This window comes from Triturus cristatus, chromosome 7, assembly GCF_964204655.1.
Source record: "Triturus cristatus chromosome 7, aTriCri1.1, whole genome shotgun sequence".
NCBI lineage: Eukaryota > Metazoa > Chordata > Amphibia > Caudata > Salamandridae > Triturus > Triturus cristatus.
The window spans coordinates 1,505,640,635-1,505,712,723 of NC_140590.1; positions in this window are offsets into that span (position 1 = coordinate 1,505,640,635).

The following is a 72,089-nucleotide window of genomic DNA, read 5'->3' on the forward strand; positions in this document are numbered from 1 at the left end:
GCGTAGGTCACCATGTGGAATCCAGAGGGGGCTACAATGGCTGCCAGAGGAGCCATATATACATTAAACAGGGTCGGGCTAAGCGACGAGCCCTGGGGGACTCCGCTCATCAGAGGGGAGGGTTCAGACACGATGTTCTCCTCAAATACCTGATAGGTTCTACCCTCGAGAAAGGAGCAAAGCCATTGGAGGACTGTACCTCTTATTCCTATACTCCTGAGACGGTGGGCCAGAATCCTATGGTTCACCGTATCAAATGCTACGCTTAGGTCTAGGAGTATAATGGCTGAAGAACCTCCTGAGTCTAACATTTTCCTGCTTTCCTCCACCACTGCTAACAGGGCCGTTTAAGTACTCTGACGCAGTCGGAACCCTGCTTGAGAGAAGTGAAGCAGGTTGTGGGCTTCGAGGTATCCTGAGAGGGTTTGGTTGACGTATTTTTACCTAATCCTGGCAAGAGGAAGATAGGGCGATAATTGCCCAAATCTGCCGGGTCCAAGTTAGTTTTCTTAAGTAGGGCTTTCACCATTGCCCCTTTCCAATTGGTAGGAACTGTTCCTGTGGACAGAGAAGCGTTAATCAGGTCACTCATTTTAGGCGCTATTGTCGAGGCTACCTATTTTAGAATGTTAAGCGGTGCAGGATCCTTTGGTGAACCGCTCTTTACCGAGGACAATAAGCTAAGAAGAGTTTCCTGGGGCAGAGTGGGGAAAGACTCTAGTGTGTTCAGAGGGACGTGGGTCAGGATCCATCTGGTAGTACGGAATCTCGCCCTCGTCATCCTTCTGCGGCTGGGATTCCAGAATATGCTGAACCTTGGTGGTGAAAAGTCTGCCAGTTTGTTGCAACGTAAGCTGGAGGTATCCGGTGCTATTCGTGGGGCGGGTGCTTTAAGTAGTTTTTTAATAATAATAAAAGCTTCTCTAGGAGAATTTGCGGCGGATAAAATCTTGCTCTCGTAATAGGAGGCCTGGGCTTTTTTTCTGCTTTATAGACACAGATAGCGGCCCTGTATTCCAGCTTTTGGCAGGTAGGAAATCTTTCCTCCACTGTTTTTCCTTAACATTACAGCGCTGTTTTAAGGTGCTCAGTTCGGAGGAGAACCAGGGGGAGTTATGAAACCTGCCGGTCTGTTTTATCCTAGTCTTTGGAAGGACAGAGTCAAGTGACTCCTGTATCCAGTTAGTGAAGTCCTCGTTGGCTATGACTGAGCATGGGTTAGGTATAGGTCTGGTCCTTTCCAGTTCCTGTATCCACTTATCCAGGGGGATCTGAGCCCAGGAGCAGCCTTGGGTCCATATTGGTTGAGTAGTAGGTTTAGTGACCTGTGGGGACCAGGAAAGGGCGACCAGGAAATGGTCCAACCATGGGAGAGGGCTGTCACTTTAAGGTCCTCTAGACTAGAGAACACCGGGACAAGGAGGTGTCCTTTAACATGAGTAGCATGCAAAATGTTTGGGGACAATTGGAGAGCCGTAAGGTCTCTGGCCAGCTCGGCTGTATTTACAGCTTGGGGGTCATCAAAATGGAGATTAAAATCTCCGAGGAGAGTGCAATTAGCTGCCGAGCTTGCCAGGTTAACTGCTGCCTCCAGCAGTGATTTGTTGAAGGATCCTACCATTCCCAGGGGGCAATAGATGAGAATGCCAGTGAATGATAGGAGTGGCGTAAGTTCTCTGGTGAAGTGGGCATTCTCACAGTCTACAACAGGGTTCCCAAGCAGGCAGCAGGTAAATTGTTCCTTATGAATGATAGCAATCCCACCACCTTTGCCTGTTGTTCGATCTAACCTCTGCATCACGAAACCATAAGGTAGTGCTTGCACAATGACTGGTTCAGAGCTGGCGTTAAGCCATGTTTCTGTGAGAAACAACACATCTGGATCAGAGTCTTTAAGGAGCATCCAGATCACTGCAGTGTGTTTAGGCAGGGATCTGCAGTTTAGAAGAAGAATTCTAAACTGGTCCTTGGATGTAGTTGACATTAAGGTATTAACAGAGAAGTTATACCTGCAGTGAGGGTAGACTTTGGGGAACTTATCTGGAGAGATAGAGTGGGCACAAGTAGTCCCCAGGGTGCTGTTTAACAGCTTAAGCTGAGAGCTGGAATAATAGTACTGAGTTATGGGCGGAAAAACAGGGGTTTTGGCCCCTGGGCCCGGTCGTGCGCAGACATGCGCAGACGGGCTTTCCTTAGGTGTGACTTTGGCGCGCCAGTGGCGCGTGTTCGCTGCACGGTCGCGTCATCACGCGTCTTTATAGAGGAAAAAGCTGTGCCGGTACCAGCAACTAGACTGCTGACCTGGTGATAAAAAAAATGTGGAAGTAAGTGTGTCCCTTGAGCCCCAGAGCATTGAACACAGCTCTGCCCCCACAAAATGCGACAAATAAGTTAAAAGGTAAAATACAATTAAAATGGCAGTAATAAGAGCATTTTTAAAACCAATGACCTGTAGACTCACTCTGTGTGCATGAGTGATCTGCCTCCGGTCTGTGTCAGCCCCTGCGCGGTCACGTCATCGCGCGTCTTTCTAGAGGAAAAAGCTGCACCGGTACCAGCAACTAGACTGCTGACCCGGCAATCAAAAAAATTTGGAAGTAAGTGTGCCCCTTGAGCCCCAGAGCATTGAACACAGCTCTGCCCCCACAAAATGCAACAAATGAGTTAAAAGGTAAAATACAATAAAAACGGCAGTAATAAGAGCGTTTTTAAAACCACTGACCAGCAGACTCACTCTGTGTGCATGAGTGATCTGCCTCCGGTCCGTGTCAGCCCGTGTCAGTCCATGTCAGCCCCTCATAACAAGCAGAAACATGTTGACTTGGGAGCGGGAAGCCATTAAGCTCTCCATATATGCCCCATTCCTGTTTTTGTTGGTGCCAAAGGTGCTCTTTATATTAAAATTATGACTTCATAAACGAACAACCATATGCATTTTACATTTTGCTTCTTCTGGTGTTCTTGACTGAATCTTCACATAATAACAAAGTTCTTCCTCCACAAGAGGGGTCAAGCCTACCTGGGGGCATATCAACAACAACCGGCGATAATTATCGCTGAGCGCACTTAGCGCTCGGATAATTATCGCCGGCTAGCGCCGATTTTTATCGCGGAGATAGCGTGCTATTAGCAACGCTTATCTCATCAGCGATAAAAATCCTAGCGCTAACTGGCTAACGTGAGATTATCGCTGGAAACCCAGCGATAATCTCACGTTAGCTAGTTGATAGGGACTCACAAACTTAGCCATGATATCCACCTTCCATAGGATATCATGGCTAAGTCAGTCCTGAAGCAGGCGTAAGGAAAGTAGCGATAATAGGGGTTATCGCTACTTTTCCTGACACTATGCTTCATAGCGTTAGGCTTGCTGATAGGAGAAATGTCGCATAGCGACATTTCTCCTGTCATGCCAGGTCAGGAACGCCCACTTTGCATCTCATTAGAGATGCAAAGCTGGGCATTAGGAATCCTGACGCTTAGCGTTAGCGTGACCTTGCTGATTAGGTGATATAATTATCGCCGCTTTTTGACGAAAACGGCCGCAAAAGCGGCGATAATTTTATATCGCCTGCTTGTTGATATGCCCCCTATACTGAAAAAACGTGGCAGATGAGGTCTCATTGATGAAGCATGCCACATAGAAATTTGCGTATGAGAGTCTGTTAAAAAACCCATTGTTGTGCACTCCAGATAACGAGACTGTTAAGTAATGACCGCAGAGTAGAGGAAATAAGGTATTTATTGAATGAAGCAAGCGTTACAGAAGGTAAACCGGCCAGTCTCACGTCCAGGCAATAACTGTCCTTCAACCTCCTGCTCGCTCCACGTTCCATATTCTATGGAACTTGAAGCAGCACGAGGCAACTTACAGTAGAGAAACATTACATGAAGCCTAACATAACACATCCCCTTTTCTTCAAAACAAAATATAAGCATAATAATTAAAACAGAGAAAAAAGCGGGAAAAAAAATAATAAGAAGAAAACAAGAATATAACACGGATTACACATTACATTAATGAATACGCCAGTTACAAAAGTAATCCTTTAACCAAACAGGAGGTCTTCTCTCCCGCTTACAATGTGTGGCATCAGAAGTGGACGTAACACCCTCGCCACTCTGATCAGATGTACTAGAGGATTGTACCAAGGTACTGGGAGCGTCATTGAGAACACTTGTGGAAGAATTTACATTAGTAGGTTCATCAGTGTTTTCCTTGATGTTGTCGCCAGCCACTAACCACTCCTGGCATCAGTCACAGCGTATTTCCACTCCGGTGAGGCGTATCTTTGACACAGCACTCTTGTCCTCCTGGATCTCCTCAGGCCACCTCGAGCTTGCCCTTCATCACTCTGTTCAGATTCAAACGTTTCAGAAACTGGGGCAAGATCTCTTTCAGGTGCTAACCTCAGGTTCAGCCGCCTCTGGCTCAACGGCCAAACCTCTTCTGCTCTCGTGGCACTTCTGCTCTCCCTCTGGGTACCCTGTGCACTACTTCCTTCTTTGGCTGAATTTGACTCTACTCCACCCACAGCAATGCTTTCTCCGTCCGAGTCAAATTTGGGGCTCTGATTGACACCACCCCGTTCAGCTCGGTCCAGTGCACAACCAACTGCATCAGCAACCTTCACAGCTTGACTTCACCTCTCAGATGACCCTGCCACCTCAGCTGGATTTTCGTTTACGAGAGGGGCTGCATCTTCCAAGGGTGCTGGAACTCTGCGAGTATGGGAGGCATGCACCCAGTTCAGCAACCCTCCACACTTCACTGCCGTGTTCGTGACCAGTATTACCTGGTACGGGCCACGCCACTGAACATCCAGGCAGCTCTTCCTCATGTGTTTGCAAACCAGCACCCAATCACCCGGTCACAGGTCGTGGCACAGGTCCATTAGAGTATTCGAGAATTAAGTCATCAATGATGCTAATTAGAGCAGTATCAGGTATCGCTGGTAGTCGCATTGCCCTCCCCATCAGTATCTCGTGTGGTGACAACCCCGTTCTCCTATCTGGAACACTCCTAAGGCTCATGAGAACCAAAGGTAGTGCATCAGACCATTTCACAGAGGTCGAAGTGCACACTTTTGCCATCCGTGCTTTCAAAGTTCCATTTACCTGTTGCACAATCCCAGAAGCCTCTGGCCAATAGCTGCAATGCAGTCTCTGATCCACATTCAAAGCAGCACAGAGCAATTTCATGATCTCACTGTGGAAGTGTGTCCCTCTGTCCGACTCCAAAGAGGTCGGAAAACCGAAACCTCGGGATGAGCTCCCTCAACAACAGTTTAGCTACAGTGAGTGTGTCACACCTACGTGTTGGGTAAGCCTCCACCCACCTTGAAAACAGACACACCACGACTAAAATGTACCTCAGCCCATTACAATGAAATCCAACTGCATTCTATTGAAGGGCCCTCCTGACCTCCCAATGTGATTTAAAGTTACGGCAGTCTTCTTTACTGCATTCATCTGTTGACACGTGACACACCTCTGGCATACAGCTTCAGCAATCGCACGAAACTTTGGATTGTACCACATCTGTCTAAACACTCGCACCATTGCATCCCTGCCAAGATGTACTGCACCATGTATCAATCTTGCCATTGGACTCAATAGACTTTCCGGCAACACAGCTCGACCATCACTCGAGACCCAAACATCCACATCTCCCTTCTCACATCCTGACCTTATCCAGCCATCTCGTTCTTGGTCGGTAACCTCATCCTTCAATCGTTTTAGTTCCTCCCAAGTGTCTGCCATGGCTAACATCATGCTGAGCTCAGTTCTTTCTTGGCTTTCTCCAGTGTAACCACCAGTGAATATACATCCTTGTTCTGCACAGAAACGAGCAACCTCATCTGCATAGTTATTACCCAATGAAATAAAATCAGTCCCTCGGCTATGAGCAGAACATTTGACAACCACAATTTCCTTGGGACACTGTAATGCTTCCAACAATTTTCTCAGATATTCCCCATTTCTGATGGGCGAACCTGAAGATGTCATGAAACCTCTCTGTGACCGTAGCTGCCCGAAGTCATGAACGACACCAAACCCGTACTGACTATCGGTGTAGATTGTTATCCGAATCTGATCAGCAGCCAAACAGGCACGGGTCAAAGCAATGATTTCAGATACTTGTGCGGAGTGTACTCCCTCTAAACAAGCAGCTTCAATAACTCCAGTGATCGTACATACAGCAAACGCTGCTCTTAATCGACCAACATTGTCCCTCGAACATGAACCGTCCACAAAGAAAGTTTCATCAGGATCAGGGAGTTCATCAACAATGTCTGGTCTCAGTTTGGTGCATAGTTCAGTCCCATCGAGAAAATCATGGTCCTCACAATCTTCACCATCTGCATTTGGAATGGGCATCAATGTTGCGGGATTCAATACAGAACACCTCCTCAACGTGACATTTTCTGCCGCAAGTATAACTTGCTCATAACGTGTTAACCTGTTATTTGTGAGGGGCTGTGTTTTGGTCCTTGTCATCAACAGTTCAACAGAGTGTGGCACATAAACTGTAAGTGGATGTCCCATGACAATACTCTCACACCTTTCAATACTGACACCTGTTGCAGCAACGGATTTGAGACATCCAGGCAACGCAGAAGCTACTAAATCTGAAGTACTGAAGTAGCTGAAAAGTATAGGAAACTGGTTTACGGACACCTCCATGATTCTGAGTCAAAACTGACAATGCGCAACCTTCTCTCTCGCAGCAGAACAACGAGAAAGCCTTGTTGTAATCAGGAATTTCCAAAGCGGGAGCGCAACACATAGCCTGTCTCAGCCTTAAAAACAACATTAAACAGTCGTTGTCCGATGGTACCAGATCACTCACATTCTTGTGCGTCAGCCTCTGTAAAGGCTTTGCTTCAAAGGAGAAGTTGGGAATCCATTGACAACAGTGGCCAACCATCTCCAAGAACATTCTGACTTCTCTGTGTGTGGTAGGCACAGGCATGTTCATGATTGCCTCAATGCGATCTGGTGACACCTTCCTCTTGCCCTTCTCAATTCTGTGACCCAAGTACTGCACTTCGCTCAAACAGTACTGTAATTTGTTTGGGGACACTTTGTGTCCATTCTCTGCCAAATGATTCAGTAAAGCAATGGTATCAATCCTGCAAGCATCTTCTGTTTCTGAGGCAACGAGCAAGTCATCGATGTATTGCATCAGAACGGAGTGCTGTGGCAACACAAGACTCTCAAGATTCTTCTTCAACATCTGATTAAAGATCGATGGACTCTCTGTGTACCCCTGGGGGATACAACACCACGTTAACACACAGTTTTCCAGCCGGAAAGCAAAAAGAAATTGGCTCTCCTCATGGAGTGGGATCGAGAAGAATGCTTGACACAGATCAATCACTGAAAACCAATCAGCTTCACATGGAATCTGAAGCAGAATCACAGATGGATTCGGTACCACCGGACAGCATGGAACAACTATCGTGTTGACCTTTTGCAGGTCCTGCACGATCCTGAATTTCCCACTCGGTTTCTGACACCCATGATAGGTGAATTGCATGGGCTACCCATGATCTCCTTCAGAATTTCCTGCTTGATCATAGAGTCGATTACAGGTTAGATCCCTGCAATAGTCTCGGGTGACAGATTGTACTGGGGCGTCCTAGGGAATTCTATGTTCTGTTTGACCTGAATCTTCACTGGCTCTACACCTTTGATCAACCCAATCTCTTCTCCGGTGAAGTCCCACACCTCATGTGACACAGAATCTCTCAAGTCAAGTGGAAGCTCCTCCACCGTCAGCGCTGGGTACATTTCTATGCACAAGTGCTGATTTGCAACTTTAAAGGTTGCATCATCATCCTTTGTCTGTACTTCAACTCCCTTCGGTGTGCAATAGATGGTGCAATTTAATTTTCATAAAAGATCTCTTCCTAATATGCAAACTGGACTCGAGTTACACACCACGAACTGGTGTTGATCTTCAAAAGTTCCTATTCTCATAGGAATTGGCTCAGTCAGTGTACTGGTCATTTTCTTGTTTGCAACTCCAACAATTTGGATTGATTTTCCCTAGAGGGGTAGGTTAGGGACTACTGCGGATCTCACAGTAGACCGGGTAGCACCAGTATCAACCAAAAAGGTGGTAGGTGACCATCAACATCTGCTTCTACAAATGGTCCCCTCTGGTCTACCTCCAAGACTGCTCCAAGGGTACAGTCCTCCTCCCCTCTCAGGCACCGTCATGCCAACGGATCTGTCCTGAACTCCTCATACCCTTCGAACAAGGGCATCTGTTGATAAGTCCGAGCTCCCTGCTGAACATATTGAACTCTAGGTGGCTGGGGAACTTGTACCTGCGGACTGAACGTCCCCCCTTTCATCGACCTTGGTCTAGTCACTGTAAGGACTGCTTCAGGTACAGGTACCTGAGCTATCTCTACTTCTTGCTGCACTTGGTTGATTGGATTCAAGGGACACTCGCGTTTCCAATGTCCAATCTGGTGACAAAGATGACACGCAGTGGACTTCTTCAATGTCGCCACATCCACTCCTGTCTTGGGATCTACTGACTTTGGTCTTCCCTGACCTTGGACATTCTGGTTTCCTCCTTGGTTATTTCCCTGTCTTCTTCCTAACGTCCCTCATCTAGGCTGAACTTGAGCTGTCTGCATCTGAACAAGCATCAATTTGACTTTCAACTTCCTGTGCTTCGAGTCTATCTCATCACTGCAGTATCTGGCATACCACAAGATCTCATCCACCGGCTTGTTATGCCAACAAATCAGATGTTGCTGTATCATGAGACTAACTTCTGTTCTCAACCCCAACACAAACTTCGAAACAAACTGTCCCATGTCTTTTGTATCTAAGGCATCTAATCCGCTGTACTGTTTGAAGGCCTGCAACAGGCATTCATAGTACTCGTGCACCGTCTCTTTTGGTTCATGGACTGTCCGATCTATCTTAACCCAATCAATATCCTGAGGCGAAATTTTCGACTTTAACCACGTGATCACCTGTTCAAACTTTTTCGTAACTAAAGGTGACGGACCATTCGTGATAGGATTCCTTTCTGGCTCTGAAGTCGGCCATTCAACAGCAATTTTACATGCGGGCCATAAGTCCCCTGGAACCACGATGTCAAACAACGTGTTCAAATCAATCCACAACACTTTTGAGATCTTGACAAAGCGATCAACCTGTTTGTACCATTCTACAGGCTTCTCCCTCAACCGAGGGAAATCGTTCGTAAATGCAGCCAAATCACCCCTACTCCAAGGCACATGCAAGTACCCTCCATTCTGTACCTCCTGTAAAGGGAAATTCCCTATGCCTACCGTCCCTCCACCTGGAGGTGCATCACTCCCTCTATCTTTTTGGAACTCTTCTTCTTGAACCACCTTTCCTCCCATTTATCAAGGATGATCTATGCACGCATCGCTATTATCATATCTCTGATATGGGTTCTCAGCCCCATGACCCTTTTCTCTTCCAATTCTTGGTCACCATACTGCAACCTATGGTTTCCCTGTAATGACTTCGTTTTAGACAAATTCATCTCATACTTCTTGGCCAACTCTGTCAGTTTCTCATGTGCAGTTCTTGCCTTGCGAGTCACATCCTTCGCTACAAAAAGTAACTCATCTTGTTCATACATGTATATCCTTTCAAGAGGCACATTTCCATTTATTATTTCGTCTACTTCTACTTTCAACCTCACTACATCTAACATCCTCCCTTTCAGGGCGCCTTTCAATATTTCTCGACAAGCTGCACCATTCCATTCGTCGTACTCGCAGTTCTGTTCTCAAGGTCTACTCTCTTCTGTCATGTTCCTAGAGACTAGTTGGTTTCCTGAATTACCTTGCTCCTCACTCTCTACAATTCTCTCACACTGATTTTTTGCAGGCGGTACCCACATTGTGAAATCTGATCTCGACTTGGCCAAAGACCTTGGTCTTATCGGTCTCGCATCCACCTGTCCCCTAGAGGAGTCTGCGGTGGCTGACAATGGCGTACTCCATTTTATAGGCCTCGGAGTCTGCTCTATCCCGCTCGCTGTCCCGTTTCCCTCAACAACACTCCTTGATCCAGCAGCTGACTGTGCTAGACTACCAACTTTCTCTTGGTCTGGATCGTAAACAGAAACAATGGGTCCAATGGTAACCGGTACCTTTAAAGCATCTGGTAACATCACACCTCTCCCATCTTCTGTACTCGCTATGGACTAAATCCTCATGTCCTCCGTTCCTGTCAAGATTTTCCCTACTACTCTCACCTCTGACTGAGTCTGCACTCCACTAGTCCATTCCACTGGAGCCAACTTTCATTCATAGGAATCTGGATTGAACAGAGGCGATCTTTCGGACAACAACCTTTCCACCAAGCTGTCATCCATATCACTATCCTCCTCATCTACCCTCTTTGCCTTCACACTGTCTGTTTTCTCTGGTAGCGGGTACAGTCTATAACCCTCAATTGTTTCCACTCTCCACCTCTTCTCTAGAGCATCCCTCCTCGCATCCTGGAATGCCCTGATTGACTTCTTCACAGTTTCTTGACTTCTGTCTCTTTTCCTGTCATATGCTGCTCTGATCCATGCATGCAATGCCTCAAACTGAGTTGGTCTAGGCAGAGGTCGCAAAGAAGACATCACAGATGTGAACTGATACAACGCATCCAACCTGAAAGTACCATATTGTGGGAAAGTCAGTTCTCCCTCACCATTAGTCATTTTATGCCAATTTTCAAGCCAAATTATAGTATGTAATCCCACATTCTTTGCCATATAATGCGCTGGAGTATCCTCGGGAGGGGCTTCTTCCCCCCCCTCGAGTAACCACATGTTCGTCACCTCTACATAATTCTCGGAAAACCTTAAAACATTTCATGATGAACACGTTTTTTTTTTTTATCGCGCACAATGTTTTCGTTCACTTCCTGATGTCAGTCCACCAACCAACCTATCGCAGCACGACACCTTCTGACATCACACTTCCTCCGCTCGCAGCAGTTCCCCTCCTTCACAATTCGCGTCTCACCCTTGCATTCGTCCCATTCACACTCTGAAGTAATTTTCTGTCCACAAATGACCGGACAATCACTTCTCTGCCTACGACAGTCTCTCGAAATTGTTGACCTCAAACCTGGCAACTGTCTGTCCACGAAACGACCGGACAATCGCCTCAACTGATAGGCTTCAAATGCTCAATTTTCTACATACAACAACCCACGACCATTGTCGGCTACTCACGCACTCACGCATTCGCTCCCCCTATCTCGGTCTGGGTAATCGATGACATCTAACGATTCCCTTTCAATGGTCAACAAAATCTACCTTGGGTGTCTTCTACACCACAACTTCTCAGACTACTCGCCGAGTCTAAGAAACCCCAGGCTGCGCGCGCTCACAGCCTGATCTCACAATCACTCAACTCTCATACCAACTCCGCAAGACATCACATGATCATATCAACACCGCAATCTACAAAACACATCACCCTATTCATACTCACTCCTCCACGAACAGCTGCTTTCCGCCGCACCGCTACTTTCCATCAATCTCCATCAACTGCCGTCGTCTGCCGCTCACCATCCGATGGGTCACCATCCCTCGAATTCTATGGGCCTCTAGAATCTCTTATCTTGATCTAGATCTCCCCTCACTATCAGAGATAACCATCCTACTCTGCTACCAACTGATGACGCCTGATTGAATCTACCTTACCACCACCAAGAATCCTCTCCGGTCGCCAGGATCTTTTTATCTGCTGGACTGTGTAGAGGGGAGGATATCAAATTTTAACAAATAATTAATAAGTTGAATTTAATCTCTAAAAGGACTACTGACTCAAAATCTCAAATTTTAGGAATTTATTACAACCAAGAATAACTGCACATACAAGCACCTCAGTACAAGGTGAAGAAAATAAATGGGCACTAATACAAAGGAAATCCTACGCAGAAGCCTCATCCGACTCTGAATAAGAAGAATAGTCAATTCCAATAACATCAGAAAAGCGATAATTACTCCAGTCTCTATATTAGAAGTCATTAGCCTAAAGGAAAATCAGTTAGTCTATCCCTACTCTTTCTCTAAGGTGACATTCCTACTTAGCATTTTCCCTCCTAGGCAAGAGAGTAAAAGGTGTCAGAAGTGAAGACTTCCTTAGAAGTACACTCACTTAGTTAGAGCTCGCTCTTAAATGCTCCTTGTAGCTTCCCATCTAAGCCTCAACTCCTCAACCCATGGGGTACTGTCCCTAATACAAAATCCCAAAAACATAGAACACGCCCTCCGGCACACTTCTTCAGCCAGGTATTCTTCCAGTACTTTTCCAGTGAAACTTGTATCCCATTCAACGACGGTTAGCTTGACCTTGGGTCCCAGGCACCTTTTCTGCCGAAAGTATCATCCCTACATTCCGGTGTACTCCCATGTTGGCTTCTCGTACCATCCTAACTCCTAAAACAAAGGCCTAGTCTCTCTAACGAGCTAAGTATCCTTGCACCTGCAACAGAAACATGAGGACGAGAAACTTTCCACTTTTCTGAGATTTTTTAACATCCTGAAACCCCAAAGCCTTACCAAGGGAAATCATTTTCAGCCTACAATATTTAGCTAACATAAGAAATGAACAGGCCTTCCTCTTAACGTATATGCTATCAGGCCATTACACAATTTAAACACACACACTTCTAGAATTTCTATATAAGCATTGAATTCATTACACTTTATATATGAATAAGCACACTAAAAGTGCAGACTTTAATATGGTGCACGTTTAAACCTAATACATCATTTTACATGAAAACTAATCATTATGCGTTGACTAAGATACATTTGCAGTAAACTACGACATTGCTCTTCATGAAAGGCATGGTTACATTTCTAATCATACTATTATAAACAGATTTGAGTGATTCATTTCTAAGCCACACATTACTATAAGTCGGTTAACATAAATGGGTGCAGGCTAACAGTGATTCTAATGCACCCCTACAAACTTTCAGAATAAAGTGGCGCTCTATCACTAACTTGACTTAAGTGACATGGAGAGCACAGGGTCAAGATTGATTTGCATATGGCTGGGCCCAAACTGGGGTGGTGAAGTGAGCTAAAGAATGATGATGGATTCAACCCAGGTCTGTGACTGGGGGTGAGTGTCTGAAAAGTTTCAGCACTCCGCCCATCATCTCCTTGTGTTTGCTCTGCTATGCATGTGAAACATGAGGTTAATCATGTCTTTTTCTCCATTGGCGAATTTGAATTCCAGATATTTCCCCATGAGAATGTGGGTATCAATAGGTACAATGCAATTGAATAAAAGGCCAGAAGTGGTGGTTGATGTCACATGACATAGAAGTACTTGGCACCTGTGGATGAATGCACACTGCAGAGATCTGTGAAAACTGCTGGAGCCACGACTGAGCTTAGAAGCTACTGAGGACTGTCGTGTCTCGCATAGATGTGATGAGTTGAAGGCTTCCTGCTTCCGCCCTGTTACCTAAGGCTGGGTATTGTGAGGATAGCTAAAGAAGAGGGGAGGAAGAGTAGGAGAATGGGTGGGTAAAGTCTTATGACTGCATCCAGTTTGTATAGATCTACAGGAGGTAGTGAGTGTTCTGCTACTGGATACAGTGCATTTCTCATAATAGAGGAACAGTTTGGCTCCCCTGTTGGAGGTTGTGTGTGTACTGTAGGAGGGAAAATTACGAGATGTGCTTCATGTAAATGTGCTGAGTTTGTAAATGTCTATAAGAAAAAGTGAATATTCTGATTATAGTGTATTTATCAGAAAAGGCCCGTTCACCTGTAAAAGGGAGTGCGTATAATGCAGTTGGGAAAAATGTGTGTGGCAGTACCTTTGGGAGGGGGCTATTTATGTGACTATACAACAATGTGTGCATCTAGTGCTCTGGAGGCAAGTGCATGTTCCTTCAAGTAGGAAACGCGGGTACTGCTAGATCGGAAAATGCATGTACCTTTGCACTGGCAGCCCTCAATGATTTGAACAGGTGCAGCACCGAGCCTGATATTGCACAGTACCTAGTGTGTCTCTGCATTTAAAACCTTTTCGAAGAGGTAAACACTTGTCTGCCTATTTAGAGCCTATTTAGTCACCAATGTGGTGCAGCTATTCTAAATAACAAAGACCTATTAGGTGACATCTACTTCTCACCACATAGTACACCAAAGAATCAACACAAACAGCATGGCAGGTCTCTAACTGACGGTAGCAGTTCTTTCAGGATGCTGACTTGGAACATCACCTAAGCAAGAATGCTGTCAAAACTCGCACATTCACACCTATCCACATATACATTCGCCTCAGTGACTTAAGCACCCACTCTAGAGATCTGTCTGTAATCTATATGTCACTCAGGCCTTAACTTTTCATGCTCTGTGAGAGATGAAATGTCAGTTCTGTGGGAAATGGAAGATTGCATGTATTGCCTTCTGTGAAAGAGGGAATCTTGCTTTGCTACTGCCATGCCATTCTGGTTCTGTGAGCAGTTACAGCTTGCACTGCTGCTGCCCAATATTAACATGTCCTGTGATGGAAAAGGCTTATGCTGATGCTTCCCTAGCTTTACCTGAAGTTGGGAAGCTTCCACTATTCTTAGACAAGGTGAACCTGTTCTATGAAGGAGTATTTCTAATGCTGGTGCCCTATCTTATAAAAATACAAAGGATATTTTGAATGTACTTGCCTAACATGACCAGGCCAGTCAGAAGCTTTGGTTGCCCTTGGCAAAAATTGGTTGCAGGTCCCTGATCCAAAGACCCTGGTTTCAGTCACAGCTTCCCATCTTGACCAAACTATGTGACCATAGGCAGTCAGCAACATGTTCAAGAGGGTATGAGGTCCAGAATGAGCTAAGAGCTGTTCTCCTTCCATGGTGCTTCTTTTCCAGACAGGATCCAACACAGACTAGGCTGTAGAGAATTATGGGACTCAGCTTTCACTTCATTACTACCGCTGCCTTTTTGGAGCTAGCAGAAAAGCAAAAGGTGCTTTGTTGTTGGGTATGATGTTCACAGTCTCAAGGCCTCCACACTCCCGCTTCTCACACCCAGTCAGCTGCGAGTGTGGCTTGACAGTGTGGACATGGCCTGTTTCATAGCAAAGGCTACAATTATACTGACTTAATCTGCACAAAAACAATCCTGTATTCCATGCAGGATTGTTTTTGTGCAGGAAGGGGCATGGCAGGCTTCCCTAACGCAGAGTGAGGCAAGGGAGCGCAAATCGCTGCGTTGGCTCACTCCATATTAATGAGGTCGTTCAAAGTCACGCAAAGTGGGTTTGCGTGGCTTCATGAATATGATTTAGTGGTTTGTGCTGCTACTGTCTCACAAGTGATGCAACAGCAGTGCAAGGGCCTGGTATATATGGGCCATTGTTTTTAGGTCACCCTGATACAATTAAAAAAAAAGGTCTCCCACTTTAACAAAGGACAAGCATAAAATTCGACACAAGTGACATAACCACACCCAAATTAGGGACCTCATAACTAAGAGACTCTACACCCAGTGAGCATTGCTACCCGTGAATGCTTCTCACTGCAAGATATGGAACCCACTGATGAAGCATACTACACTAGGTAGGTGAACATTCATCATCCTATATGAGTACATGAATGTACGTTAACTCCATAAGAGATTTGGCTATTCCTTTCAGACATGTTGTACCTCTTGTATGTTTATGGAAATCGTACAGCTCTTTAACACCTCTCACTCATTTTATAATGTGATAGCCACCTGTGTTGTACCTGTCCTGTGTTTGGGAGACAAAAGTGTTATGTTCTTTCTGCCACTGCTACCTGCCTTTATCTTATTTGTGTTAGAGAAGGTTGTGATGAGGCTTTCCAGGTTGTACCTTTATTGTGTTGTGAAGCTCGGTATAAAACAATTTAACTGACAGGAAAACTGGCTTTTGCTGACAAGAGGCCAATTTTAGACAACCGCACTTTTTATGCTGGGGTTTTGAGTCCACCATGAAACTTTTAAAAGCAAAACTTCACTATAACAGAACATCATAATATAACGCAACGTAACGTAACATAACATAACATAACATAACATGCAGTTAGTTGAAAAAAACAAAAAAGATGATGGCATTTCATGTCATAGTGCCATAGAGCAGAGTCGCGAAATGCAAATACAAATTTTGTTTCTGGCTTTCTCCCTGTTTTTCATGTAGATTATCTTGTGTAAAACATCCAAGTGGTGAGAGGACAAAACAGCCTCTCAGATCTAATTTCCTGCATCTCACTGCTAATGGGCAAACATGAATACTTCTTAGAAAACCCGCAAAAAGACTTATCTACCAGAGCAATGGGGGCAGCAACAGCTAGATGTGTCTAGAAACACTTAAAAAGGAAAAAATATGTCCTATCACTGCTAATCCTCCAAACATCCCTGGCTCAGAGCGTGGTGCGATATAGGTAGCATGCTTACAATAAAACTGTGACGTGTCATACTTAAACAAGAGCAGCACATGCTGCGGGTGCTGCCCCGCGAGCCTGCCAGGGTACCTTTGAAAGATGCAGCCTCTTTTCTTCTGTACTGCGTAATTTATGTTCTACCACACAAAGAAATTAGGCATCCTGTTGTAACCTACTGTACTTAGCTTGCTTTCTCTTGAACTGCAAGGTGTCATCAGATAGAATCCTGAGTATCAGAGATTCCTGATGCAGCAGTTGGAGAAGAGGTTTTGACCTGGTGGCTGTGTACAGCATTTGCTTGCGGTGGATGCATTAAATGACATGAACCAGATGTTTTGGAGCACTTCCTGACACACACCTACCTATGGGGCATTGTATGCAGTGCTTGAAATGTTTAGGGGCAATGTATGAACTATCCAGTAGCGGCCCATGCAGGTAAGAGCAGTGGGGCGCGGGAGTCAACAGACGACGGGATAGGGAAAATAACATTAAAACAAAAACTACTTACCTTGCGCACGCCGCACCGAGTCAGCGATGCGGTGAGTGCAAGGTAAGTGGTTTTATTGATTTATTTATTTTATTTTCCCTATTCTTTCGTCTGTCGACTTCCCCCACCACCCGGCCCCACCAACCTCAGCTGCACCTGCCACCACCTGAACTATCCACTTTTCACTGTCATGACAAAACACGACATATGGCTACCCTGACCCTGATCAAAAATAATTCCTAAAAACACATGGAAGGGCACCCAAATTTGGGACTCTCTAAAAGACCATGCATATCGTAGACAGGCACTGAAAAAATGCTGATAACTTAGCAGTACATAATGTACGTAACTCTTTTGAGTCATTGTATGCGACTATAGGGAGCAATATATTCTCTGTTTGTCTCTACGAAGAATGGCAGACAGTTCTACCAGTCGGGTTAATGCCAGGTAGAGGGTTGCATTAAAGGCTTTCAGGCTGGTTCCCAGCTGGTATATTGATGATTCACTTCAGGTGGTCACATTTCTTCATATTAGATGTGCACAGTGTGCAAGGCTGCTCGAGGGACATCTCTCTTGGATCACGAGATAGTGTGAGTCAACAATCCACTCTCTTAATAACAGAGTCGCAAGCTGCAAATTGGAAACGTGAACATTGACTTTCAAGCCTTAAATGCTCTCTGGACTGCTGAAGTCGATTTTCAAACTGAGGCTTTATAGAAAATGGAGCCTGACTAGTGAGAAACAAAAGAAGATGGAAAGGGGTCATGTGCGTGTCTTTCTATTCGGTGACATGAGCCTTGCAAGACAGTTTTGCCTTTTCTCCCCTAGGACTTTAAAGGGAAAATTGTAGTCTTGTCAATGTAGTCATAGCCCATCCCAGCATTGAGATGCAAACAGTAGTGTGATGATATAAAAGTGGTTAATTAGTTTGATAATGTGATAATTTAGGGATTCACAAAACAACATATCAGCATTAAAAATTGAGATTTTGTTATCATGATATGCGGTTCACTGATAGAATATCTATGTTCAAAATATTGAAAACAGTATAACCTACAAAAATGTTGACTCCCATACCTAAACAGGTTAAGTACAAAAATATCAAATCAAAATTATCGATGTAAATAATATATATGTAAAAAATATTGATTTAAATATATATATAGAATAAAATATTACATATTAATATGCATTTTAACAAAATATATTACATTTTTACAAAAAATTACAAATAAAGTTAATTTAGAAAAATAAACACAAACTTAATCATTTATACATAAATATAGATATATTTACTTTCAAATAATGAATAAACTATTATCTTTATAATTATATAACAATATAATATACATATATAAATATTTAAAATATTAAAAAAGAATTCTAGAATAAATTAAAACATTAAACTATGACAAAATATTTAAAACTAAATTGCCCATTACAATCAGTGCAACAATAGGAAAAGTCTTGGATAGTAAAATAAGTAAATAATTACATTTACTATTCCAAATCCAGTGAGAGCAACAGTAGGGAAAGTGTTGGACAGTGAAGTGTTAAAAATTACCATTCCAACTCTTTTGAGAGCAACAGAAGGGAAAGTGTTGGATTGCGGAGGGGAAAAAGGTACTACTCCCACTGCTGTGAGTGCAACAGCAGGTAAAGTGTTGGCTAATGGAGGGGTAAAAATTACTTTTCCCACTCCAGTGAGAGCAACAGTAGGGAAAGTGTTGGATAGTGGAGGGGTAAAAATGACTATCTCCACTCCAGTGAGTGCAACAGTAGGCAAAGTGCTGTATAGCGGAGAGGTAAAAATTAGTATTCCAACTCCAGTAAGTGCAACAGTAGGGAAAGTGTTGGATAGCGGAGGGGTAAAATGTACTATTCCCACTCCAGTGAGAGCAACAGTAGGGAAAGTGTTGGATAGCAGAGGGCCAACAATTACTATTCCCACTCCAAAAAGTGCAACAGTAGGGAAAATGTTGGATAGCGAAGGGGTAAAAATTAGTATTCCCACTCCATTGAATGCACCAGTAGGATAAGTGTTGGATAGTGGAGGAGAAAAATGTATTCCCACTCCAGTGAGTGCAACAGTAGGGAAAGTGTTGGATAGGGGAGGGGAAAATTACTTTTCCCACTCCAGAGAGTGCAACAGTAGGGAAAGTGTTGGATAGCGGAGAGGTAAACATTACTATTCCAACTCCAGTGAGTGCAACAGTAGGGAAAGTGTTGGACCGTGAAGAGGTAAAAATTACCATTCCCACTCCAGTGAGAGCAACAGAAGGGAAAGTGTTGGATTGCGGAGGGGACAAAATTACTATTCCCACTGCTGTGAGTGCAACAGAAGGTAAAGTGTTGGCTAGCGGAGGGGTACAAATGACTTTTCCCACTCCAGTGAGAGCAACACTAGGGAAAGTGTTGGATAGCGGAGGGGTAAAAATTACTATTTCCACTCCAGTGAGTGCAAGAGTAGGCAAAGTGCTATGTAGCGCAGAGGTAAAAATTAGTATTCTAACTCTAGTAGGTGTAACAGTAGGGAAAGTGTTGGATAGCGGAGGGGTAAAATTTACTATTCCCACTCCAGTGAGAGCAACAGTAGGGAAAGTGTTGGATAGCAGAGGGCCATAAAATACTATTCCCACTCCAAAGAGTGCAACAGTAGGGAAAATGTTGGGTAGCGGAGGGGAAAAATTAGCATTCCCACTCCATTGAATGCAACAGAAGGATATGTGTTGGATAGCGGAGGGGAAAAAAATGTATTCCCACTCCAGTGGGGGCAACAGTAGGGAAAGTGTTGGATAGAGGAGGGGAAAATTACTTTTCCCACTCCAGTGAGTGCAACAGTAGGGAAAGTGCAGGATAGCGGAGAAGTAAAAATTACTATTTCCACTCCGGTGAGTGCAAAACTAGGGAAAGTGCTGGATAGCAGGGGATGGGGGGATACAAATTACTGTTCCACCTCCAGTGAGTGCAACAGTAGGGAAAGTGTTGGATAGCGGAGGGGTAAAAATTACTATTACCACTCCAGAGAGTACAACAGTAGGAAAAGTTTTGGATAGCGTATAGGTAAAAATTACTATTCAAACTCCAGTGAGTGCAACAGTAGGGAAAGTGTTGGATAGCAGAGGGGTAAAAATTACTATTCCAAATCCATTAAATGCAACAATAGGGAAGGTGTTGGATACCTGAGAAAAGAAAATTGCTATTCACACTCAAACACTTAAAATAATATATATTAAAAAAATAAAAATAGTAAAAACAATGCATAAACAATATTCGAAAAATAAAACACAGTAAACATATAAAAAGAACATATATTACAAAATTAATTACTCATAAGAAAAGCCTACAAATATTAAATACATTTACAATAAAATAATTATTTTAAACTAGAAAATATTTACAAACAAAAAAATGAATTAAAACATTAATGTATTTCTTTTATTTCCTACCCTATAACACCTCACCAATAACAAAACACTTCAACCTTTTTGATTAACATAAATAATAATCAATTAAACATTTTTAATAAAAGAAACGAATAAACATTAATTGACTACACGCACTTTAACACTATAATATCCACAAGACAGACCTAAATTAAACTATAAAATAATAAAACTCAATTACAACTTAGTTTAAAATTAAAAACTATTACTATTAACAACCAATAATTAAATAATTAAAACGTATTTAATACCCACCCTTTACCCCTTTAAAAGTAAAAACAACACACAAAAAAATAAACAATTACCCAAAATAAATATCAAATAATTAACATTAATTAACAACTATATATTAATAATTTAAACACAAATTACTTCCTACCCTTTACTGCTATAAACACCACAACACACACCTAAAATTAATTACACAATTACCATAATTAAGTACCAATGAATTAACAACCAATTATTAATTCATCAATTAAAAATAAGTTACTTCCCACCCTACCCACCCTTTACACCTATAAAAACCACCTCACACTAAAAGTAATTACACAATAACCAACATTAATTAAAAGTTAATCAATTAAAATAATTAACAACCAATTATTAATTCATCTATTGAAAATAAATTACTTTCCACCCTTAACAGCTACAAACACCATAACATACACCTAAAATGAATTACAAAATTACCCCAAATAATAACCAATTAATTAATTAAAATGAATTAATAACCAATCATTAATTAATTCATAAAAAAAATACTTTACACTTTTAACACTACAACATCTCAATTAAACAAATATCAATAAATAAAAATTAATCAATACATTTTATATAATTAAATTACTTCACACCCTATTCCCCTATAAACCCACAACCTGCTACGGAACTAAAGGCGCAAAATAAAAAAATAAAAAAATGTAATGACTACTAAAAATGTAACACATATATTACAAATACTAATAATTCTTATACATAAAAACATACATATAAAATATATACTAAAATACATAACAATAATAAAAAACAATATTTTTAACAACTATGGGCCAGATGTAGATAATCCATGAATACCGATTTCTTAATACCGAATCGGTAAAATTCGGTATTAAGAAATCGGTATTTCTTATGTAGCTAATGAATCAGTAACAAATACTGATTCCTTAATATTCTTTATTACCTAATCAGTAATACCGATTCGGTAATAAGGAATACCTACCCATTCATTCCTATGGGCTTGGAGGCCCATAGGAATGAATGTGAAGCCATTCTGTATTAGCGAATCGGTATTACCGAATCGGTAATATCGGGAGGTATTTCAAGGGTGCCAGGGTGTCCAAAGGACACCCTGTTGCACCCCTGAAATGTGCCTGTGTGCACATGTGGCGCACATACATGCCCTAAGGGCATGGATGTGTGCCACATGGCACTTAAAAAAAAATTCAAAAGTGAATTTTTAAAGGAATTCGTTAATTACCACCAACTTGAAGTTGGTGGTAATTAACGAATTCTTAAAGCACATAAGCACTCTTTTATGTGCTTTCTACATGGGATTTACCGATTCGGTAAATACCGATTCGGTATTTACCGAATCATCACCTACATTAGGAATGGCTACATACCGGTCTGTAACCCTGAAATTTACCGAATTTCAGGGTTGCCGACCGGTATTTAGTCACCTACATTGGGCCCTATATTTTTCCAAACGATATTAAACACTTCTATATTTTTTAAATTGATATCACTTACCTTTAGTCAATATTCTTGACCAAGATATTCTTGTTGTCGATATTTCTGACCCACGATATTAATGACTGGATATTTGTGCAACTCAATATTTTGTAATCGATATTCTGTCTCTGCAGCATGAAATGCCTTAGTTTGGAGAACAAATATTCTCATCAGTTTATGTCCCTCATAGGTAAAACCAAAGTTGAAAGCCCACTGTGATTAACGTGGCAAATAATTTAAAATACAAGGCCCAGGAGGCCAATCTGAAGAATTCACTACAATATAGAGTGATAGAGAAATTTTCATTTCTGGAAGGAATTGAAATGTATTTCATCGTAGGTACACCTCGAGATCTAAAGCTTAGGATACGAGTCAAAATGAGAGAAACTCATCAATTATAACAAAAATATGTTGCTTTTAAAAGATACTAGCAAATCAAACACCTAATGGGGCTGTTACAAAACTTCCTATCCGGAAGGAAAGGAGACTTTTTCAATTCAGAAGGAATGGGGTACACTCTCCCTGGTCAAAATCATGTCACAAAAAGTATTCCATATCCAGGCCAACTTCTGAATAAGCTCCCTACTGGCACAGGAAAATACTTTTTTCTCTCCTTTTGTTAGACCCTCACCCACGCTAGTAGTCACATGCTTCATCATCAGGTCTCTTCCTGGCCTTGGCGCCTTGATTCCTGCATTGACAGAAAAATATTTAACATAGGAGTGATAGCCAAGAGGATGCCGTATAAAAATGATCTTCATTCATAGTCCTGCATTTTTGCTGGTTTGGCTGTATCATGAAGAAATCAAATCAATAGGAGAGGAAGGGAATTCTTATGAAGCCACTCTTGGTTCCCTAGTAACACTGATCCTCGGGGTCCTGGAAGACGGGTATCACCAGTTGCCATACGGGCATCTGTCTTTGGAATACGTGTGACTACAAGCCACCGCCCCTGCTAGGATCCATGGTGTAAGATTCCTCTACACCTCGTAATTATCTGGCTTCTCTAAGTTTTCCTGAAGGCCCACAGTCACCGTAAGTTTTGCAGTGTTTAAGTGTCACAGGTGAGGGTGCGACTTAGCGTGTGCATACCCCCGTGACTCTCTGGTCCTGACCAAAGCCACGCGAATTGCTTACTGAGGCTGAAACATGTAGAGCGGTAATTGTGCTTTCACATTAGGATGTGACTGGACATGTACAACCAGTTTTTACATCCACTTTCACTATTTTGTAACCTTGCCACATGGCACTTAAAAAAAAATTCAAAAGTGAATTTTTAAAGGAATTCGTTAATTACCACCAACTTGAAGTTGGTGGTAATTAACGAATTCTTAAAGCACATAAGCACTCTTTACCGAATCATCACCTACATTAGGAATGGCTACATAGCGGTCTGTAACCCTGAAATTTACCGAATTTCAGGGTTGCCGACCGGTATTTAGTCACCTACATTGGGCCCTATATTTTTACAAACGATATTAAACACTTCTATATTTTTTAAATTGATATCACTTACCTTTAGTCAATATTCTTGACCAAGATATTCTTGTTGTCGATATTTCTGACCCACGATATTAATGACTGGATATTTGTGCAACTCAATATTTTGTAATCGATATTCTGTCTCTGCAGCATGAAATGCCTTAGTTTGGAGAACAAATATTCTCATCAGTTTATGTCCCTCATAGGTAAAACCAAAGTTGAAAGCCCACTGTGATTAACGTGGCAAATAATTTAAAATACAAGGCCCAGGAGGCCAATCTGAAGAATTCACTACAATATAGAGTGATAGAGAAATTTTCATTTCTGGAAGGAATTGAAATGTATTTCATCGTAGGTACACCTCGAGATCTAAAGCTTAGGATACGAGTCAAAATGAGAGAAACTCATCAATTATAACAAAAATATGTTGCTTTTAAAAGATACCAGCAAATCAAACACCTAATGGGGCTGTTACAAAACTTCCTATCCGGAAGGAAAGGAGACTTTTTCAATTCATAAGGAATGGGGTACACTCTCCCTGGTCAAAATCATGTCACAAAAAGTATTCCATATCCAGGCCAACTTCTGAATAAGCACCCTACTGGCACAGGAAAATACTTTTTTCTCTCCTTTTGTTAGACCCTCACCCACGCTAGTAGTCACATGCTTCATCATCAGGTCTCTTCCTGGCCTTGGCGCCTTGATTCCTGCATTGACAGAAAAATATTTAACATAGGAGTGATAGTCAAGAGGATGCCGTATAAAAATGATCTTCATTCATAGTCCTGCATTTTTGCTGGTTTGGCTGTATCATGAAGAAATCAAATCAATAGGAGAGGAAGGGAATTCTTATGAAGCCACTCTTGGTTCCCTAGTAACACTGATCCTCGGGGTCCTGGAAGACGGGTATCACCAGTTGCCATACGGGCATCTGTCTTTGGAATACGTGTGACTACAAGCCACCGCCCCTGCTAGGATCCATGGTGTAAGATTCCTCTACATCTCGTAATTATCTGGCTTCTCTAAGTTTTCCTGAAGGCCCACAGTCACCGTAAGTTTTGCAGTGTTTAAGTGTCACAGGTGAGGGTGCGACTTAGCGTGTGCATACCCCCGTGACTCTCTGGTCCTGACCAAAGCCACGCGAATTGCTTACTGAGGCTGAAACATGTAGAGCGGTAATTGTGCTTTCACATTAGGATGTGACTGGACATGTACAACCAGTTTTTACATCCACTTTCACTATTTTGTAACCTTGCCTTACTTCTCTACCCAAAAAATTTAGTTGGGATAAGTAAAGACAATTTTAACCTTCCACCTTCACTTATTGCACTTCACAAAAAACCTGCTCCGCTGTAATCAGGTGTTGTACCACACCCAAGAGGCATGCGGCCCCTCAGGTGGGATCCCAATGATGAAGCATGTCACCAACTAGGTTGGTGAGTGAGGCATCTTTTTACACACAGGTGTGACTCCTCGTGCCAACGCTCTTAGGGGGTCATTAGGATGGCAGGCAGACCGCCACCGCCAGCTTGGCGGTGGCGATCCGCCTGCTATCCTAACCAGATTTACCTCTGCCATATTATTATGGTGGGGGTATCACAGCGGACGCCTCTTACAGCAGCACTCGCCACAATGTCAAAGATGCAGAATGCAACCACCAGGGTGGCAGACCCATCCTAATTGGTGGCGGCTGGTCCCAGCGCTGCTAGGGTCTGCCCGCCATCCTAATGGGCCCCTTAGTTGGGAATCACTCTCCTGTTGATTGTTAATTGGCTGTATCATGCTCAGAATTTCTACCACAAAACAGAAGGGTGCATGCACATATGCAGTGACAATTCAATATAAAAGTTTTCCCAACTTTGTAAAACAGAATTTTTGTCACGCGTGAGGGCAGAAATAAAGAAAATTAAAAAAGGTACCTCGAGGCCGGGTCCCGCGTCTTCTCTGGTCCTGCTCTTCTGCCGCTGACAGGAACAGGAAGCAGACAGCCAGGCTCTCCCCCTAAGCCAATCACAACGCTGCAATGCAACGTTGTGATTGATCTGAGTGCAGTGACACAGCGCTCAGCCAGCGGCTGGAGGGGTGGGCATGTTCTCCATGCAGGCTGTAATGCAGAACAGGGAATTGCGCATGACTTGTTTGGGCGGCATGAGAGGGCCGACCAAACAGTCATTGCGTACTTAGGAGTGGGCAAACCACTCCTCCCCTACCCTGCTCAAAGTGCAGACCAGCCCCACCCACACGACCACCGCAAAGCAGCAGGACACGAAATGTAAAATTACAATATGTCTAAGTTATTGTCATTTTAAGTTTCTTACTCCTTAAAAGCAGTGGGGCGACGCTCCTCCATCATAGCGGGGGAGCCGCCCCAGACAGGTGGGCATGCCCCTATAGTCACACACAATATTTAGAAATCATGTCAACATACTTAGAGAGAAAAGAGAAGAGAAGTCCTGTAAATTAGACCTACTTGAGGTATACCTGATGAGATTAGGCAAAAGGGAAAAGTCTTTTCGGAAGTAAATGAAACTGAGCAGTTGAAAATTTGAGAAGGATACACTTACTTTATTAAGGAAAGCATGCCGGTATTTCCCCTTACTTCCAGCCCACACCTCTAACCCTGTCCACAGCTGCTTGTTTGTGGAATGCTGATATCTTAATACCCGGTAATTTGACCAGCCGGGTTCCTGTTTCCATCATGTCGTACGCGATGACATCGGACGAAGCAAACTTGGGAAAATAATTTCCCGAGTGTAGTGTTGGGAGAGAGCTCTGATCTCCTCGGTATGCGTCTCTCAGGGAATAGAAAGTTCAAAATGTATGCAGAAATAGATGAGTCTAGTTGCTGTTATATCACTATTATTGCTAGTAAATTCAGTGTTTCGATTACATTGAGCAAACATGTGGTAGCGCTCTTTTGTTTTTTTGGATCATCCAGACAGACTGTAATTCTTAAATTGTAAATGTCCATTCTACTAGAGGTGAGCCCAAAGAGACACAAGAATAAAAAAACATTTATTGTTGTAACGAAAAGAGATTTAATATAAATTTCCATCACTGATGCTCATGGAGGCAATATTATTAAATTGCTAAAGAGTTAGAATCACAACCATGTTGCTGAAACAGTGGTCAAAGACGTAAGGTTTACTATATTGGAACTCCCTATATTCATCGATGACCTGACACAGAGCAATGTTTGAGGAACTATCAGCAGTGATCGTGCCCCAGTTTAGACAACATTCACATTAACTCATTACAATGAGTTAAGTTGGCTCCAAAGGAGATCATTCAAACTGAACCTATGAATCCTCAGTCAATATATTCCCATCATTGTACCCTTTCGAGTGGTGTTCTTGTCATATTGTCACTTTGCATTATTTTTTCTGTGATTGTGCAGTGTATATCAGTGTCTTTGTGACCTTTAACAATATAGTGTGCTTTTAACTCGGTAAAGGATCTTTGGCACTTGATATTACTGTGGTGTTTGCCTATCCTGATTTGAATTTTCCTCAAGGTCATCCCTACATAGCTTACTTTGCATGGGCATTTAATCATATAGATCCTGTTTTTAGAATTACAATTGGTAAGACTGTGTTGCTCCCATGGTGTTGATAAACGCAAATGAGTGGATTTCATGTGATCTGAGGAACAAATTGCACATTGTTCACAGGGATAATGACCTTGAACTCTAGGGAGATCCCAAGGGGTATTTTGATCATGGTGGAAGTTTTTTTTAGGTCTAGTGGGAACAAGGAAGTCTCTCATGTTTTGATGTCTATTGAATGAAAAACGGGGTTTGTCAAAAGTTAACTGATTACTGGTTAGAATATGCCAGTGTTTTATACTAACTTTCTTGACTTTGTTAGAGACATTACTATACGTACTTATGCACATAAGACCTTTCTTTTCTCCTTGTTTGCTATCTGATAGTAACATATTTCTTTGGTTGTTTCGGCCAGTTTTTTTTACTTTCCAATGATATTTAGTGGATATTCTGATTCTAATAATTTCTCAGTCATAATCTTTGCTTCATCTTTGTTATCTTGAATTTCTGAGCCGTTCCTTCTGATCTGTAGGAAGTGGCCAGCAGGAAGACCTTTCCTTCAGGCATGAAGATGTGCACTCTTGAAATGCAAGAGGCTGTTTTTGTCAGTTGTTTTAGTGTATAGTTTGGTTAAGAGGTTTCCTCTGTCTGCTTGAATGGTAATGTCCAGTAGGAAGATCTCATGTTTTTTTGATTCATTGTAAACCTCAAAATCTCATTACAGTTGTTCAATGATTCTAGGAAGTAGACGTATTTTTATTCATTCCCATTCCAGATAATGAAGATGTTTTCTATATATTGGAGCTAAAGCCGTGCTGCTTGTCTAAAAGGGTTATGGGTTCAGAAGTGTTCATCCGCAAACCAATGGATGTAGAGACAGACCACATTAGGAGCAAAGGTGTTACCCATTGACGTCCTGTGTTGGTGAAAATAAATCTTTTCTTCGAATGTGAAATAGCTTTTGGTCGTAGCTAACCTTGCCAATTGCATAATGCAATGAGTTGGGGTATTATAAGGCCATTCTCTCCTTGTCAGAAAGTTCTCAATCAGTCTCAAGCGCTCATCTTGTGAAATACTGGCGTACAAGGGCTTAAGTTCCAAGCATAGCATTACTTTTGTCTCTAGTATGTTTCTCAACAAGCAAATGTTGTTTTAATTTATAGCCTCTGTAGTGTGCTGCAGGCTCATGTCTTCTAGATTATCAAACTGTTTTGTCCTTCACAAATCATACTTTCTTTGCACATCTGTCCACTAAACTGACAATATCACTTTTAATAGAAGAAATAAATATTAAAGGGATGTTTCCAGTATAAGACCACAGCATGGTTTTCATTCACACATTTAAGGCTATGAAACTGCAGGTGACTGTACTTGCATTTCCATAGCTGAAAGTGCTCCAGAAACTGCATTGCATAGGACCCCTCCTGTGCTGCAGCTCCTCCCTCCCAGCCGCATTGATAGTTGTACACCATGCGCGGCTTCTCGGGTTTTCCCAAATGGCAGCACCAATTCTACTTTCTGGTTTATCTGGTGAGGGAGTAAGGAGAATATCTGCACTCCTTGTTAACATCATGATTGAGTATCAGGGTGCAGTGTGTGTTCATAATTTATTATGCTTTACACGCAAATGCATATGAATACATAGTGAAAATCTTTTTCAGGGGACAACCCTCCCACACCCCTGTGTAGTGATTGGTTCACTCTTGCAGCTCACTCACTATATACAGTATGGTGTGACTAGTCTGACAAGATTTGACAGAGTTGCTTTTGGTTCCCAGTACGGCCCTGCTCATGATAAAACATCTCATGGGACATGTTAGGGCAGGAGCAGTTGAAATGGATAGTTTTCTTGCCTTGTCAGAGAACTGAGGTGCTGAACGCAGGTATAGCTGAGATGAACACTTTCACTTCTGCTGGCTAAATGTGTTGTTCCTGTGCTCCTGCAGTAGGTTTTGTCCCAAATTACTCATAATTATGCAAAAGGGCATAATCGCATGATTTGTTAGTAATTTGGCATCAAAAGAGTGATTACTGAAATTGCTCTGATTGCTGAAGAAAATCTTGCCCAAGTCTTGTAATGAGTCAACATCTGTTTTTCGCAACTACAACAAATGAACAAATGACACATTTTTACCCAGCCAGTGCCATGAGTGTTCCTAAACCAATGAATGGAACCACACTTTTCTATCACAATTACATTGTTTTTACTTACCTGATTGGTTGTGATTACTCTCCAGGAAATAAGTGAAGTACATTATTTTCATCCTAAAGTGTAACAACATATTACCATTTTACAAGGTTATTAAAAAATGAGCTATTGTGGCAAACACTATTGTAAAAAGTGGTACGGAAAGTTTTTTTTTACATCAACAAATGTTACGAAGTACCTAGTTCTCGTAAATCAAGTAGTTTGAAAATTGCCAAGTTTAAGGTTGCCTTTACTCATGTAAAGTTATTGGGGCCGATTCACAGAACTAACTTAAGACAAAATCCTAAACTTACTACTTTTGGTATTCACAAAAGTTAGGATTTTGTCTTAAGTTTGTCTTAAGACAAACTTAAGACAGACTTAAGACAGTCTTAAGACAGACTTAAGACAGTCTTAAGACAGACTTAAGACAAACTTAAGACAAACTTAAGACAGACTTAAGACAGACTTAAGACAAACTTAAGACAAAATCCTGTCTTAAGTCTGTCTTAAGTTTGTCTTAAGTCTGTCTTAAGACTGTCTTAAGTCTGTCTTAAGACTGTCTTAAGTCTATCTTAATACTGTCTTAAGTCTGTCTTAAGTTTGTCTTAAGACAAACTTAAGACAAAATCCTAACTTCTGTGAATACCAAAAGTAGTAAGTTTAGGATTTTGTCTTAAGATAGTTCTGTGAATCGGGCCCATTGTGTTCATGGACCCATAATATTTACCACCCAGTAAGATTATTTTTTACTGGAGCCAAACCCAAATGGAATAAAGGCAGAGATTTTCTCTGAAAGTTGACCTTTTCCATAGTTTTTTTTAAAGGCAAATGTATACATAATGCTTCTATGCAACTGTATGTTTTGTGACATTTATACATTTACTGTCACACATATCACAATTTTCGAGCAAATGTGAGAAAGTCTACAACTTTCCAAAGATTTGGAAGTTTCCCCCTAAATCTATGTAAAATTTGCAAAAACCTTTGAAGCTTTGCTTGGAATGTGAGGCCAGAGACATAGCCATTGCACCTCCACACTGGAATGTGTCATGTGCCGAATCTGTGTTGCTCACCAATAGAGCATGATCTATGATACTTGGCAGTGCAGATGCGTATAGGTGAACTGTCTGTGAAATGGGAACAATGAGAGTCAATAATACAGCCAGACACTAAAAACAAATAGAAGGGCATTCAGAAAGATATACAATGGGTGAGTTTTCCTAAAACCAAGGGCCTGATTACGACTACGGCAGCGGTCTGACCGCCCTATTATGAGTTTGGCAGTCGGACCGCCAAAGGACCGCCGCAACTGCCCGGGATCCATGATCCCTTGGCTGTGTTGCAGTGGTGTGAGACCACAATATCCTGGCGGTCCCGATGCAGCACCACCAAGCATATTATGAGTTTCCTCACCACCCTCCTTTTCATGGTTGTGAGCCCGCCATGAAAATGGTGGCAGTGAGGAAACTAAGGGTTGCCTCTGGGTCAGGGGATACATGCAGGGGGGGCACATGTTGTGGCCCCCTGTATTCATGCAACCCCAGCTCCTGCTCTTTCTGGACTGCACAACATGGTGCAGTCCATGCCGTGCAGAAATGTGCTTTGGCTGTCCCATGGAAGTGCCTTTTTAAGGCTCACATATGAGCCTTAGAATGGCACCACCATGGGACCGCCACAACACTGACCACCAGATCAGGACATTTGGAATAGGCAATGTTGATGTCACCACACTACGTTTTGGGCCCTTGCCTGTCTCAGGTACTTGGGCCTCCCACACAATTGAGGAACCATTTTTACTGGGAGACCCAGGGGAATGCTGGGAGGTGGTATATTTGAGTGAGCCCGGTGATGCCACATCTTTCCCACACAAAACTGTGTGAAAAAAGTGATTTTTTTCAGCTAAAATTGAGGTTTGCAGGGGATTCTGGGTAAGGAAACGTTGGGGATCCACGCAAGCCATACCTCCCTGGAAGCCCCCGGGTGTCTAGTGTTCAGAAATGTATGGGTTTGGTAGGTTTCCCTAGATGGCCGCCGAGCACCGGGCCAAAAACCCAGGTGACCCCCATTGCAAAACCAGGTGGTTTTGAGATAGGCAATTTTGATGTCACCACACTACGTTTTGGGCCCTTGCCTGTCGCGGGTACTTGGGCATCCCACACAAGTGAGGCACCATTTTTACTGGGAGACCCAGGGGAACGCTGGGAGGTGGGAAATTTGAGTGAGCCCGGTGATGCCACAACTTTCCCACACAAAAAAGTGTGAAAAAAGTGATTTTTTCAGCTAAAATTAAGGTTTGCAGGGGATTCTGGGTAAGGAAACGTTGGGGGATCCATGCAAGCCATACCTCCCTGGAAGCCCCCGGGTGTCTAGTTTTCAGAAATGTATGGGTTTGGTAGGTTTCCCTAGATGGCCGCCGAGCACCGGGCCAAAAACCCAGGTGACCCCCCTTGCAAAACCAGGTGGTTTTGAGATAGGCAATTTTGATGTCACCACACTACATTTTGGGCCCTTGCCTGTCGCGGGTACTTGGGCCTCCCACACAAGTGAGGCACCATTGTTAACGGGAGACCCAGGGGAACGCTGGGAGGTGGGAAATTTGAGTGAGCTCAGTGATGCCACAACTCTCCCACACAAAAAAGTATGAAACAAGTGATTTTTTCAGCTAAAATTGAGGTTTGCAGGGGATTCTGGGTAAGAAAACGTTGGGGGATCCACGCAAGCCATACCTCCCTGGAAGCCCCTGGTGTCTAGTTTTCAGAAATGTATGGGTTTGGTAGGTTTCCATAGATGGCCGCCGAGCACCGGGCCAAAAACCCAGGTGACCCCCTTCCAAAACCAGGTGGTTTTGAGAAAGGCAATTTTGATGTCACCACACTACGTTTTGGGCCCTTGCCTGTCGCAGGTACTTGGCCCTCCCACACAAGTGAGGCACCATTTATACCGGGAGACCCAGGGGAATGCTGGGAGGTGGGAAATTTGAGTGAGCCCGGTGATGCCACAACTTTCCCACACAAAAATGTGTGAAAAAAGTGATTTTTTCAGCTAAAATTGAGGTTTGCAGGGGATTCTGGGTAAGAAAACGTTGGGGGATCCATGCAGGCCATACCTCTCTGGAAGCCCCCGGGTGTCTAGTTTTCAGAAATGTATGGATTTGGTAGGTTTCCATAGATGGCTGCCGAGCACCGGGCCAAAAACCCAGGTGACCCCCCTTGCAAAACCAGGTGGTTTTGAGATAGGCAATTTTGATGTCACCACACTACGTTTTGGGCCCTTGCCTGTCGCGGGTACTTGGGCATCCCACACAAGTGAGGCACCATTTTTACTGGGAGACCCAGGGGAAGGCTGGGAGGTGGGAAATTTGAGTGAGCCCAGTGATGCCACAACTCTCCCACACAAAAAAGTGTGAAAAAAGTGATTTTTTCAGCTAAAATTGAGGTTTGCAGGGGATTCTGGGTAAGAAAACGTTGGGGGATCCACGCAAGCCATACCTCCCTGGAAGCCCCTGGTGTCTAGTTTTCAGAAATGTATGGGTTTGGTAGGTTTCCCTAGATGGCCGCCGAGCACCGGGCCAAAAACCCAGGTGACCCCCTTCCAAAACCAGGTGGTTTTGAGAAAGGCAATTTTGATGTCACCACACTACGTTTTGGGCCCTTGCCTGTCGCAGGTACTTGGCCCTCCCACACAAGTGAGGCACCATTTTTACCGGGAGACCCAGGGGAACGCTGGGAGGTGGGAAATTTGAGTGAGCCCGGTGATGCCACAACTTTCCCACACAAAAATGTGTGAAAAAAGTGATTTTTTCAGCTAAAATTGAGGTTTGCAGGGGATTCTGGGTAAGAAAACGTTGGGGGATCCACGCAGGCCATACCTCTCTGGAAGCCCCCGGGTGTCTAGTTTTCAGAAATGTATGGATTTGATAGGTTTCCCTAGATGGCCGCCGAGCACCGGGCCAAAAACCCAGGTGACCCCCCTTGCAAAACCAGGTGGTTTTGAGATAGGCAATTTTGATGTCACCACACTACGTTTTGGGCCCTTGCCTGTCGCGGGTACTTGGGCATCCCACACAAGTGAGGCACCATTTTTACTGGGAGACCCAGGGGAAGGCTGGGAGGTGGGAAATTTGAGTGAGCCCGGTGATGCCACAACTTTTCCACACTAAAAAGTGTGAAAAAAGTGATTTTTTCAGCTAAAATTGAGGTATGCAGGGGATTCTGGGTAAGGAAACGTTGGGGGATCCACGCAGGCCATACCTCTCTGGAAGCCCCCGGGTGTCTAGTTTTTAGAAATGTATGGGTTTGGTAGGTTTCCCTAGATGGCCGCCGAGCACCGGGCCAAAAACCCAGGTGACCCCCCTTGCAAAACCAGGTGGTTTTGAGATAGGCAATTTTGATGTCACCACACTACGTTTTGGGCCCTTGCCTGTCGCGGGTACTTGGGCATCCCACACAAGTGAGGCACCATTTTTACTGGGAGACCCAGGGGAAGGCTGGGAGGTGGGAAATTTGAGTGAGCCCGGTGATGCCACAACTTTTCCACACTAAAAAGTGTGAAAAAAGTGATTTTTTCAGCTAAAATTGAGGTTTGCAGGGGATTCTGGGTAAGGAAACGTTGGGGGATCCACACAAGCGATACCTCCCTGGAAGCCCCCGGGTGTCTAGTTTTCAGAAATGTATAGGTTTGGTAGGTTTCCCTAGATGGCCGCCGAGCACCGGGCCAAAAAACCCAGGTGACCCCCCTTGCAAAACCAGCTGGTTTTGAGATAGGCAATTTTGATGTCACCACACTACGTTTTGGGCCCTTGCCTGTCGCGGGTACTTGGGCCTCACACACAAGTGAGGCACCATTTTTACCGGGAGACCCAGGGGAACGCTGGGAGGTGGGAAATTTGAGTGAGCCCAGTGATGCCACAACTCTCCCACACAAAAAAGTGTGAAAAAAGTGATTTTTTCAGCTAAAATTGAGGTTTGCAGGGGATTCTGGGTAAGAAAACGTTGGGGGATCCACACAAGCCATACCTCCCTGGACGCCCCCGGTGTCTAGTTTTCAGAAATGTATGGGTTTGGTAGGTTTCCCTAGATGGCTGCCAAGCACCGGGCCAAAAACCCAGGTGACCCCCTTCCAAAACCAGGTGGTTTTGAGATAGGCAATTTTGATGTCACCACACTACGTTTTGGGCCCTTGCCTGTCGCAGGTACTTGGCCCTCCCACACAAGTGAGGCACCATTTTTACCGGGAGACCCAGGGGAACGCTGGGAGGTGGGAATTTTGAGTGAGCCCAGTGATGCCACAACTTTCCCACACAAAAATGTGTGAAAAAAGTGATTTTTTCAGCTAAAATTGAGGTTTGCAGGGGATTCTGGGTAAGGAGACGTTGGGGGATCCACGCAGGCCATACCTCTCTGGAAGCCCCCGGGTGTCTAGTTTTCAGAAATGTATGGGTTTGGTAGGTTTCCCTAGATGGCCGCCGAGCACCGGGCCAAAAACCCAGGTGACCCCCCTTGCAAAACCAGGTGGTTTTGAGATAGGCAATTTTGATGTCACCACACTACGTTTTGGGCCGTTGCCTGTCACGGGTACTTGGGCATCCCACACAAGTGAGGCACCATTTTTACTGGGAGACCCAGGAGAAAGGCTGGGAGGTGGGAAATTTGAGTGAGCCCGGTGATGCCACAACTTTTCCACACAAAAAAGTGTGAAAAAAGTGATTTTTTCTTTTCAGCTAAAATTGAGGTTTGCAGGGGATTCTGGGTAAGGAAACGTTGGGGGATCCACGCAGCCCATACCTCTCTGGAAGCCCCCGGGTGTCTAGTTTTCAGAAATGTATGGATTTGGTTGGTTTCCCTAGATGGCCGCCGAGCACCGGGCCAAAAACCCAGGTGACCCCCCTTGCAAAACCAGGTGGTTTTGAGATAGGCAATTTTGATGTCACCACACTACGTTTTGGGCCCTTGCCTGTCGCGGGTACTTGGGCATCCCACACAAGTGAGGCACCATTTTTACTGGGAGACCCAGGGGAAGGCTGGGAGGTGGGAAATTTGAGTGAGCCCGGTGATGCCACAACTTTTCCACACTAAAAAGTGTGAAAAAAGTGATTTTTTCAGCTAAAATTGAGGTTTGCAGGGGATTCTGGGTAAGGAAACGTTGGGGGATCCACGCAGGCCATACCTCTCTGGAAGCCCCCGGGTGTCTAGTTTTTAGAAATGTATGGGTTTGGTAGGTTTCCCTAGATGGCCGCCGAGCACCGGGCCAAAAACCCAGGTGACCCCCCTTCCAAAACCAGGTGGTTTTGAGAAAGGCAATTTTGATGTCACCACACTACGTTTTGGGCCCTTGCCTGTCACAGGTACTTGGCCCTCCCACACAAGTGAGGCACCATTTATACCGGGAGACCCAGGGGAATGCTGGGAGGTGGGAAATTTGAGTGAGCCCGGTGATGCCACAACTTTCCCACACAAAAATGTGTGAAAAAAGTGATTTTTTCAGCTAAAATTGAGGTTTGCAGGGGATTCTGGGTAAGAAAACGTTGGGGGATCCATGCAGGCCATACCTCTCTGGAAGCCCCCGGGTGTCTAGTTTTCAGAAATGTATGGATTTGGTAGGTTTCCATAGATGGCTGCCGAGCACCGGGCCAAAAACCCAGGTGACCCCCCTTGCAAAACCAGGTGGTTTTGAGATAGGCAATTTTGATGTCACCACACTACGTTTTGGGCCCTTGCCTGTCGCGGGTACTTGGGCATCCCACACAAGTGAGGCACCATTTTTACTGGGAGACCCAGGGGAAGGCTGGGAGGTGGGAAATTTGAGTGAGCCCAGTGATGCCACAACTCTCCCACACAAAAAAGTGTGAAAAAAGTGATTTTTTCAGCTAAAATTGAGGTTTGCAGGGGATTCTGGGTAAGAAAACGTTGGGGGATTCACGCAAGCCATACCTCCCTGGAAGCCCCTGGTGTCTAGTTTTCAGAAATGTATGGGTTTGGTAGGTTTCCCTAGATGGCCGCCGAGCACCGGGCCAAAAACCCAGGTGACCCCCTTCCAAAACCAGGTGGTTTTGAGAAAGGCAATTTTGATGTCACCACACTACGTTTTGGGCCCTTGCCTGTCGCGGGTACTTGGGCATCCCACACAAGTGAGGCACCATTTTTACTGGGAGATCCAGGGGAAGGCTGGGAGGTGGGAAATTTGAGTGAGCCCGGTGATGCCACAACTTTTCCACACTAAAAAGTGTGAAAAAAGTGATTTTTTCAGCTAAAATTGAGGTATGCAGGGGATTCTGGGTAAGGAAACGTTGGGGGATCCACGCAGGCCATACCTCTCTGGAAGCCCCCGGGTGTCTAGTTTTTAGAAATGTATGGGTTTGGTAGGTTTCCCTAGATGGCCGCCGAGCACCGGGCCAAAAACCCAGGTGACCCCCCTTGCAAAACCAGGTGGTTTTGAGATAGGCAATTTTGATGTCACCACACTACGTTTTGGGCCCTTGCCTGTCGCGGGTACTTGGGCATCCCACACAAGTGAGGCACCATTTTTACTGGGAGACCCAGGGGAAGGCTGGGAGGTGGGAAATTTGAGTGAGCCCGGTGATGCCACAACTTTTCCACACTAAAAAGTGTGAAAAAAGTGATTTTTTCAGCTAAAATTGAGGTTTGCAGGGGATTCTGGGTAAGGAAACGTTGGGGGATCCACACAAGCGATACCTCCCTGGAAGCCCCCGGGTGTCTAGTTTTCAGAAATGTATAGGTTTGGTAGGTTTCCCTAGATGGCCGCCGAGCACCGGGCCAAAAAACCCAGGTGACCCCCCTTGCAAAACCAGCTGGTTTTGAGATAGGCAATTTTGATGTCACCACACTACGTTTTGGGCCCTTGCCTGTCGCGGGTACTTGGGCCTCACACACAAGTGAGGCACCATTTTTACCGGGAGACCCAGGGGAACGCTGGGAGGTGGGAAATTTGAGTGAGCCCAGTGATGCCACAACTCTCCCACACAAAAAAGTGTGAAAAAAGTGATTTTTTCAGCTAAAATTGAGGTTTGCAGGGGATTCTGGGTAAGAAAACGTTGGGGGATCCACACAAGCCATACCTCCCTGGACGCCCCCGGTGTCTAGTTTTCAGAAATGTATGGGTTTGGTAGGTTTCCCTAGATGGCTGCCAAGCACCGGGCCAAAAACCCAGGTGACCCCCTTCCAAAACCAGGTGGTTTTGAGATAGGCAATTTTGATGTCACCACACTACGTTTTGGGCCCTTGCCTGTCGCAGGTACTTGGCCCTCCCACACAAGTGAGGCACCATTTTTACCGGGAGACCCAGGGGAACGCTGGGAGGTGGGAATTTTGAGTGAGCCCAGTGATGCCACAACTTTCCCACACAAAAATGTGTGAAAAAAGTGATTTTTTCAGCTAAAATTGAGGTTTGCAGGGGATTCTGGGTAAGGAGACGTTGGGGGATCCACGCAGGCCATACCTCTCTGGAAGCCCCCGGGTGTCTAGTTTTCAGAAATGTATGGGTTTGGTAGGTTTCCCTAGATGGCCGCCGAGCACCGGGCCAAAAACCCAGGTGACCCCCCTTGCAAAACCAGGTGGTTTTGAGATAGGCAATTTTGATGTCACCACACTACGTTTTGGGCCGTTGCCTGTCACGGGTACTTGGGCATCCCACACAAGTGAGGCACCATTTTTACTGGGAGACCCAGGAGAAAGGCTGGGAGGTGGGAAATTTGAGTGAGCCCGGTGATGCCACAACTTTTCCACACAAAAAAGTGTGAAAAAAGTGATTTTTTCTTTTCAGCTAAAATTGAGGTTTGCAGGGGATTCTGGGTAAGGAAACGTTGGGGGATCCACGCAGCCCATACCGCTCTGGAAGCCCCCGGGTGTCTAGTTTTCAGAAATGTATGGATTTGGTTGGTTTCCCTAGATGGCCGCCGAGCACCGGGCCAAAAACCCAGGTGACCCCCCTTGCAAAACCAGGTGGTTTTGAGATAGGCAATTTTGATGTCACCACACTACGTTTTGGGCCCTTGCCTGTCGCGGGTACTTGGGCATCCCACACAAGTGAGGCACCATTTTTACTGGGAGACCCAGGGGAAGGCTGGGAGGTGGGAAATTTGAGTGAGCCCGGTGATGCCACAACTTTTCCACACTAAAAAGTGTGAAAAAAGTGATTTTTTCAGCTAAAATTGAGGTTTGCAGGGGATTCTGGGTAAGGAAACGTTGGGGGATCCACGCAGGCCATACCTCTCTGGAAGCCCCCGGGTGTCTAGTTTTTAGAAATGTATGGGTTTGGTAGGTTTCCCTAGATGGCCGCCGAGCACCGGGCCAAAAACCCAGGTGACCCCCCTTCCAAAACCAGGTGGTTTTGAGAAAGGCAATTTTGATGTCACCACACTACGTTTTGGGCCCTTGCCTGTCACAGGTACTTGGCCCTCCCACACAAGTGAGGCACCATTTATACCGGGAGACCCAGGGGAATGCTGGGAGGTGGGAAATTTGAGTGAGCCCGGTGATGCCACAACTTTCCCACACAAAAATGTGTGAAAAAAGTGATTTTTTCAGCTAAAATTGAGGTTTGCAGGGGATTCTGGGTAAGAAAACGTTGGGGGATCCACACAAGCGATACCTCCCTGGAAGCCCCCGGGTGTCTAGTTTTCAGAAATTTATAGGTTTGGTAGGTTTCCCTAGATGGCCGCCGAGCACCGGGCCAAAAACCCAGGTGACCCCCCTTGCAAAACCAGCTGGTTTTGAGATAGGCAATTTTGATGTCACCACACTACGTTTTGGGCCCTTGCCTGTCGCGGGTACTTGGGCCTCACACACAAGTGAGGCACCATTTTTACCGGGAGACCCAGGGGAACGCTGGGAGGTGGGAAATTTGAGTGAGCCCAGTGATGCCACAACTTTCCCACAGAAAAATGTGTGAAAAAAGTGATTTTTTCAGCTAAAATTGAGGTTTGCAGGGGATTCTTGGTAAGGAAATGTTGGGGGATCCACGCAAGCCATACCTCCCTGGAGGCCCCCGGGTATCTAGTTTTCAGAAATGTATGGGTTTGGTAGGTTTCCCTAGATGGCCACCGAGCACCGGGCCAAAAACCCAGGTGACCCCCCTTGCAAAACCAAGTGGTTTTGAGATAGGCAATTTTGATGTCACCACACTACGTTTTGGGCCCTTGCTTGTCGCGGGTACTTGGGCCTCCCACACAAGTGAGGCACCATTTTTACCAGGAGACCCAGGGGAACGCTGGGAGGTGGGAAATTTGAGTGAGCCCAGTGATGCCACAACTCTCCCACACAAAAAAGTGTGAAAAAAGTGATTTTTTCAGCTAAAATTGAGGTTTGCAGGGGATTCTGGGTAAGAAAACGTTGGGGGATCCACACAAGCCATACCTCCCTGGACGCCCCCGGTGTCTAGTTTTCAGAAATGTATGGGTTTGGTAGGTTTCCCTAGATGGCTGCCAAGCACCGGGCCAAAAACCCAGGTGACCCCCTTCCAAAACCAGGTGGTTTTGAGATAGGCAATTTTGATGTCACCACACTACGTTTTGGGCCCTTGCCTGTCGCAGGTACTTGGCCCTCCCACACAAGTGAGGCACCATTTTTACCGGGAGACCCAGGGGAACGCTGGGAGGTGGGAAATTTGAGTGAGCCCGGTGATGCCACAACTTTCCCACACAAAAATGTGTGAAAAAAGTGATTTTTTCAGCTAAAATTGAGGTTTGCAGGGGATTCTGGGTAAGGAAACGCTGGGGGATCCACGCAGGCCATACCTCTCTAGAAGCCCCAGGGTGTCTAGTTTTTAGAAATGTATGGGTTTGGTAGGTTTCCCTAGATGGCCGCCGAGCACCGGGCCAAAAACCCAGGTGACCCCCCCCTTGCAAAACCAGGTGGTTTTGAGATAGGCAATTTTGATGTCACCACACTACGTTTTGGGCCCTTGCCTGTCGCAGGTACTTGGGCCTCACACACAAGTGAGGCACCATTTTTACTGGGAGACCCAGGGGAAGGCTGGGAGGTGGGAAATTTGAGTGAGCCCGGTGATGCCACAACTTTTCCACACAAAAAAGTGTGAAAAAAGTGATTTTTTCTTTTCAGCTAAAATTGAGGTTTGCAGGGGATTCTGGGTAAGGAAACGTTGGGGGATCCACGCAGGCCATACCTCTCTGGAAGCCCCCGGGTGTCTAGTTTTCAGAAATGTATGGGTTTGGTAGGTTTCCCTAGATGGCCGCCGAGCACCGGGCCAAAAACCCAGGTGACCCCCCTTGCAAAACCAGGTGGTTTTGAGATAGGCAATTTTGATGTCACCACACTACGTTTTGGGCCGTTGCCTGTCACGGGTACTTGGGCATCCCACACAAGTGAGGCACCATTTTTACTGGGAGACCCAGGGGAAGGCTGGGAGGTGGGAAATTTGAGTGAGCCCGGTGATGCCACAACTTTTCCACACAAAAAAGTGTGAAAAAAGTGATTTTTTCTTTTCAGCTAAAATTGAGGGGGCCGATTCACAGAATTAACTTAAGACAAAATCCTAAACTTACTACTTTTGGTATTCACAGAAGTTAGGATTTTGTCTTAAGTTTGTCTTAAGACAAACTTAAGACAGACTTAAGACAGACTTAAGACAGACTTAAGACAAACTTAAGACTGACTTAAGACAGACTTAAGACAAACTTAAGACAGACTTAAGACAGACTTAAGACAAACTTAAGACAAAATCCTAACTTAAGTCTGTCTTAAGTCTGTCTTAAGTCTGTCTTAAGTCTGTCTTAAGTTTGTCTTAAGTTTGTCTTAAGTCTGTCTTAAGTCTGTCTTAAGTCTGTCTTAAGTTTGTCTTAAGACACACTTAAGGCAAAATCCTAACTTCTGTGAATACCAAAAGTAGTAAGTTTAGGATTTTGTCTTAAGTTAGTTCTGTGAATCGGGCGCGAGGTTTGCAGGGGATTCTGGGTAAGGAAACGTTGGGGGATCCACGCAGGCCATACCTCTCTGGAAGCCCCCGGGTGTCTAGTTTTCAGAAATGTATGGATTTGGTAGGTTTCCCTAGATGGCCGCCGAGCACCGGGCCAAAAACCCAGGTGACCCCCCTTGCAAAACCAGGTGGTTTTGAGATAGGCAATTTTGATGTCACCACACTACGTTTTGGGCCCTTGCCTGTCGCGGGTACTTGGGCATCCCACACAAGTGAGGCACCATTTTTACTGGGAGACCCAGGGGAAGGCTGGGAGGTGGGAAATTTGAGTGAGCCCGGTGATGCCACAACTTTTCCACACTAAAAAGTGTGAAAAAAGTGATTTTTTCAGCTAAAATTGAGGTTTGCAGGGGATTCTGGGTAAGGAAACGTTGGGGGATCCACGCAGGCCATACCTCTCTGGAAGCCCCCGGGTGTCTAGTTTTTAGAAATGTATGGGTTTGGTAGGTTTCCCTAGATGGCCGCCGAGCACCGGGCCAAAAACTCAGGTGACCCCCCCTTGCAAAACCAGGTGGTTTTGAGATAGGCAATTTTGATGTCACCACACTACGTTTTGGGCCCTTGCCTGTCGCGGGTACTTGGGCATCCCACACAAGTGAGGCACCATTTTTACTGGGAGACCCAGGGGAAGGCTGGGAGGTGGGAAATTTGAGTGAGCCCGGTGATGCCACAACTTTTCCACTCTAAAAAGTGTGAAAAAAGTGATTTTTTCAGCTAAAATTGAGGTTTGCAGGGGATTCTGGGTAAGGAAACGTTGGGGGATCCACACAAGCGATACCTCCCTGGAAGCCCCCGGGTGTCTAGTTTTCAGAAATGTATAGGTTTGGTAGGTTTCCCTAGATGGCCGCCGAGCACCGGGCCAAAAACCCAGGTGACCCCCTTTGCAAAACCAGCTGGTTTTGAGATAGGCAATTTTGATGTCACCACACTACGTTTTGGGCCCTTGCCTGTCGCGGGTACTTGGGCCTCACACACAAGTGAGGCACCATTTTTACCGGGAGACCCAGGGGAACGCTGGGAGGTGGGAAATTTGAGTGAGCCCAGTGATGCCACAACTTTCCCACAGAAAAATGTGTGAAAAAAGTGATTTTTTCAGCTAAAATTGAGGTTTGCAGGGGATTCTTGGTAAGGAAATGTTGGGGGATCCACGCAAGCCATACCTCCCTGGAAGCCCCCGGGTATCTAGTTTTCAGAAATGTATGGGTTTGGTAGGTTTCCCTAGATGGCCACCGAGCACCGGGCCAAAAACCCAGGTGACCCCCCTTGCAAAACCAAGTGGTTTTGAGATAGGCAATTTTGATGTCACCACACTACGTTTTGGGCCCTTGCTTGTCGCGGGTACTTGGGCCTCCCACACAAGTGAGGCACCATTTTTACCAGGAGACCCAGGGGAACGCTGGGAGGTGGGAAATTTGAGTGAGCCCAGTGATGCCACAACTCTCCCACACAAAAAAGTGTGAAAAAAGTGATTTTTTCAGCTAAAATTGAGGTTTGCAGGGGATTCTGGGTAAGAAAACGTTGGGGGATCCTTGCAAGCCATACCTCCCTGGACGCCCCCGGTGTCTAGTTTTCAGAAATGTATGGGTTTGGTAGGTTTCCCTAGATGGCTGCCAAGCACCGGGCCAAAAACCCAGGTGACCCCCTTCCAAAACCAGGTGGTTTTGAGATAGGCAATTTTGATGTCACCACACTACGTTTTGGGCCCTTGCCTGTCGCAGGTACTTGGCCCTCCCACACAAGTGAGGCACCATTTTTACCGGGAGACCCAGGGGAACGCTGGGAGGTGGGAAATTTGAGTGAGCCCGGTGATGCCACAACTTTCCCACACAAAAATGTGTGAAAAAAGTGATTTTTTCAGCTAAAATTGAGGTTTGCAGGGGATTCTGGGTAAGGAAACGTTGGGGGATCCACACAGGCCATACCTCTCTGGAAGCCCCCGGGTGTCTAGTTTTCAGAAATGTATGGGTTTGGTAGGTTTCCCTAGATGGCCGCCGAGCACCGGGCCAATAACCCAGGTGACCCCCCTCGCAAAACCAGGTGGTTTTGAGATAGGCAATTTTGATGTCACCACACTACGTTTTGGGCCGTTGCCTGGTGCGGGTACTTGGGCATCCCACACAAGTGAGGCACCATTTTTACTGGGAGACCCAGGGGAAGGCTGGGAGGTGGGAAATTTGAGTGAGCCCGGTGATGCCACAACTTTTCCACACAAAAAATTGTGAAAAAAGTGATTTTTTCTTTTCAGCTAAAATTGAGGTTTGCAGGGGATTCTGGGTAAGGAAACGTTGGGGGATCCACGCAGGCCATACCTCTCTGGAAGCCCCCGGGTGTCTAGTTTTTAGAAATGTATGGGTTTGGTAGGTTTCCCTAGATGGCCGCCGAGCACCGGGCCAAAAACCCAGGTGACCCCACTTGCAAAACCAGGTGGTTTTGAGATAGGCAATTTTGATGTCACCACACTACGTTTTGGGCCCTTGCCTGTCGCAGGTACTTGGGCATCCCACACAAGTGAGGCACCATTTTTACTGGGAGACCCAGGGGAAGGCTGGGAGGTGGGAAATTTGAGTGAGCCCGGTGATGCCACAACTTTTCCACACAAAAAAGTGTGAAAAAAGTGATTTTTTCAGCTAAAATTGAGGTTTGCAGGGGATTCTGGGTAAGGAAACGTTGGGGGATCCACACAAGCGATACCTCCCTGCAAGCCCCCGGGTGTCTAGTTTTCAGAAATGTATAGGTTTGGTAGGTTTCCCTAGATGGCCGCCGAGCACCGGGCCAAAAACCCAGGTGACCCCCTTGCAAAACCAGCTGGTTTTGAGATAGGCAATTTTGATGTCACCACACTACGTTTTGGGCCCTTGCCTGTCGCGGGTACTTGGGCCTCACACACAAGTGAGGCACCATTTTTACCGGGAGACCCAGGGGAACGCTGGGAGGTGGGAAATTTGAGTGAGCCCAGTGATGCCACAACTTTCCCACAGAAAAATGTGTGAAAAAAGTGATTTTTTCAGCTAAAATTGAGGTTTGCAGGGGATTCTTGGTAAGGAAATGTTGGGGGATCCACGCAAGCCATACCTCCCTGGAAGCCCCCGGGTATCTAGTTTTCAGAAATGTATGGGTTTGGTAGGTTTCCCTAGATGGCCACCGAGCACCGGGCCAAAAACCCAGGGGACCCCCCTTGCAAAACCAAGTGGTTTTGAGATAGGCAATTTTGATGTCACCACACTACGTTTTGGGCCCTTGCCTGTCGCGGGTACTTGGGCATCCCACACAAGTGAGGCACCATTTTTACTGGGAGACCCAGGGGAAGGCTGGGAGGTGGGAAATTTGAGTGAGCCCGGTCATGCCACAACTTTTCCACACAAAAAAGTGTGAAAAAAGTGATTTTTTCTTTTCAGCTAAAATTGAGGTTTGCAGGGGATTCTGGGTAAGGAAACGTTGGGGGATCCACGCAGGCCATACCTCTCTGGAAGCCCCCGGGTGTCTAGTTTTTAGAAATGTATGGGTTTGGTAGGTTTCCCTAGATGGCCGCCGAGCACCGGGCCAAAAACCCAGGTGACCCCCCTTGCAAAACCAGGTGGTTTTGAGATAGGCAATTTTGATGTCACCACACTACGTTTTGGGCCCTTGCCTGTCGCGGGTACTTGGGCATCCCACACAAGTGAGGCACCATTTTTACTGGGAGACCCAGGGGAAGGCTGGGAGGTGGGAAATTTGAGTGAGCCCGGTGATGCCACAACTTTTCCACACAAAAAAGTGTGAAAAAAGTGATTTTTTCAGCTAAAATTGAGGTTTGCAGGGGATTCTGGGTAAGGAAACGTTGGGGGATCCACACAAGCGATACCTCCCTGGAAGCCCCCGGGTGTCTAGTTTTCAGAAATGTATAGGTTTGGTAGGTTTCCCTAGATGGCCGCCGAGCACCGGGCCAAAAACCCAGGTGACCCCCTTGCAAAACCAGCTGGTTTTGAGATAGGCAATTTTGATGTCACCACACTACGTTTTGGGCCCTTGCCTGTCGCGGGTACTTGGGCCTCACACACAAGTGAGGCACCATTTTTACCGGGAGACCCAGGGGAACGCTGGGAGGTGGGAAATTTGAGTGAGCCCAGTGATGCCACAACTTTCCCACAGAAAAACGTGTGAAAAAAGTGATTTTTTCAGCTAAAATTGAGGTTTGCAGGGGATTCTGGGTAAGGAAACGTTGGGGGATCCACGCAAGCCATACCTCCCTGGAAGCCCCCGGGTATCTAGTTTTCAGAAATGTATGTGTTTGGTAGGTTTCCCTAGATGGCCGCCTAGCACGGTCCAAAAAGACAGTTGACCCCCTTGCAAAACCAGATCGTTTTGACATTGTTTGTTTCTACAGCGTGAGAATTTCGGAACAATATTGCATGGAAAATGTGACAGACATTTTGGGGGTTTGCAGGACATTGTGGATAAAATAACTTTTTGGAGTTCACAAGAGAGACATCACCATGAACTCCCGTGGATTACAACAATATCTACAGTTGGTGGGTTATTCTTACATGGAACATACACCTTGGCAGAGAAACTAAAAAGACAAATATTCCTGCACAGCCATCTATTCCTCAAACGCACACACATACTGGTTGGATTTGGCACGAGTGCGAGTGATGGTTCAGTATATTAAACTTTATTAACAAGAGATTTCACAAAAATAAAATGCACTGTCAATAATTAAATGGAGAAAAAACGGAACCATTGACTCGCAGCTCGTGAGCTGTAAAGCCAGGGCAAGGCGCCAACTGCTTTATAGGCCAATCACACACCTTTCATACGTGATACACACAAGACCATTCGCATCACCAGGCACAAAAACAACACATTACAAAATTCACAAAAGGGACAAGGTTCACCCTGCTTCAGAAAGGCAAATATTACTGCACAGCCATCTAATCCTCTAGCACACACACATCCTGGTTGGATTTGGCACGAGGGTGAGTGATGGTTCAGTATATACAATTGTATTAGCGAGTGATTTCACAAAAATTAAATGCACTGTTAATAATTGAAAGGGCGAGAAACTGTACCATTGACTCACAGCTCGTGAGCTGTAAAGCCACGACAAGGCACCAACCTCTTTACAGGCCATTCATACACCTTTCATACATGTGAGACATACAAAACCATTCACACCACCAGCCGCGGGCCCATCACATAACAAAACTCACACCAGCACACAGCGCCATTCAAGGGCCCATCACTTTCACACGCCCACATTCCTGACACAGCAACTACACAAGCTGATGGATTGCGTGGTGTGGCACTCAGCTAGCAGTGTGTGTAGTGACCAGCAGCAAGTCACTACTCACACACAGCCAGCCGAGCGCCAGTCCACGCACACCGCTAGCCGAGCGCCAGTCCACGCACACCACTAGCTAAACACCAGTCCACGCACACCGCTAGCCAAGCCCCAGTCCAGGCACACCGCCAGACAATCGCCAGTCCAGGCACACCGGCAGCCAAGTACCAGTCCACGCACACCGCCAACCAAGTGCCAGTCCACACACACCGCCAACACATTTAGGATTTTTTTTAGACAAAAATAAAAACACAAACAAATCGCAAATAGATACAAATCTACAAACACAAAATCAGAAACTAAACACATTGCACTAATGCCAACCTTGAAACAGAATCAAATTTTTTAAAGAATACAGACGAGGCAGTTCACTTTACCACTCATGAATGCTCCCAAAAGTTCTTTTGAGTGTGGTACGCTCTAAAACAAGCAGGGACTCACAGCCCAGGTTTAGATGGACAGTTGGGGCAGTACATACGAATCTCCTTCCGCGTACCTCTTTGCCAACAGACTCTGCATCTCCTAGTGGGAAAATCTTTTGCCGGTGTGGGAGGGATGTCATCAGGAAAGTGGCGATCTTTCAATCGAACCACATCCTCCACCACTCCAAATCTAGGAACCCTTGCCTGTTCCACAACAACAAGGCTAGCTATCACAGAGTGTTGAAACTGAAGAAATGTCAACTTTGACGCAGGAGAACAATCCTTGAACACAATAAAAACATTGAAAATTGCTAATTCGAAGAAATGGATGGCCAACTTCTTATACCAAACATAAGCCTTCCGAATAGCAGAGTAAGGTTCCAACCTCTGATCTACTCTGTCAACACCACCCATGTGCTTATTGTAGTCTAGAATGCACACAGGTTTGCGCATTTCAGCAACCTGACCCCAAACAGCCACAGGTGAGGTACTCTCATCATGGATGGTAGTCAGCATGTACACATCCCTCCTGTCCACAAATTTTACAGTTAGTAGTTCATCACTGCGCAAGGAACTGCACTGACCCCTCTCAAGTTTTTTGCAAACAAGCTCTTTCGGATAACCTTTACGGTTAGAGCGGATTGTGCCACATGCAAAAGTGTCCACTTTATACAATTCCTTAAATAATTGCTCAGCAGTATAGGAGTTATCAAGGTACACATGGTGGCCTCTGTTAAACAGTCTTCTAGCAAGATCCCACACAATTTTCTCTGAAACTCCAAAAGTGGACGGACAACCTGGGGGGTCAATAGTAGAATCTCTACCAGTGCACACACGAAAATTAAAAACATATCCTGTCCTACTCTCAGACAACATATACAGCTTAATTCCATAGCGTGCCCTCTTGCTAGGGATGTACTGCCTAAAAACCAAACCGCCCTTGAACAAGACCAAAGACTCATCAATAGATATTTCTTTCCCTGGAGTATAGATCTCAGAAAATCGATCTACAAAGTGATCAAGAACGGGCCGAATCTTAAAAAGACGGTCACAGTCAGGGTGATCTCGTGGCAACGCCATAGAATTATCAACAAAATGCAGCATACGTAGCAAAAGTAAATACCGATTACGAGTCATAACTGCAGGAAATATGGCAGTTGCCAACAAGGGGCTAGTAGACCAATATGAAGCCAAGGTTGGCTTCCTTACCACACCCATCAATAAAGTCAAACCCAAAAACTTCTTAATCTCTTCCAGATATGTGGGAGTCCACCGGGTAGCTCTAGACTGGGGCCTAAGTTTGTCGCTGTTGTCCCTCAAAAACTGTTCAGCATACAAATTCGTCTGCTCAACAATCTCACCCAAAAATACATCATCCATAAACAACTGAAAAAACTGTATAGGCAAAAGGTTTTCACAAAGCACTGTACACCCTGCATCACCGCTAAAGGCAGGCAACACCGGCTGCACCATGTTTGGATCAACCCAAAGTCCAGCACTTCCAGTAGGAAGCCTAGCAGCCTCAGACTGCAATCCAGATGCCTCTTGCACCTTCGGCACAGCAGCTTCCTCCTCTAAGACAGGCACTTCATCCGCACTGAGAGTTGCTTCATCCACAGCAAGAGTACCTTCATCTGCACTGAGAGTACCTTTATCATGCGATGAATCCATGTTGAGTGAAAACTCACTGCCAGAGTCTTCCCCTCCCTCCTCTCCCTACGACGCACTGTCAGTCTCATAATCATGCTCAGAGGAAGATTCAAGAAGCATACCGACCACCTGTTGAGCAGTCATTCTACGGCTAGCCATATTGCTTACTAATAAAGGAAACTTGTCAACCAAGTCAATAACAACAAACACTTTATAAAATAAGTAATAAACAAAAAGCACCTTTATCAAAAACTCATATATACTCCAAAACAATACCACTCACTTGCCAGAGGCAGCTAAACTACTCACCACCACCTACTCTGTACAGACACAGTATGGATCAACAATATCCCACTAAAAAAGAAAGAGAAAAGCAATTACACATAAGACTATGCAAAACACATCGCAAAGAATTTCATGCTCAAGCCACTAACTAAATATGCCGCCATTATGACATCATTTACAAAAAAAACCATTCAGACATTATAATATTACTCATTTGGAGTAAATACAACAAAAAAAAAATTCTTACCAAAACAATGCAACTACACAGAACTGCAAAACAACCACTGTTGAAAAGCTTTAGACTAGAATAAAAAGGAGAAAAAAACTTTATTGTCGCATATGCATATAATGCTCTAGACCATCACGTACTGTGCAAAATGTATTACTAGAACCTCCCACTTTCAAGAAGGAAAGATCGATGGCCCAATCCTTTACAAGCAACGCGGCGAGAATCTGGAACTGAGCCTCAGCTCCGGACCACCCCCTCCCTCTTCCCAGTCATTCAAAACTGACCTCAAAATTCTCCTCCTGCAAAGACACTTCCAAACTTAATTCACACCCTCTCTATTGTCTGAAGGAAGTCTTTACATTATAGGAAATTCTGTTCTCCATGCCCGTAGAAGTGCCTTCCCAGTGTGTTCCTGTGTTTTGCGTGTCTGCCATTTATTGCACTTTTATACCTCTACTTGTACTTTGTACTCTTTTGTAAGTTGCACACATGTCACTTTTCCTCTTGTAACGTATTGTTTGCTACCTCTTGTATTTTGTTTGCTTTTGATACATGCACAATTACCACCATTGCCTCATGTAACATAACGTTTGCTCTTGTTTTCAGAGTGTCTGCCGTTTATTGCAGTATTTTACCTCATGTGACATCCATCAGAGAGCTGCGTGAATAATTACCTGGTAATCCCCTCATTACAATGCAAACACCCACCCGAAATAGGTACCCAGTGAGGTCACACCGTTCGCATCGCCCTAACCTGCTCAAGGTTCATGTGACCTCAGTGACAGTCACAGCGACTGGATCACAGTTGCTCTAGGGTGTGCTGCTTCGTAGGCCTGTCAGCAACACTGGAGATGAACTTCAGTATGGATTGTGGTGGACAGGCCTTCAAGGATAACCCACAATTGACACCACTACAGTACACCTGCTTGTGCTAAGACATCAAGCCTTCTAAGGTCTAGTGGGGCCTTCTACGGTCTAGCATGGGAATGTGCTCACTCAGTACAGTGGTGTGGTGGACTGGTCATGAATGCTGAACCCGGTTCCCCAGTTCCAAATTCGACAGCTCTGGCCATAGTGCCACATCTCCACTGAACGCAATACTTGCCCACTGAGAGAAATTCGCACTGCCTTCAGCTATTACCTAATTGTGCCCGCTATAAACACTTGGATGTGGCTCAATTCAAAGTATGCACTTGATAAGAGTAATACGCTGCCTACAAAAAAAAAAAAGCAACCACTCATAGGGAATGCAAAGCATGTGAAATGTAAGCAGAAACAACATGGTTACCTAAACGATCTCTCACTAACTATTCAGAAATCAGCGAGTGGTTTCACCTGAAAAGGTATGGACATGACTAGTGGGCCCTGAAGGGAACCGTTTCACTGCCCATTGCTTACATCCTTACAAAACATAAGCAGTATGGTAGACCACATCCATAAACACAGAGCCATGGTGCACATTGTGTTTTCCAATTCACCCATCAACCAGGTATTGCAGTACCTCCAGGAATGGTACACTCTCCCACCCTGGAAACAACAATGCTGTTTAAAGGAAGACGAGAAAACGAAAGTAGCACTTCACTGGCAAACTCTGTGATGCTGGTGTATTTGGATGTAAAAAAAACAATCTGGCCACTTTGCAACCCCTTTGTCTTACTTTATTTCGCCCCCCCCTGGGAACAACAATGCTGTTCAAAGAAAGAAGAGAAAACGAAAGTAGCGCTTCACTGGCAAACTCTGTGATGCTGGTGTATTTGGATGTAAATAAAATCAATCTGGCCACTTTGCAACCCCTCTGTCTTACTTTATTTCGCCCCCTCCCTGGGAACAACAATGCTGTTCAAAGAAAGAAGAGAACACGAAAGTAGCGCTTCACTGGCAAACTCTGTGATGCTGGTGTATTTGGATGTAAATAAAATCAGTCTGGCCATTTTGCAACCCCCCTGTCTTACTTTATTTCGCCCCCCATGGGAACAACAATGCTGTTCAAAGAAAGAAGAGAAAACGTAAGTAGCGCTTCACTGGCAAACTCTGTGATGCTGGTGTATTTGGATGTAAATGAAATCAATCTGGCCACTTTGCAACCCCTCTGTCTTACTTTATTTTGCCCCCCCGGAAACAACAATGCTGTTCAAAGGAAGACGAGAAAACTAAAGTAGCACTTCACTGGCAAACTATGTGATGCTGGTGTATTTGGATGCAAATAAAATCAATCTGGCCACTTTGCAACCTCTATGGCTTACTTTTTTTCGCCCCCCACCCCCCATCCCACGCTAGCAGCACCCCTCATAGAGAAAACGAGAGAAAAAGGGCATCTCTCGTAAGCGTGCGTTTATTTTTTGGATCCATTTCACCTTCAAGTAACTGCAATTGGAGGATCCATGCGCACGAACAAAGCGGAGCCTAAAATAAAACATTTCTACCCCCCAACATTGTGCCCCCACCCTACCTAACCCACCGATCGCAAAAATGCCCCTTCCCCTCCCCAGCCCCAAAACTCACCTTTACTCTCCGACGCGCAGGAAGCAAATGGCTTCCTGCGCCTCGGAGAGCAAAGGGGAAACCTCCAATGACGCGGGGGAGGGGGGCAGGGGGAGGCAGGGGAAGGTCTTCCCCTGCCTTCCCAGTAAAAAAAAAAAAAGATCAACCACTCACGGGGGAGCGCCAGCGCTTCCCCTGTGGGTGGGTGCCATGACGAGCTGCACTCGTCATGGGCACAGCGCGACTGTGCTCCATGACAAGTCCAGCTCGTCATGGGCACAGAAAGGGTTAAAAGATTCTGAATATACTTTAACCAGGCAATTCATTATTATATCCTTGGTGAACTTAGTCTCATCTTTCGTCCAAATTCCATGCCAAAACATAATTGCTGCCGTGCTAATAAATGTAAGGTGTTCACAGCTCTTTGTGAACTATATATGAGGCAGTGGAATTGGGGACTGCCAACACCCTTTTTAAAAATGTGTTTTCCTGGGGTTGTAACAGGGATGTGTTAGCCCTCCCCCATATGGCTGCTCCAAAGCATGTGCCTGTAATACACTTACTTTGATATAGTGTAAGGATTTCCCATACCGGTTTGTTGCCTATTTTTGTAGAAAATCTAAAAATGCCCTCGCATGACCGTAAAAATTTCAGCTTGCATAGGTCAATATGTGCGCTCCAAGTACCATTCCTAATAAAAGGGGTGCTAAAACACATCCTTGTCGTATCCCCTGATGGAGCAAGGTTTCGTAGAAAAGAAACTTGCTTGGATGCAATCCACTTGTTAACTCAATAAGAAAGTTATTAATTGTGTTTTGTGAATAACTAATGTGCTCCACGTGAACACACGGGTTAGTGAAGCTTGCTTATGTGTGTACTAACGCGGATAACAATGAAACAGACTAATACCGCTTTAAACGGGGAACTGTTGTGCACACGCGTCAACTGCATCTACATAGTATCACATGTTAATGCTTGAAGGGAATGTCTGGCGCATGAGCAGAAGACACTAAAATGGAGTCTTGAAGACTCGCGTGCCTGGCATCTGCTTACTTGAAACGAAAACAAGCAATTTTACTAATGCTAATGCGGGAAAAGTATTAATAAATAAAGGGGAATAGAGTAGAGGTGCGTGGTATACAGTGCGACCACTTTATTTGTGAAATTAATATTTGTCTTTCTGTCTTTATCACTAGTGTGTATTTGGGCCTCTTTTGAATGGAGTAATGCGAAGTCAGCGCATGCCCACTGAGTGAAGCCATGAAGGCCTTGACTGCACAGTTGAAAGGGAGCCAAGATTGAGTGTTACACTATGGGAACGGACAGTGAAGAGTTCAACGAAGAAGACTGCTATTGAAAATTTTATTAATTTGTTTCAAAATAAAATGTGAGAGTGCATGAGAACCTAATTTATGAATACAAATTAAGGGGATGGGTTTGCGAACAATAGTTGAACTGAGTTTGATGACATGTAAGCATGGCGTGATAGAGCTTCCCCCTTGCCTAACCAAGCATATTTCATATTTTTACAATTTTGAAACTTTAGTGGGTGGAACATGAAGAACAAAAGGTATAATTAAGATAGCTTTAGTTAGTTAGAGGGAGAAGAGACGCTGATGGACACAGATGCTGTGAGGCGTGGATGCTGTCTTTGCTGGGAGAGATGCTGTGAGATGCTGATGAAGAGCCGAATGCAGAACTTTCTATCCTAATTAATTGGGTTAGATCAGAAGATCGCTGAAGAATCTCGAGGAGGAAGAGAGTGTCAGAGAGGGGTGCGGCGCAATCGTCAGTGTTCTAGAGAGGTCAACTATCCTGTCCTAAATCCTGTCCTGAAGTCTTTGTCTCCTGACCTATCCTGGGGACCCTTACCAGCCATTTGGCAAGGGGGTTGGTCTTTCACATCATTCTTGGTAATTATAATTTCTCGTTATTTGCAGATGTTCTTTTCTCTCTGTCCTCTCCCTTTCTAAGCATTGATTATTGTATGAGTCCGAAGTATATGCTTGATGTTTATGAATTGAATTTTCTCTCCTATTAAGGATGGTGACTGCACTGTATTTTGGAATGGTTCACATACATTTAATTTAGATAAATATATAAAACTTCCAGAGTCTGTGGTTATTTACTTCAAATGAATAAGTTAGAGTTAGAGTTAATTATCACCATCAACTAGTTCAACTAATGGTCCATTGAACAGAGGAAAGAACTTTTTGATCAGTGAAAGGTTAATCAGGTATATGAAATAACTAATGCTAAACATTGTGAAAATTACAAACTTGACCCCAGCGGTTTTGCGCACTGTGAGTTTATGGGCCCAGGTGAGTACATGGTAGTAGAGTGTCTGTTGTTGTTGAACCGCTGGATCAGTTTTCTGGTAGCAGAGTTATGGTTATTATTATTGACTAGTTTGGTGATAAATACGAATTATTGATTATTGATTTACGTTTAACACAAGAGTTAGTGTCTTGTTTTATGTTGTCCAGAAGCACAGGTACAGAGGTTGCCTTGGCATCCTGGGAATGGAATAGTGGGTGGTGATAGAAGCCATACTCCAGGAGGTTACTCGTCTGTTTGTCATAACACTGAGAAGCTACGGAGGGCTGGCAGTGTTGTATTAAGGACTATATCGTGTAAAAGTAAAAGTGTGAATGATAGCAAAAGGGGTTCGCTGGTGAAACTTTGGTTCCATTTCCCAATGCGGGTGACACTGAAAGAGGTAACAAGTTCTCCTGAGGTTGAATGAAGGGTAAACAGGAGTTTTACTCGAAGTGAAAGGAATTCTTGAATAAGTTGTAATCTATTCTGATTTAGTGAAACAGACAGAGTAGCAAATGTTTTATGTTGTTACTAACGAAGTTTTATTTTGAGAAAAGTTAAAGAAATAAGTTTTCGTATTACCTTGTGAAGGGAGTGTCAGACGCAGGAGTTATACTGACATCATAAAGAGCTGCGCTTGGATTGGTCAGAACAGCGGGTGTGAGAAAAGGAGCAGATTGCAAAGGGAGGGTCAGTAGTAAGGAGTAATACTGACGTCAAAAAGGCCGCGCTGGCATTGGTCAGACCACGAGTACGAGCCTGACTTTGATCGGTTGATAGATAGAAGCCGCGCTAGGATATGTTGAAACGTAATTGTATGTTGAGTTCTGATTTGACTGTGGGTGTGAGTCGTGCTGATATAGGACGAAACATAGGTAATAGAGCTAGAAGATATACGGAAGACTCTTTCCTATTACGTCAGTCTGACAAGTTTGAAAAACTGAAAGAAAATGACATTAATGAAGAAAATTAAAAATGTCTTTAAAAAAGATAAACTTGTAATGACTAGAGAAGGAATTCCTATTCCGCCACCTAAAACACCTGCTTCACTTATGATGATGGAGAAAGGATATCACACCTGTGTATGGTTGGAGAATTGACTGGAGTATACGAAAGGTGATGGTGTTTTGGCTTTTCTGGAGCATGGTACTTTTAATCTAAAGATTTTACAGAATTTGAGAGATAGAATGAATATGTTAGAACCAAATCCTAGAATGACACAGTATGAAGCTTTGGAAGAATGGGAGATTGAGGCATTTGATCATGAAAAATTCAGAAGTGGTCGGATATTTAGAGGATTTTTGCCTAGACATCCGTATGAGTCAAGTGGAGATCAAATGAAGCGTTGGAGAAGAGCTGTAATGACAGAAGGTTTAGATCCAGTATTAATGGCTGAAGAACAGTCAGGAGGCAAGTGTAAAGAAAAAATGAAACACATGAATAAAACAGGATATGGTGAATCAGATGATGAATTGTTGGAGGATATTTTAATTAAGAACCCGCTGCCGTACCAAGAAGAACCCAGTAGGGTTACCCAAAGTGCACCGATGTTAGGAATGCCTTAAACCCCACACATTTTACATGATGTGTCAGTTAATAGAATGTTGCAAGATAATGAGAGAGAAGACTTAAATAAAACTAGGTTAGAATTAGTTCAGAAAATAAGCCAATTAAATTTAAATGCAGAAGCCTTGACTATTGGTCCTGTTATTCCGATACATGGAGATAAAAAGGTTTGCTTGAAACCTCAAGTTGTGACAATTCCTATGAACAATCCTAGAAAAGAAGTAGTGATGTCTGATGATCAGGCAAGTGAGAGTGATTCAGTAATTTCATTAATGTATCTCCCAGTAATGGAACCGTTAGCAGAAACTCCAAAGAGAGTTTCAATCGAAAAGTTGAGAGAAAAAGGGTCTACGGTCCTTACAAGAACAGGAGGTTCAACAATGGTTACTCCTGAAGATTTAGAGAGATGGGTACAGGGAATGGAAACGCGAAGCTCACAATCAAAAATATTAGATATGGGTAGATTGAAAGTAGATTTGGAAGAAATGATAGCTGGTAACTGATGAGGAGTTATTATTCCTATGTAAGAGCATAACCAGAAGAGCCAAGGTTTTTCATGAGAAATTAACAGAAGTTGCCTCAGTGATTGGAATAGACATAGGGAAATCGAAATTATTGTAAAAACCATAATGAGTGGGGTTTACTGAAAAGGATTTAGAAAGTGTGAATGCTTCTGGTAAAAGATCGCAGATAAAAGAGTTTATGAATATTTTGCGAAAGTGGGGAGACATTGACAAATGGAGGATTAGGTGGACAAGAAAGAAAGAGGAAGTACAAGCGAAAGAAGCATCATCTGCATTTTCAGTAAGAGAATCAGGTACGGTTGAGAGCATATGTCCAATGACAGAAATTCCTGGTGGTGGATATGTTCATGTTCCTTGGAGTAGACAGGATATTATGTAATTTACTAATAATTTCCCTAGGTTGAGAGAAAAAACAGTTGAATGGTACAAACAGGTAGAAAGATTTGTGAAAGTTCCAAAAGTTTTGTTGAAGGATTTGGATGGTTTATTTGATATTGTGGTACCAGCTGATTTGTGGACAGAATGTAAGATTACAGTTGATTGGCCGTGTGAGGAATATCCAAAGGGATTCCAAAACATGAGCGCTAACAGAGGAGGTAATGAAGAAGTATCATCAGGTGAATACGTTTTTGAAAGGGAAAATTCCTCCTAAAGAGACAGATTGGGTTAAGATAGATAGAAAAACTCAGGAGCCAGAGGAATCGGTGCATGCATATTATGAAAGGTTGTTGCAGGTATTCAAGCAGTATAATGGATTTGAGAACATTGGAGATAAGGATATAGGACATTTTGTATATCAGTTTGTGTATGGTTTGAAACCAGAGATTGGTCAGATGATTGAACAGCACATGTTGTGCTGGCAAAGAGCATAGATGAAATATTGAAATGTGCAAAGTACTGCGATGATGACATTGAGTGAAAACATAGAAAGCTAAAAGAGAAAATGATATGGGCACAAGTGAAATTGGCAGAACAGCAGAAAGCAAAATTAATTTCAAAGACTGATAATGAGATAAAAGACCAGAATCAAGGTGAACAAGTGTCGAGTGGTGGTAAAGGACGAGGACGAATTAATAGAGAGGAAGCAAGGAAGAAATGTCCTTGTCATGCGTGCGGAAAGCTTGGACATTGGAAGAACGAGTGTAAAAATGTCCAGAACAATAATGGGCCAAATCAAAATTTAAATCCGCAGATGCAGAATGAAGTGGTTGTGAAACAGCAGCAGCTGGTAGTTACTCCACAGTATCAGGTGCCACAACCTCCTAGGTCAAACCATGTTAACATTCAAAAATACAGTGCGAACACCGGATTTCACGGAGAAAGTGGTAAGAATGCCTTTGGTTTCATAGTATTTTTTGCAGAACGATGATGAATCGGACTATGTGCAATGACGGTGCCTGAGGGGGGAGGATGAGGAGTGCGTGCTTGGCGCGTCCGTGCTGGTAGATCAGACAGGTCCATTTATTGATGGGAAAGTTGAAGGTAGTGACATCACTTTTCTATTGGACACTGGTGCTACCCGATCTACTGTGAGAACAGCAGACATCCCAAACCTACCCTTCTCGGGAGAAACTATCCAAGTTGTAGGAGTGTCAAATGAACAGATTTGAACACCAGTTACAAAACCAATGGAAGTGCATATTGCAAATTTTAAAGACATGCATCGGTTTGTAGTTTGTGACTCAAGCCCAGTAAATTTATTAGGGAGAGACTTATTGTGCAAAATGAATTGCACGATCTACTGTACACTGGATGGTGTTGCTTTCCAAACCCCAGATGAAGATGTTGTGTACAAAATGATGCTAGTTAAGCAAGGTACAGAATTGGATGAAATGTTTTCATTAGTAACTGAAAGTGAATTACCAGAAGAATTGAGAGACACCGTAAATCCAGAGGTGTGGGATTTTACAGGAAAAGATGTAGGGCTAATGGCGAATGTAGACCCCGTGAAAGTAGTGGTAAAAGAGGGTGCTGTCCATCTAAACACATGACAATACAAAATGAGTCCAGAAGTAAAAGCAGGAGTTGCTCCAGTAATTGATCAAAAGATTAAACAAGGAATTTTGAAAGAAAGAATGAGCAGTCCTTTTAACTCGCCAATCATGGGACTTAAAAAGCCTAGTTGAAAGTACAGGATAGTGCAGGATTTGCGAAAAATAAACAAAATACTAGTGCCTTGTTGCCCAGTGGTGCCAAATCCAGCAGTGAATATTTATCAAATACCCTGGAATGCTGGTTGGTTTACAGTGATTGATTTGAGTCAGGCATTCTTTTCCATTCCTTTACACCCAGACAGCTAATATATTTTTGCCTTCCGGTTTGGAAATCGTATTTTGCCATGGTGCCGAGTTCCACAAGGGTACACAGAAAGTCCTTCAATTTTCAATCAGATTTTGAAAAAGTGTCTAGAGTAATTAATTATGCCTGGGAGATCAGTTCTGGTTCAGTATATTGATGACCTATTGGTGGCATCAAAGACACAAGAAGATTGTGTCACTGACACAATTGCATTACTGAACCATTTGGCCGAAGGAGGACACTAGGTGTCTCCAGAGAAATTGCAGTATTGTCAACAAGAAGTTAGATACTTAGGGCATAAAATAGAAAGAGGAGTTAGAAAAGTGACACCGGAAAGAATAAAAATAATTAAACAGATGCAACGACCTCAGACACAGAAGGAGAGGAGAATGTTTCTGGGAGTGGTTAGGTATTGTAGGCAGTGGATAAATAGCTTTTCTCTGGTAACGAAACCGTTGATATAACTGACTCGGAAAAGAGTGAAAGATCCGATTGATTGGAATGACGAATGTTTGAAAGCATTTGTGAAATTGTGAAATTGTCTGTGTTAGGCACCTGCTCTAGCCATGCCTGATTGTTCAAAAGAATTTGCGTTGTTTTGTTGTGAGAGAGAAAATTGTGCACTTTCAGTTTTGACACAGAAACATGGATTGAGCCGACGTCCAGTGGCATATTCTCTGCCACCTTGGATCCAGTGGCTTCAGCATTACCTGGCTACTTAAAAGCAGTAGCTGTATGAGTCTGGAGCAAAGTGAGTCAATTGTGATGGGACATCCCTTAAAGGTATACGTTCCACATTTAGGTGAGATTCTTTTGACAAGAAAACGAACACAGCAGCTCACTCCTAGTCGGCTGACTAAGTATGAAAGAGTGATTTTGGGAGCAGAACATGTGACAGTGATAAGGTGTACAATAATGAGTCCTGACACATTATTGCCTGATCCATGTTGTGAGGAGGTGAAAGATGAGATTGATCATGATTATTTGGATGTGACTGAATTATGTACTATGCCCCGTCCAGATATAAAAGAAACTCCCTTAAAGGAATCTGATCATGAATTGTTCGTGGATGGGTCATGTCTGAGACAGAGGAAGGAGGGTTAAGTGCTGCATATGCTGTATGCAAAATTTCAGGAGTCATTAAAGCATCCTGTTTACCAGGAGTCAAGTCTGTACAAGTAGCTGAATTGGTGGCCTTAACAAAGACATGCAAAATTGGGAAAAATTGGAGAGTAACCATATTTACGGATAGTCAATATGGTTTCAGGGATGTGCACAACGTTGGCCAGCTCTGGATGCAGAGGAGATTTCTGAATTCTTCAGGATCTCCTATCAGAAAAAGTAAAAATGTGAAAGATTTGTTGGAAGCATTGCAATTGCCAAAAGAAATCGCTGTTGTCAAATGTGCTGCACATCAGTCAGGAAATGACTATGTGACGGCCGGTAATAAGTGCGGAGACCAAATTGCTCAATACTGTGCAAGAAATGCAATGGCAATTAACAGAAAAGTTGAAACAGGTGAAACCAGCTGCCAACTTATGTTTTTCTCAGCTCCAGAAATTTGGGATGAGGTTAGACAGTTGCAGGAAGAAGTTAAGGAAACGGAAAAGGAAATTTGGATAACGTCAGGTTGTACAAAAAGGGCAGAAGACGAAGTGTGTGTGTACTTAGATGGCTGACCAGTCATGCCAGATTGCTTACTCTCTCAAATGGCAAGAGTATACCATGGGACAACACATATTGGCAGGGATTCAATGATCAGATTATTCAGACAGAGTTGGTACAATCCAAAGTTTAGGGTAGTCGCAGAGAGCCTTTGCCAACGATGCTTAATCTGTCAGCAGCAAAATCCAGGCAGGAAGACAGTGGTTAGCTGGGGAAAGATTGGAAAGGCAGAAGGACCATTCACCAGGCTGCAATTAGACTTCATTTAGTTGCCTCCTTGCAATGGATTGAAGTATGTACTTGTCATAGTGTGTCTGTTCTCGAGATGGGTAGAGGTATACCCCAGAAGTAGAAATGACAGTCTCACAGTTGCTAAAAAACTGTTGAGGGAGTTCATACCTCGTTTCGGTTTTCCAGTAATTTTGGAATCAGATAGAGGACCTCATTTTAATAATGAGATCATTTGATTAATCTGTGCTGCATTTCACATTGAACAAAAACTGCACTCTGCTTAGCATCCAGAGGCTTCTGTAATAGTTGAACAGCTTAAGGGCACAATTAAGTCAAGGTTAGGGAAGGTGTGTGCATCCACAAAGCTAAAATGGTCAGATGCTTTGTATTGATTGGTCTCAGAAGCATTCCTGACAGGAAAACAGGCTTGAGCCCTCATAAAGTGCTCATTGGAAGGGCAATGAGACAAGCATTTATTCCTGGAAATAAATTGATGAATATAACTGATGATCTGGTATTGGACTATTGCCAAGGATTGGCTGAAATGGTGCGTTCTGTCTCTCATCTGGTTGGAGAAGATGCAGTTGCCAGCCAGCCAGACCAGGGGCATGATCTGAATGCTGGAGATTGGAGGTTGGTGAAGAAACACGCAAGAAAATCATGCCTAGTACCCAGGTGGGATAAACCACGCCAAGTCATACTAGTCACTACCACAGCAGTGAAGTGTGCAGGTTTACCCAATTGGATTGATGCTAGCCATACCAGAAGAATTCCAGGCCCATCTGAAGAACAAGAGCAGCAACTGATTGAATCAGTTGAGACACCCGAAGCTGAAGGTTGTGATGTCGAAGAATCTAAGGTGACAGATTCTGAAAGACAAAGAGATGATGAACAACCAAGTACTAGTCAAGAAGGGTGGATTCCAGTGATAGACATACCTGAAGCTGTTATCAAAACAAGAAGAACAAATACATTAGAAAGACAGGCAGGTAGAGAGGAACAGACAGGGAAAGAAGAACACACTCAGGCAAAAGAGAACACAGCTATTCAGGAACCTGAGCAGGGACAGATAGACGAAGAAGAACAAGTTCAGGCAGAAGAAGAACAAATTGAAATAAGACCCGAACAGGACCACGTAGGAGTAGAACACATTCAGGCAGAAGAAGAACAAATTACAATAAGACGTGAACAGGAGCAGGCAGGAGAAGATCCAGACACAGAAAATACAGATCAAAGACAATTAGTAAGGGAAGAAGAACAAAAGCAGATTGTGCCCAGACATATCGAAAATAAAAGAACTTTAGAAAATGACAAAGGAGGTGAAAGTGCAGTTCTGGCCAAAAGAGTTAGGAAAGGAGATTATTGGCCAGGTGGAGTGAAAAGATTAAGATACTACCTTAGAAAATCAGGGGAGCGACCAGAGCAAGTAAATGACGTTTCGAGTCAAACTAGGTCCAATAGCAAAATTCACACGAAGAATCCCTAGATTGAGGAACCTGAACAGGAAATACAAGGCCCCTGAGTGGACCTATGTAATTCTAGAAGAACAACCAAAACAAAGTATTAAACGAAAATGTCTTCGTTTTTGCTTATGTAGTCACCTATTAGTAGTATTAGTGTGGTTATTTAATAGTGGGAGTACCTTTATTAATGGAACAAGTAACCAGAATAATACAACTTTTAATGAGAAAGTAGATAGAGTAAAGGGAACTAAAATAGAAATAGGGGTAGAAGATGAGATAAACTCTCATCATAATGAATCAGACAATGATTCATCTTTAAATGTGTTTACTAAATTGCTATTTCAGTATGTTAATACAATGGAGATTAGTGATTGTTATGTCTGTATGAAATTACCCTCATCCGTGTCAGAAGGGGTGACCTATCATCATATACCTTTAACATACGGTGGGTCATGTAGAGTTTCATCAAGTTAATTTTATGTAACAGGGAAGCTTCAGTATTTTTATTCAAACTTAGATGTAGTATTTTAGAACTTCCTTTTCGAAAGAACATGAATCCAGTACTTAGTAGTAAAGATGCACAGTTTATGGGTGAATTTTACTTAACAATGAGTTCAATAGATATAGCACAAGCATATAGAGCTAAATTAACATGTATAGTACGTGAAGAAGAAAAAGAGTTTTTGAATTTAGTAGAAGAAAGAAGACACGATTTAACAAAGAAAGCTGCTGAACAGAAATCTCATGTACCTTCATGGGCTGAGAAAGAGGGAATGTATGCAAAGGGCAAGGCTCATGCTGCATTGTCCCTAGACTTTGTGAAAAGGGGAAAATTCTGCCTTCATAGGTTAAAGACAGATTATAATAATATTTTCATTGGTTCCAGTGAATGTGAACATGATTTTCCAATTTTAGGGGGATGGGGACTAAAAGGGGGAACCGATCCTGTATTTCCAGGAGTTTATTATGTATGCGGGAATAATGCCTATTATATGTTACCTGCAAGATGGTATGGGAGCTGTTATTTTGGAATGGTTTTTCCAAAGATTTATCATGTGGACAGAATCAATGGAATCAATAAAATATCTAATGGACTAACACTGATAAGAAGAGCTAGTTTTTCTAAAACTGTAGGTGATATATTTAGTGCATTGATACCCTCATTTGGAGTCATTCTAAATTCGCGAACAATTTGCAAATTGTCAACAATAGTTGATCGCCTTCCTACAGATACGACTGGAGGTTTCTTGCCGATTAATACAGAAATGGATGCAATAAGGTTTATGGTTTTACAAAATCGTCTTGCTCTTGATATCTTATTGGCCAAAGAGAGCGAAGTCTGTGATATGTTGAAAATCCAACATTGCTGCACGTACATTCCGGACAAAAGTAAGGGAGTTTAAGGGTATATTGAAAATGTTACAAGAATGCATGAAGATTTGACCCAACTGGAGGTTGACGGTATATGGGGAAGATTAACAAAGAGTATAACATCAATAGGGAAATGGTTTGCTAATTTTGGGAAGAGTTTTCTAGGTCAACTAATATTACCAGTAGTTGTGATAATGACAATAGTATTGATAATAATGATTACATATAAATGTTGTAAAAGCAAGTGAAAAAGAAGAATTCATTTGAAAAGGAAGGGAAAGGAAAGAAACAAAAGAGCGAATATGAAGAAATCCAGGTGGGAGAGATAAAAGGAAAGCTATATAAAAGGATGAAAGGTTTGAAAGGAGAAAGATAAACTGACAAAGATCAGAGGGAAGGAAAAGAAGCTGAGATATGCTAATGTTGGCTTCTGGGAAGGGATGGGTAATTTTGTGATGGCTCAAAAATGCCATTAGAGAGGGGATTGATGGGGCAAGGTTTCGTAGAAAAGAAACTTGCTCAGGTGCAATCCACTCATTAACTCAATAACAAAGTAATTAATCGTGTTTTGTGAATAACTAATGCGAACCACATGAACACGTGGGTTAGTGAAGCTAGCCTATGTGTATACTAACGCGGATAACAATGAAAACGGACTAATACCGCTTTAAACGGGGAACTGTTGTGCGCATGCGTCAACTGCATCTACGTAGTATGACATGTTAATGCTTGGAGGGACTTTCTGGCGCATGAGCAGAAGACACTAAAATGGAGTCTTGAAGTCTCGCGTCCATGGCATCTGCTTACGTGAAATGAAAACAAAATATTTTACTAATGCCAATGCGGGAAAAGTATTAATAAATAGGAATAGAGTAGAGGTGGATGGTATACAGTGTGACCACTTTATTTGTGAAATTAATATTTGTCTTTCTGACTTTATCACTAGTGCGTATTTGGGCCTCTTTTGTGTAACTGGACTGAATGGAGTAATGTGACGTTTGCGCATGCCCACTGAGTGAAGCCATGAGGGCCATGACTGCACAGTTGAAAGGGAGCCAAGATTGAGTGTTACGCTATGGGAACGGACGGTGAAGAGTTCAACGAAGAAGACTTTTATTGAAAATGTTATTAATTTGTTTCAAAATAAAATGCGAGAGCTCATGAGAACCCAATTTATGAATGAAAATTAAGGGGATGGTTTTGCAAACAATGGTTGAACTGATTTTGATGACATGTAAGCATGGTGTGATAGAGCTTTACCCTTGCCTAACCAATCATATTTCGTATTTTTACAATATTGAAACTTTAGTGGGTGGAACATGAAGAACGAAAGGTATAATTAAAATAGCTTTAGTTAGTTAGAGGGGGAAGAGACGCTGATGGACACAGATGCTGTGAGGCGTGGATGCTGTCTTTGCTGGGAGAGATGCTGTGAGATGCTGATGAAGAGCTGAATGCAGAACTTTCTATCCTAATTAATTGGGTTAGATCAGAAGACTGAGGAAGAATCTCGAGGAGGAAGAGAGTGTCAGAGAGGGGTGTGGTGCAATCGTCGGTATTCTAGAGAGGTCAACTATCCTGTCCTGAAGTCTTTGTCTCCTGACCTATCCTGGGGACCGTTACCAGCCCTTTGGCAAGGGGGTTGGTCTTTCACACCATTCTTGGTAATTGTAATTTCTCGTTATTTGCAGATGTTCTTTTCTCTCTGTCCTCTCCCTTTCTAATCATTGATTATTGTATGAGTCCGAAGTATATGCTTGATGTTTATGAATTTAATTTTCTCTCCTATGAATGATGGTGACTACACTGTATTTTGGAATGGTTCACATACATTTAATTTAGATAAAGTTTTAAAACTTACAGAGTCTGTGGTTATTTACTTTAAATGAATAAGTTAGATTTAGAGTTAATTATCACTATCAAGTAGTTCAACTAATGGTCCATTGACCAGAGGAAATAACTTTTTTGATCACTGAAAGGTTAGTTAGGTGTAGGAAATAACTAATCTTAAAATTTGTGAAAATTACAAACTTGACCCCAGCGGTTTTACGCACTGTGAGTTTATGGGTCCAGGTGAGTATATGATAGTAGAGTGTCTGTTGTTGTTGAACCGCTGGATCACCCCGAGTAACTCTTAAATCGGGGTACATTCGCTTTTTGTGCCAAACCGCACTCTAGAAGTTACAAAAGTGTAAATCTGCGATAAGTAAATAATTATACCATTTGGAGTGCCCAATCCTTTCAATGTTTGCTATAATTTGGCATGGTTAACCAGGTCAAAGGCGCTAGTGAGATCAACGAAGCAGAGATGTAACTGACCATCCTTAGCTAGGTTATATTTCCCTATTACTAGCTCGAGGTTTACACATTGTTCCACCGTCCCAATACCCCTTCTAATTCCATTCTGAGTCTCAGTTAGGATATTGTTCTTGTTTACACAACTTTCCAGTCTTCCCAACATAATTCTGCCCATCAGTTTGAATGTAGAATCGAGAAGGGATATGGGGCGGTAGCACTTAGCTTTCCCTCTATCGCCTTTTTTTAAAATAGGTACTATTATACTTTCTACCGACGTTGCTGGTAACACTCCTCCTATAGTAGCATTAAAAACACAATAAAATCGGTGATCAAAAATCTATGTTATATTTATAAACATCAAAATGTACCCTGTCTGGTCCTGCAGCTTTGCCATTTGCACTTTTATTTGAGGAGTTTTTGATTTCTTCCACGGTAATGGGTGCTATCTTAACAGTTTCCACTAAAATGAAATTACTGTTACCAGCTTTCGTGGCGATCTCATCATACGGATTAAAAATACGCTCAAAGTGCGTTGTCCATTCATCAGGTGTTACTTGGGTATCAATTGTTGCCACTGTTGTATCCTTAAAAAAAGGGTGGTCTATCGTTTTCCAGAATACATTTGGATCATGTGTCTCAGTTGCTTGGATCAATTTTTCCCATGCCTTCTCTGGAATTTCTGTTTTCCTTAAATTCAGGGTATATTTATAATTTTTCCTTAAGGTGTGGATTCTTTCACTATCCCTGGGTATTACTTTTATGGCTGCTTTTAGTTCCTTATTTATCTTTGAACACTCCTGATTGAACCATCCGAGTCTTAAGAATCAACTATGACTCTGATTTAAAGTCAATAGTGGTCCTTGATGTAGCAGCAAGTTTTGGGCCATCAAGCCCGAATGAGTCTTACCCACTCCAGCAGAAATGAAGCGTTTGGAGTCACAGAGTGCACCGTGTCCGGTGAAGCTCGCAGCGTCGCAAGTCAGGTGAGTCACCCGTATGCAGACTCAGCGGCTGCACTCAGCGGACACAAGCTCTCTTTCTCGCAGTCACACTCCTGCAGTGATCGTAGGTTTCCTGCGGCTTTTTCCTACAAAGTAAGTGTTCAACCACTTCTGAAAGGGAAGAAGGATATGATGATCCTGTTCTTGGTCCCACTTGGGTGAATTTGCTCCCCTCACTCATCCAATGGGGTCAAACCAGTCAGAGTCCTTGTTGCTCTGAGTGACCTACCGGTCACAGCTGCTTGCTCTCCATGGGCTCTGGCTCGATTAACGTGCAAAAATATCCATGAAAGACCCTCCTGCCATACAGAGTTGCCACACCACTGCTGCACAAGGTGTTGGCCCTAACATCATGGCACATTTTCATCCTCAGTGGCCCCTTCTGGCATACAGGGTAACTGCACTGCTGCAGCACAAGGCTTCGGCCCTTCCCGCACATCCGTTTTTACCACAACTATCTACATGGGGGCCATATCCTTGCATATGCTGGTTGTCGACTTAGTACTGCATATGGTCAATGAACCAATTGGTGCAGCAGCTGTCCCCTCACACTTCGCACAGGGAGTTCACTCGACAGGGCTCCCAACTGGACCTTACTCCTGCAAATACTCCCCTCTTCCTCACAGGGCACTTTGGTCTTGGCAAGCAGGTAGGCATTGGTGTTGAAGAGTAGGTGGTCTTAGATTCCCTGGGTGTTGTCCCCTCACCCAGCACAGATCTTAGCAGGCCTTGGTCCTCAGTATTGGCCACAGGCAGATGTCTTGCAGAGCTTCCCCTCCTCACAGAGCCCATTTGACTAATTGACAGATGAAAACGTTAGGGGTTTCAGCCTCCCCTTCTTATAATTAATTTCTAGACACCAAACTTGACTTAGGGTCCAAGTCTTTGAAGTTTTATTTTTGATTTCTACCTCTTTTGAAGTGCATACTGCCTCTTCCTCTTGAAAAACAGTATGTCACAGCAGGGATCTCTCCAAAGCTGCCACAACACAGGCCTTGACAGTGACTAGAGTTCACACCAGGATGTCAGCCACATTGATATGTGCATCAAAATGGTGGCCTAGGACTCCCAACTCTACTCTTTATGTTTCTCTTATCAACCTCATCTCTTTCCTGAGATGAACCCAGGCCCCATTCTTGCGACCTCTCACTGATTCCAAGAGCAACCTTTTTTAGTGTAAATGGGAGGGCTGGCCCTTCCTTCCCCACTGTGTGTCCCACCCATCTTAGAGGAATGTAGCAATCCACACATCTGTCTGAAAGAACTCTCTACTTCCACTCCATGTTTCATCGTGCAGGCCTGGGTCTCCCAAACTTGAACCCAGGGTCCTCCATGTAATGTACCTCTCTAAGGCACACATACATCTAGTGTATGTATACTGGCTACACACACTGCACTTTACTGTATCCTTCATGTACTGTACGATTCAGAGGTACCCTGTGCTTTTTAGGTTCTCCCTCAATATTTTTGCCTTCATCCCTTCTGTTTTCTGAACCCATTTCTTGGCTTTAGGACGCTGAATACTTTATCACTGCTAACCCATGCTAAAGTGCTTGTGCTCTCTCCTTTAAACATGGTAAAAGTGGCTTATGCCCAATTGGCACCTTTAATTTACTTGTAGGTCCCTAGTAAAATGGTACCACATTAAATGCTACTAGTGGACCTGCAGCACTTATTCTTCCACTCAATTAAGTAACCATTATATATGTCTCAGGCCTAGCATTTCAGCATCTGTGTACAATTTTAAACTATAATTTAGTACCTGTCAAAATAAATCTTTTGCAAGGCGTCAAGCTTCCTTTTTAATACATACATCACCCCTAGGGTGGACCCTATATAGCCCATATGACAGGGTGCAGTGAATGTAAAAAGCTGGCATGCCGTGGTAGTTAAAAACTCAAAAATTCTTTTTTCACTACTGCAAGACCTACTTCTCCCATCGGATAACGTTGGAATGGCCTTACTACATTTAATAAGTGATAATCTTCCATTAGAAGCAGGTACACAGGTCACATTTTGTGTCTAAAAATTTACAATTGAAAGCCCTCTTTAATGGCAAAGTCAGATTTTAATTCTCAATTCTAAAAATGCCATTTTTAAAAAGTTGATACTGCCAAGAGGGCGACAATGGTGCCCCCAGCTGCTGCACAGATAGAGAGAGGAACTTTTCCTCTTGAAGTAAACCACATTTTTTCTCTATTAAACAAAGTAATCCATAACAATCTTCAAATTTATAGCTATCAAGTCATCCATGTATTCCATGTTTATTAGATCACGCCAGAGACAGTTAGGTTGAGATAGAATGCTTTATTCCGCATTTTCAAATGCCGTATGCTGCCAATCCAAGTTTAAACATAGACACGTGCTGTCAACCTTCCTTCGAGCCAACACTGTAAAATAACCCAATGCATTTTGAGCTTTTTGTTCTTCGTCAATGGTACTGCAATAAATCAGAAAAAGGTGCATAAACAACGTGCTTAATACCTGTAAATAATGATGTCAACAAAAACCATTCTGATGTATCTCCATAATCTCCCTCCTCAACCCACCTCGTGAGTGCTCACATTAACAAAAACAAATACTTAAAAGCAGTTCAAATCCACAATGTGCTTAATACATATAAATCATAACATCGACAACAGTTGCTCTTCCCAAATTCTTCCGAAACCCCCTTTCTTATCAACCCATGCAAGTGCTTGTGCTCAAGAATAAATAAAATGCTAAGTACCACAAAATCCATGCTCCAGCCCCTTTACCTAACGTTCTCAGAAAGCAAAATTTATTATTTTACCTAATGAAGCTGCAACCAGCAGTTTGAAGTGTACGTGCCTTCCTCCATGTTTAGAAAATCATTAACTTCCCTCCTACACAAGTCTTCTCTTAAAACCTGCTTACCCATGTTCACCCAATTAATCCTTGATTGAAACAATATCACGTGACCTCTTTTAATCCATGTTTGTGCACTAAACATAATGCCTACCGTTCCCATAATGCACTAACCCAAACTATCTCAAACTGTGAACCTGATTAAGTTAAATGCAAATTAAAACGAGTAGTAATAGACAACAAAGCGAATCTATATGAACTTGTGCATGTAAAATAACCTATAAATTCATGTGAAATCTGTCTAAATGAAATCTGGCAAAATGATTGAAACATTAAAATGCCGTTGTTTAAAATCCATTGCATTAAACTAAACAAAGTACATGGTGTGTTAAACGGCCCTCGAAATGTCCATGCACCTTACTTTTGGTTCAAAAAATATTTGCAGTTCAAACTCGATGACCCTTTCACCGATTCACTCAAGGTCATTTTATGTTGTGATGTCTCTGAAGTGATACTTTGCAATGACACAGTTTTGTTCAATGAAAAGTAAACTGATGGGGTGCAACATTTGCTCTTCCCAAATTCTCCCGTAACCCACCCCCTTATCAACCCACGCAAGTGCTTGTGCTCAACAATAAACAAGATACTACGCCATTTTCTTATCCTAAACATTTGGTGCCTGCAGCCTGTACCTGGGTCACATGAATAGGTGTATCTGGCACTTGGTCTTTGTGTATTGCTCCCAGACAGTAATATAAAGGGAAATAGCTCATAGCAGGATTGGCCATCTCTGACTTGATAATGGGGAGGAGCTGTCACCTACCACACTCCACTCCACAAGGCTCTCCTGAAGCTTTTGACACTTGTCTAATGTGACCCCAAACCAACCTGGAGCCATGGCAGGAAGGCAGAACCTTCTCCTACATAAAAGTGGGCACCAGATATAAATAATTGACCATTGGACCTAACTTCAGTACACATGTGAACCTGTGGAAGACTCGGAAGAAGGACTGCTGTGCTGCTTTGCTGCAAGAAGGACTTCCCCTCTGCTGCCCTGCTGTGATGCCTGAGTGAAGGACTAAACTTATATGTTGAAGCCAAGCCCACCAGGATTATTCCAAGTGCCAGATGGCTGTCCTCTTGCACTGAAGCTTCAGGGACAGAACAGGCTTTTTCCATCTCAAACCCAGAACCAGGACTCTGCCAGTTCTGAGTCCTGCCCTCCCATGTGGTGCCACCCCTCTCCTCGACCCTTGGAAGTGGGCCTGAAGGTGCTCTCATACCTATCGCAAACAAGGCCACGGGTCCAAAGCAAACGGGAGGTCAGACAAGTGACTAGGTGTACTCTTACACACAAAGGGGAATTCCTTTTTAAAGGCGGTTCCCCTCAAACACCAGAGGTGTCATGCTTCATCATAGGGTTGCCTCCTCACGTGAGAGACCTAGTCTTCATGCGGGCTACAACCCTCTCGCTGTGAGGGAGGAGCTCAGAGATGTTTTTATTAGAAGGGGGCGGGTGTACTAAAACCCTGTGTGAGCCTGGTGTGTTGGAAAAGGTGCAGTGCTGTAATGTGAGTGATTAAAACTGGCTACGGGGTTAGCTGTGCTGCAACTTTATTCAGCTACCCGGTGTCAGGATTAAAAACAGAAAATAGCTGGTAATGCAGGTGCCGTCATTATAGGCATCTGTGTTAGTGCAAGACCAACATGTTTCGACCAAGGGACCTAAACTAGTGTCACGTCCTTCTTCAGGGTCAATAGTTCAGCTACTGCAATACATAAGTGTACAGAACATGAAAAAACATGATAAAACATGTGCAAAAAATAATGTTGTAATACTGAACCAGTGAATCGGCTTTTCAGGATGTTTAATGCACAACCTATGGTGGAAACAAAGAACAACATGCCACATTTGTAGATAAAGTGCATCGTGAGTACAACATACAGTTGATCCTCCCATTTAGGAGTACACTGAAACACATACACATATTAGACCATGTGTAATAAACTGCGATGCGTGACTCACCAATTTAGGTTTATAAAGTTCAACACATCTGTTCCGGCATATTAGCCATTTGGTACGTACACCAAAACCTGTCAAAGAAGGTTTGTAGCAGGGAAGTTGAGACAGAATGCAATGACAGTGTTTGGAACTCATACAGCCAGGGGATTGAAATGTATCTGTCCTCTAGCAGTAGGGCGACTCTGCATGTCCGAGCAACCTCACTGCCTCAGAGAAATGGAAGTAAGAACAGTAATGGGTGTACATGAAGAGGACCGCCGATCGCGGCCGCAGCAAAAACAGTCATTGTGTCATCCAGGGGGAAGGGGGGGTGGGGAGGTGGGTGGTTGGTTGTAACGAGGGCCTTCCTGAAGGCCAGGAAAACAATGAGAGAGGCAGGGGGTTCAGAGATGTCTGACCCGGCAGGGGGGAAAAGTTGGACACCCGTTGGAAGGGCTGGGCATCAAAAGGGTTCTGAAGGGGAAACATACAGTCCTATCAAGTGGAGGACCAGGCAGGGATCAGCAGCAAGTGGTCCTAAACTGCGAATAAAGTGTCGCATCACAGTGGACTCCTGGTTCATCGTAAGGAAAAGAACCAACTCCGCCAGTGCTGGCAGTCCTGGCAGGAAGGCATTCGAGCAAATTGAGCTCACGCTGACAATGCTCGCGGCAGAGCAAACTCGGGTGGGGTGCCGCAGGGGGGAGGAAGGAGGAGGACAAGTGGAGGGAGTGGAGGGAGTGGAGGGAGTGGACGGCTGACGAGGGAGCGAGCAATGATGGGCTTGCGCTGCCTGCACTCATTGTAACCTCCAGAGGGAGCAGAGCATCACTACACTGATGGTGAGGTGGCGTAGTGGCACTTACCA